General features: G+C 37.4%; 2 long non-coding RNA genes across 2 annotated transcripts; both read left to right on the top strand.

Moving 5' to 3' along the window:
* The first annotated feature begins 7,628 nt into the window (after positions 1 to 7,628).
* Positions 7,629 to 11,942, top strand: LOC145529424 (uncharacterized). Its single transcript, XR_014071209.1, has 2 exons — positions 7,629 to 8,617; positions 9,108 to 11,942. It is a non-coding gene; the product is annotated as an uncharacterized LOC145529424 (long non-coding RNA).
* A 16,652-nt stretch (positions 11,943 to 28,594) lies between these two features.
* On the top strand, positions 28,595 to 42,560 carry LOC145528548 (uncharacterized). Its single transcript, XR_014070493.1, has 3 exons — positions 28,595 to 28,689; positions 38,110 to 38,182; positions 40,255 to 42,560. It is a non-coding gene; the product is annotated as an uncharacterized LOC145528548 (long non-coding RNA).
* The last annotated feature ends 29,529 nt before the right edge of the window (positions 42,561 to 72,089 follow it).

Genomic DNA, 72,089 nt, shown 5'->3' on the forward strand with positions numbered 1-72,089 from the left:
TTGGCTACCTGATGCAAAGAGTCGACCCACTGGAAAAAAAACCCTGATGCTGGGAAAGACTAAAAGCAAACAGAGAAGGGGATGCCAGAGGATGGTATAGTTAGATAGCATCACAAACTCAATGGACATGAATTTGAGCAAACTCTGAGGGAGAAGTGAAGGACAGGAAAGTCTAGTGTGCTACTGTCCATTCGGTCACACAGAATCAGACTACACAACAACAAAATAATCTAATTTATAAATATCATCAAGATACAAGATAATATTTAGTGTTCACACAATCGCTAATACCTTTCTGAATAATTAATACAAAAAGTGACACAAAGACAAGAAAATAAAACTTATTTCTTCCATTCTAAAATTTTAGCCATGGGTCAAATATAAGCATTGAAATGCAAAATTCACCCATCAGTTAATTTTGTTAGGTAAATGCATCTAGATACTCACTTTTTGGTAGGCACAAAATTCTGAATAAGTTTGAGATTGAGAGGCAAGTAGTCAAGTAGAAAACTCTTAAAAAAAAAAAAAAAGAAGAAGATTATGCCATTTTTTACCCAACAGAAAATAGATCTCCATAAATCACCAATCAATTTACAGAGATCATCAAGTAACAGAACCTAGAGCCAAATTCTAAATGGGGATTTACTTATCAGATTTTAGAAACAAAAACAAAATTAGTGAAGTGGAAAATTATAATTTGAAAAACAGAGAATCAGTACAATTCTATTGCTGCTTTGGATTCACCTCTAGAAATAGAGAAAAGATAAGTGGTTTTATACCACCCAGATACACTTTCTGGTGACAAAGTTTTCCAGTCTCTGACAGGTGAATCCAGTAGGTGCCACAATGGGAAACCTCTAAAACTTAAGAGATAGTTTTCAGGAAATGGGAGAATCATGAAAATGAACAAGTGTTAAATTTTTGGTTTATTTATGTGCTGTGGATGAATCAGCAGATAACAAGCTGTTCAAAAGATAATTGAAAAAGCACAAGTTATATGGATTAAAGCAACTGTTGAAATGAATTATAAATTTATTTATTGCCCTAAGATTTTATATCCTTTGTACTTTTAATTCTTTTATACTTGGTTTTATTCCTTCTAATTGAGCTCTTAATACAAGATATTGTTACAAATGTCCCTAGTTTATCCTTTTGATAAGCTACTTTATTGGCTCAGTAGCTGTGATTAACTCTGGATTATGGATGAACAACAAGATTCTACTTGATAACACAGAGAACTGTGCTCAGTATCCTATGATAAACCATAAAGGAAAAGAATATTGAAAAAAAAAATATATATATATATGTTTGGCTGAATCACTTGCTATACAGCAGAAATTAGCACAACATTATGAATCAACTATACTTCAGTTTATTTTTTTAATGGTGTGCCTTAAAATAAAAACTTAATCATTCTGAAAAAATAAAAAACACCCCCCCCCCAAAAAGAGCTTGTTTTATAATTCCTATGGCTTAAACCTATGTTTTGGCTCAGAGAGCATCTGAGATTGGAGTGAAATATTTACTCTCCCCAATCCCTCTTACATTTTATTTTTTTAAATAAAAAACTGAAATGATTTTTTAAATAAAAAAGTAAAATGATTTCATTTTTAAATAAAAACTAAAATGATTTTATTTTTTAATATTCAAATCAAGCTTCATATCCAAATCAAGCTAATATCCAAATCAATCTTCATATCCAATTCAAGCTTCATATTCCTGAGTATTGAATATGGTAGATTTTAATTTACACAGTAAGATTTTCCTTAGTATATTCACAGTAGAATTAAGAGAGATTAACCAAGCAAGTTCCATTTTCAGTGCTCTTATGTATCTGTACAGGAACCATGGTGAGAAAGAAACAAGCAAGAAGGGTAAGCATAATTACAATAGACCTGTATTGATCTGTTATTAGATGGAAAAAGAGAGAAATTTTAGTGAAAATGTTACAGTACAACTGTCTGTTAGGAAAGGCAAAGAAAGTTTAACCAGAAGAAAAGTTGTAGAAACATATGGTCCAACAGTTCCTGACTCCAACACTTTCCCAATCTTTCAATTTTGCGTCATTTTTTCAATTATTCCCTACAGAATGGCCCTGTCTCTAGGCGTTTCTGATTCCCTTGCTCTTGTAATATCTGCATCTTCTTTCTATATTCCCTTTTCCAAAAGATTGACTTCCTACAATAGTGACGTCCCTGGTGGCTCAGTTGGTAAAGAATCTGCCCGCAATGCAGGGGACCCAGGTTCGACCCTGGGGGGATATCCCCTGGGGGAAGAAATGAATACCCACTCCAGTATTCTTGCCAGAAGAATTCCATGGACGGAGGAGCCTGGTGGGCTACAGTTCATGGGCTAACAAAGAGTTGGGTACAAATGAGTGGCTAACACACATTAGAGTGGCACATTAATTTTCCTCTTCCTTCTTTTTCTTTGTAGGTTGACCAGAGTAAGAGTATTAGCAGTAAGCTTTGTTCTTGCCAACCTTTTATCTTTTTCATTAACTTAAAGCAGAATAGTACATGAAAAGAGCTGCCAAAAAAATGGACAAGACCACAGGAGAAATTCTGACCTGCCCCTGCCTGGATCTATTTCTGTAAAGGATGAGGAAACATCAGAACAACTGGTGAACATCGGTAGGGTACTGAGTATAAAGGTGCACTCCTCTGAGCTCACATTTTGCAGAAAGGCTTGAAGTGTAGTTGTTTGCAATGTTCTTGATGGGTCTTGTGCTTCGTTTCCATTGTTGAAAGATAGTTAAACTTTTGTGGTCATGGAATCTCCTGAGATGGTGGATTATTTTTTGGCCCCCAAAGGGTTTGCATCAAAGAAGGAGCAAATCTTCTGTCAGAAGGATTCAACACACTACATGTGGAACCTTGCAGCGTGTATGTAGGTGTATGTGTGTATGAGGAATGTTTCTACAGCTTCATCTGACACTTCTGAAGCATGGAAAGGAGACCTTAAATTGGTGATATCAGCTGGGGATAAGGCATATATACTCTTAAGATTTCAGGTCCTCCCGGTGACCTCTGGTAGCTTCATAATTGCATCAGATTCACTAGTGATCCAAACGTAAAAAGCTTCCCTTCCTTTCATTTTGGCAAGAAAAAATGTAGAGCTTTAAGGCATTGTCTCCCACCACCCACCCCATGAAGTGTATATAGTCTAACTTCACTTCTGTCTGTTTACATTTTTCCAAATGAGTAGCGCAACTACTCTCCATTCTGACATATTTTTACAGGATCATTTTCTTTGTGTAGGTTCTCATTTATTGTCTACTTGAATAGTTTTATTATTTCTGCTCCTTAGCTACTTGGTGGGTGAAAGGAATCATTTTTGGGTAGAATCTGAGCTCGGATGCTTAGTCTAATGTCCTCGGACTGAGATGGTAATTCATCACCTGTTTAAGCAGTTAAGCCCTCATCCTTCCCTGTTGGGAACTCTCCAGAAAAAGGGATTGTCCATTTAAAAGATCCCTGCTTTTGCATTTCCAGAGTTCAGCCTCAGGCAGAAAGAGATGGAGACATAGGAGAAAAGCAGAAATATCATAGAAGGCAATAGGGTTCCAGCCTTCAGAGAGAGAAGATACGTTTAATCCTTGCACTTCCTTGCCAACATCATATATTTCCTGGTGGTTCAGGTGGTAAAGAATCTGCCTGCAATGCAGGAGACCCGAGTTCAATCCCTGGGTTAGGAAGACCCCCTGGAGAAGGAAATTGTTACCCATTCCAGTATTCTTGCCTGGAGAATCCCATGGATAGAGGAGCCTGGTAGGCTACAGTTCATGGGGTTGCAAAGAGTCGGACATGACTGAGTGACTAACACTTTCACTTTTGCTTTATGTATACCTAAGGTCCATATAGTCAAGGCTACAGTTTTTCCAGGAGTCCTGTAAGGATGTGAACACTGGGCCATAAAGAAGGCTGAGTGTCAAAGAATTGATGCTTTTGAATTGTGGTGCTGGAGAATCCCTTGAGAAACTCATGAAAATCCCTTAGGCTTCAAGGAGATCAAGTCAGTCAGTCCTAAAAGGAATTCACCCTGAACATTCATTGGAAGGACTGATGCTGAAGCTAAAGCTCCAATACTTTGGCCACCTAATGTGAAGAGCCAATGACCCTGGTGTTGAGAAAGATTGAGGGAAGGAGAAGAAGGGAGTGACAGAGGATTGGATGGCTTCATAGGATCACTTATTCATTGCACATGAGTTTGAGCAAACTCTGGGAGATAGTGAAGAGCAGAGAAGAATGGTGCTGAAGTCCATGGGGTCACAAAGAGTCGGACACAGATTAGCAACTGATTAACAACAACAAATATACTTAATGCTACTATAGAAACTACTTGAAGCACTCTCATTATGCATTATGTTAGCTCTTATTCAGTCTTTATTCTTTCTACCCATTAAATCAGTCTCCTATAGAATTTTTCCCCCTTTTGCTTAATAACACTATGAAAATTATTGCCCTCTAGCTAAGTTGCAGTATGCACCCGATGTTTACTTCTCCAAGACAACACTCCCTAACACTCCTTTCCTCTGTGAGCATCCTTCATTCCAGAAAGAAAGTCACAGCACAGTAACCTTAAAGGCCACCAGAACATATTCCAGAACCACCTGATGCCAGCCCTAATAATCTCAACTCTCCAAAAGGAAAGAAGACTATAAGACTATATCAATTACCATCCTTAGCTACAGCCCTGTTTACCACTCTGAAACTCGAATGTCCCTTTCTATTTCCCAAGTGGGGGATCACAATCTGGAGGGCATTACCCTGCTGTGGCCCATTTTGCATGGTGGAGTAATAAAGCTACTCCTTTCTACTCCTCCAAAGTTCTGTCTCCATATTTCTATTTGGCACCCATGATCAGAGGCTGAGTTTTTTGACAATATTAACATGGCAAAGACTTATCAGCCTTTAACACTAAAACTGATAATGATCCTTATGAAGAAAGACTAACATACATATTTAATAAAAAAAAAATAGAGTTTGGAGAGGACAATCCATGATATAGATAGCATTCTCTAAAGAACAGAAAGCTAGAAGAGCGATTTTGCAGATCATTCTCTCTCATTGATTGTTAAGTAACCACAAAAACCTTCATTTGTTCCAGTCAATTCAGGAACTGTTTGACAACCATTCAAATCAAAATATTGTTGGACAAATAAAACAATACTGCCACTAGAAATACTACATTTCAGTATGGAAGAGAGAGAAGATACAATTTATTATTGAGTAATATCAACTGGGAAAAAAAGCACATGAGACTTGTGAGTTAAGTATTATTTGGGGCAAAATGAAGATTATAGCATGAGAGACAGCCTCTAATAGTTCTGAGAAATTCCTACAAAGAAGTAAGGACTGAAGGTCAGTATTACATATGAATTTAGTGAAAGGGGATAAGTGCAGTCAAGCACACATTTTGGCAGAAGGTTTCTGCTAATCCCGTGAAGGTTACTGCTAGTCAACAGGAGCAGATGTCTTCTCTAATGATATAAGAAGAGGTAAAAATCTGGGCTCATAAAAACTTCTCCTGAAAATATCTAATTATCTGAAGGCTAGGAAACAATGATCAAAACCATCCCCAAGTAAAAGAAAGGCAAAAAGGCAAAATGATTGTCTGACTAGGCTGTACAAATAGCTGAGAAAAGAAAAGTGAAAGGCAAAGAAGAAAAGGAAAGATATACCCTTGTGAATGCAGAGTTCCAAAGAACAGCAAGGAGAGGTAAGAAAGCCTTCTTAAGTGAATAATGCAAAGAAATAGAGGAGAACAATAGAATGGAAAAGACTAGAGATCTCTTCAAGAAAATTAGAGATACGAAGGGAACATTTCATGCAAAGATGGGCACTAAAAAGGACAGAAAATTGTGGATTTAACAGAAGCAGAATAGATTAAGAAGAGGCAGCAAGAATGCAAAGAACTACAGAAAAAATGTTTAATGACCCAGATAACCATGAAGGTGTGATCACTCACCTAGAGCCAGACATCCTGGAGTGTGAAGTCCAGTGGGCCTTAGAATTGTTACTTCAAACAAAGCTAGTGGAGGTGATAAAATTCCAGCTGAGCTATTTCAAATCCCAAAATATGATACTGTTAAAGTGCTGCACTCAATATGCCAGCAAATTTGGAAAACTCAGCAGTGGCCACAGGAGGAGAAAATCTGTTTTCATTCCAGTCCCAAAGAAGGGCAATGCCAAAGAATATACAAACTACCACACAATTGCAATCATTTCACATGCTAGCAAAGTAATGCTCAATATTCTTCAACTAGGCTTCAACAGTACATGAGCCAAGAACTTCCAGATGTACAAGCTGGATTTAGAAAAGGGAGAGGAACCAGAGATGAAATTGCCAACATCCACTGAATCATAGAAAAAAGAAGAGAATTCCAGAAAGAAAAAAAAAAAAAAAGCTTCATTGACTAAGCTAAAGCTTTTGACTGTGTGGATCAAAACAAATTGTGGAAAATTCTGAAAGAGATGGAAATACCAGATCATCCTATCTGAATCCTGAGAAACATGTATAAACCAGACATGGAACAACGAAATGCTTCAAAACTGAACAAGGAATATGTCAATGCTATATATGGTCACCTTGCTTATTTAACTCATTTGTAGAGTGCATAATGCAAAATGCCAGGCTTTATGAAGCACAAGCTAGAATTAAGATTGCTGGGAGAAATATCAATAACCTCAGATATGCAGATGACACCACCTTAATGTCAGAAATTGAGGAGAAACTAAAGATCCTCTTGATGAAGATGAAAGAGGAGAGTGGAAAAGCTGGCTTAAAACTCAACATTCAAAAAAGGAAGATCATGGCATCCGGTCCCATCACTTCATGGCAAATAGATGGGGAAACAATGGAAACAGAGATTTTATTTTCTTGGTCTTCAAAATCACTGCAGATGATGACTACAGTCATGAAATTAAAAGATATTTGCTTCTTGGAAGAAAAGCTATGACCAACCTAGATAGTGTATTAAAAAGCAGAGATATCACTTTACCTACAAATATCTGTATAGTCAAAGCTATGTGTTTTGGTTTTTTTTTCATTTTTTTTGTTCTTTGTTTTTTTGTTTGTTTGTTTTGTCTTTTTTTCCCCAGTAGTTATTTATGGAGTGATAGTCGGACAATAAAGAAGGCTGAGTGCCAAAGAACTGACTTTTTGAAACTGTGGTGTGGACCAACCCGGGTCCATAAGCCCTTTTCCCTCTTAGAACTAAGATCAAAAAAGACCTGGGAAGCTATACAGATGACCCAGGCAAATATATAGATACATTCCAACACATTACCTTGGCCTTTGACCTGACGTGGAAGGGCATCATGATCATATTTAGTCAAACTTTATCTGACCCTGAGCACACTAGGGTCTTATAGGAAGCCCGAAGGTATGCTCCGGGGCTTCATATGCCAAGCGATAAATACGCAGTAGGGGAAACTGCTGTCCCCTCCTCAGATCCTAATTGGGATTATAATGACCCTGAGCAAATCTGGGAAAAGGATCACTTTCTAATCTGTGTGAAGGCAGGACTGAAAGTAGCCCAGCAAAAAGTAATCAGCTATGCCCAGGTCTCAGCAATAACTCAGGAACACAACGAGAACCCCACTGCCTTTCTGGAAAGGCTAAAAGAGGCCCTCCAAAAGTTTACCAATCTGGACTAAGACTCTTACGAGGGACAGGTGATTTTAAAGGACAAGTTCCTGTCCCAGTGTGCATCAGATATCAGAATAAAGTTACAGCAGCTACAGAAGCAACACCCTGCTGCCTCTTTGGATGAGATGGTCCAGGCAGCCACCAATACCTTTTATAACAGAGAACAGGAAAGGGAGAAAAGGAAAGAGACAAGCCATGCCCAGATGCTGGCCGCCCTCCAGGAAGCTGTATGGCAAAACCTGAGGCCTTGAAGGACAAAGAAAGAAAGTGAAAGTGAAAGTTGCTCAGTCATGTCTGACTCTTTGTGACACCATAGACTCTACAGTCCTTGGAATTCTCCAGGCCAAAATACTGGGGTGGGTAGCCAGTTGTGTTCTCCAGGGGATCTTCTCAACCCAGGGATCAAACCCAGGTTTCCTGCATTGCAGGCAAATGTTTTATCAGCTGAGCCACAAGTGAGTGAGTGAAGTCATTCAGTCGTATCTGACTCTTTGTGACCCCATGGACTGTAGCCTACCAGGCTTCTCCATCCTTAGGGTTTTCCAGGCAAGAATACTGGAGTGGGTTGCCATTTCCTTCTCCAGGGGGTCTTCCCAACCCAGGGATTGAACCCAGCTCTCCTGCATTGTAGGCAGACACTTTACCCTCTGAGCCACCAGCGAAGCTCACAAGGGAAGCCCCTTGAAGGACAAGGCACCAGGCAAATGCCTAATCTGTAGACAGGTGGGGCATTGGGCCAAAGAGTGTCCAAACCATGACAAGTCTCCTAAAATGACTTGCTACAAATGCCATCAGTTGGGACACTGGGCAGCAGTCTGCCCTCTGAATCGAAGAGCCTCAAGGTCAAGAGCCAACCCTTCCCTCACGATGGTTCAACAGGACTGAAGAGGCCCACTCCAGCCAGCCCACGTGTCACAGATAACCATCACGGGACTGGAGCCAAGGTTGCAACTGGATGAAGCAGGTAGGCCTGAGAATTTCTTGGTTGACACAGGGGCTACCTACTCTGTCCTGACCTCCTACTCTGGAGCCTTCTCCTCCCAAACTTGTACGATTTTGGGTGTTACAGGAAAAAATAATTACAAAAGATTCCCCTGAGCACTTCTTTGTTGCTGAGATGGACACATACTTTCCCACCAGTTTCTGGTGGTCCCTGAGTTTCCTACTCTTATTGGGAAGAGATCTTTCCCTGCTTTTGAAGTATTGCAGCTATTGAAGTTCTAATAGAAGGTGCTTTAAAACTCTTTCTTGGGGGCAAACTATTTTTACCAGCCACCAAGTGAAACAACCCCTAAATGGGGGAGGCCATTTATGGATGTCTCATCAAAGAATCCTCATATATCAAGTAGTGCTGATGGAAAATCCAGGCCTCACTATATCCCCTTGTGAGATTCTCAATCCAGCCACCCTCCTGCCTACCCCTGAGGGCCCTCTCTCATTTCACTCTTGCCTAGAAGCCATGGAACACTGGACAAAACCCCAAGAGGGATTGTTGGAAGATCCTCTGACCAATCCTGAGGAAATCTGGTACACTGATGGAAGCAGCTTTGTCTTGGATGCAAAAAGAAGAGCTAGATATGCAGTAGTCTCCAATTTTGAGACCATAGAGGCAAATCTTTGCCCCCAGGTACTTCAGCCTAATCAGCTGATCTCATAGCCCTGACTCAAGCTTTAGAGCTGGGAAAATGAAAGAGTAGCCATTTACACGGACTCCAAGTATGCCTTTCTGGTGCTACATGCACATGCTGCTATTTGGAAGAAAGGGGCCACTTGACTGCCCGAGGATCCCCAATCAAATATGGTTATCAAATCCTTAGAATCTTGGAGGCAGTCCTTCTGCCCTCTGAGGTTTCAGTCTCCCACTGTAAAGGACACCAACAAGGAGCTCGGAAGTGGCATAAAGGGATCAAGCAGCTGATCAGGCAGCTAAGAGACCAGCAGTACAGAACAGTGGCCTAATAGGGGTTGCCACCTTATGTCCGCAGACTAATTTGTCAGAAACTCCTTCATAGAATGAAGGTGAGACTCTTAAATCTAAGAGCGAGGGCTTTCAAGAAAATCATATGGGGTGGTTCCAAAAGGAGGGGCTCCTTTTTCTGCCTGGGAAGCTCCAATAGAAGTTGGTTAACCCCTTGCATGCCACCATTCATTTATGAGAAAAGGCCCTCTGAAGATTTCTAGAAGGGTCCTTCAGGGGAACAGGTCTCCAAACGACTATAACACAAGTGATCTCCCCTTGTCCCACTTGCCAATTAAACAACCCCCAAGGAGCTCGAAGACCCCAGCTGACCCAGCCTGCCCAATGACGTGGGATCTACCCGGGAGAGGACTGGAAGATGGACTTCACCCAGATGCCAGTTTCTCAAGTGTGTAAATACCTATTAGTCATCATAGATACATTCACAGGATGGATTGAAGGCTTTCCCACCCGGACTGAGAAGGTTAAGGAGGTGGTAAAAAAACTTCTCCATGAAATCATTCTGAGATTTTGTCTGCCCAGGTCATTACAAAGTGACAATGGGACATCATTTACTTCTAAGTTCACCCAAGGTATCTCTAAAGCATTGGGCATTACTTATTATCTCCATTGTTCCAGGAGCCCTCAGTTTTCAGGAAAAGTAGAAAGGGCTAACAAATTCTTAAAATCAGTAATAAAAAGATAACCCAGGAGACCTCCCTGGGATGGAATTAGGGTTTACCAATAACTCTCCTCCACACCCATATTGCCTTTAAGGAACAAGTTGGTCTTAGTCCTTATGAGATGCTATAAGGGAGACTTTTGTTTATGTCAATGACTTCTTCCTAGATCCAGAGGCTCAGACCCTCCAGTCTTATACCATGGCCATTGGGCAATTCCAACAGGATATACGCTTATGGGGTGTCAACCAGGACCCAAAAAATTCTAAAGAGACTCCACTATATGCTCCAGGCACTCGAGTCCTAATTAAAGTCTGGAAAGATGGGTCCCCAAAGGCTCAACTCCAGCCCACATGGAAGGGCCTCTACCCTGTAATGCTTTCTATCTCCACAGCAGTCAAGGTACCAGGACATGACTCCTGGATTCACTACTCACGAGTCAAGCCATGAAAGAAAACAGAAGAGGACACTCGATACACCTGTGAGCCCCTGGGAGATCTCAGACACCTATTCAGGACTACAAATGAGTGCCATCCTAATGAACACCCCCAAAATTAAGTTTCTGTGATAAGATTTCTCAGGACAGCTCCTAAGAGCTAACACAGCTTGGCAGGGGTTGTGCTCCAAAACAGACAGGAGATAGATCTCCTGATCCCTGAACAAGGAGGGACTTGAGCCATCCTAGCGATGGGAAATTTGGAGTTGGCTAATGCCCCCACTAGTCCTTGTTATGCCATATTGATGCTGCTTATGATTGCTCCATGTATTATCAATTGTCTAACCCATTTTGTCTCTGCCCAGGTCAACAAGTACAACATTCAGTGCCAGTTCAATAAGGATACATAAAACTACAGCCGACCACAGAAAATATCACTCACTCTTAGATGGACACCGCTATAAGGGCTCTGAGGCCTGAGACTAGCAAGAGGGGAGGCCCAATGACCCTCGCCATCCCAGTTCAGCAGGAAGTAGCCAGAGAGACCTTGATGCCCCTATTCCCAAAGAATTGGGCCTCCCATCTGTTGAGGGGTGTGTGTGAGGTAGTTAGAATAGGAAAAAGGAGTCCAGAATGGTGGTGGCTAAAAGACAAGGAAGGGAAAAGCCTGCAGAAATAGAACAAAAGAAGGCCCAAGGATCGGAGTGAGGACCTCAGGTGAAACAAACAGCACTCCTGGCTAGCCCAATTTACATAGGGCAGGCCTAGGGGGAGGAGAAAGCATATGCAAAGAGGAGCCAAAGGGCCGGGGCTCTCTCTCTCTGCTCTTTGCGTCTTTTGGGTTTGCATGCCCTCACACCTCGAGGATGCATTTTCCTTTATTTTATAAATAAAACTGATCTGTAACATGGAGCTGTAAAGCTGGTCCATCCAAGAGCTGAAACAGTGGTCTGTCTGAGACCTGTAACATTGGTCCATCTGAGGGCTGTAACGCTGATCCATCGCTTCAAATTTTGGTTGTGATAAGACAGAACCAAGGAAATTACACACTCCCCTGACAAAGTCATGAGTCAAGCAAGAATATACAGATCAATACTTGCAAATGTATAAAACTGCTGCAATCCCAACCTGTTTGGTGTTCTTCACTCAATCTCAGTGTCTACGCTGAGAGCTTTGTATCTCTATCCTCTACAATAAACTTTGTCTGTGTGCACGTTCCCAAGTGTGTGGAATTCATTCTGTGACTCTGCAACTAGAACTCAGTTTCCCATATCAATATGTTGGTCACCTCATGCAAAGAGCCTACCCTGAGGCTGGGAAAGGCCCTGATGCTGGGAAAGATTGAAAGCAGGAAGAGAAGGGGACGACAGATGTTTGGATGGCATCACCGACTCACTGGACATGAGTTTGAGCAAGCTCCGAAGATGAATAGTGAAAGACACAGAAGGCTGGCGTGCTGCATTCCATGGGGTAGGAACGAGTGGGACGCAACTGAGGAACTGAACAACAACAACATCTGAAGGCTTGCCTGTTCTGCCAGCTTTTCCCAGAGCACAGAGTGCCTCCTTCCTGATCTCTACCCTGAACTCCTTTTGCAGTTGAAGGTACCTAGTGACCTAATCCTTGTAGTGACAGTTTTCATTTGGCAGTAAACAAAGATTATACACATGTAAGGTAGCATAGGAAAGAGGAATTACCCAAGGCCCAAGGTAAGAGAAACCCAAGTAAGACAGTAAGTGTTGGGAGAGGGCATCAGAGGGCAGACACACTAAAACTAAAACTACAGAAAACTAGCTAATCTGATCACACGGACCACAGCCTTGTCTATCTCAATGAAACTAAGCCATGCCGTGTGGGGCCACCCAAGACGGATGGGTCATGGTGGAGAGGTCTGACAGATTGTGGTCCACTGGAGAAGGGCATGGCAAACCACTTCAGTATTCTTGCCTTGAGAACCCCATGAACAGTATGAAAAGGCAAAAGGATAGGACACTGAAAGATGAACTCCCCAGGTCAGTAGGTGCCCAATATGCTAATGGAGATCAGTGGAGAAATAACTCCAGAAAGAATGATGGGATGGAGCCAAAGCAAAAACGATACCCAACTGTGGATGTGATTGGTGATAGACGCAAAGTCCGATGCTGTAAAGAGCAATATTGCATAGGAACCTGGAATGTTAGGTCCATGAATCAAGGCAAACTGGAAGTGGTCAAACAGGAGATGGCAAGATTGAACGTTGACTTTCTAGGAATCAGCGAACTAAGATGGACTGGAATGGGTGAATTTAACTCAGATGACCATTATATCTACTACTGTGGGCAAGAATCCCTTAGAAGAAATGGAGTAGCCATCATGGTCAACAGGAGAGTCCGAAATGCAGTACTTGGATGCAATCTCAAAAACGACAGAATGATCTCTGTTCGCTTCCAAGGCAAACCGTTCAATATCACGGTAATCCAAGTCTATGCCCCGACCAGTAACGCCGAAGAAGCTGAAGTTGAACGATTCTATGAAGACCTACAAGACCTTCTAGAACTAACACCCAAAAAAGATGTCCCTTTCATTATAGGGGACTGGAATGCAAAAGTAGGAAGTCAAGAAACACCTGACGTAACAGGCAGGTTTGGCCTTGGAGTACAGAATGAAGCAGGGCAAAGGCTAATAGAGTTTTGCCACGAGAACGCACTGGTAATAGCAAACACCCTCTTCCAACAACACAAGAGAACACTCTACACGTGGACATCACCAGATGGTCAACACCGAAATCAGATTGATTATATTCTTTGCAGCCAAAGATGGAGAAGCTCTATACAGTCAGCAAAAACAAGACCGGGAGCAGACTGTGGCTCAGATCATGAACTGCTTACTGCCAAATTCAGACTTTAATTGAAGAAAGTAGGGAAAACCACTAGACCATTCAGGTATGACCTAGATCAAATCCTTATGAGTATACAGTGGAAGTGAAAAATAGATTTAAGGGACTAGAACTGATAGACAGAATGCCTGATGAACTATGGACAGAGGTTCGTGACATTGTACAGAAGACAGGGATCAAGAAAATCCCCATGGAAAAGAAATGCAAAAAAGCAAAATGGCTGTCTGAGGAGGCCTTACAGATATCTGGGAAGAGAAGAGAAGCGAAAAGCAAAGGAGAAAAGGAAAGATATTCTCATCTGAATGCAGAGTTCCAAAGAATAGCAAGGAGAGATAAGAAAGCCTTCCTCAGTGATCAGTGCAAAGAAATAGAGGAAAACAACAGATTGGGAAAGACTAGAGACCTCTTCAAGAAAATTAGAGATACCAAGGGAACATTTCACACAAAGATAGGCTCGATAAAGGACAGAAATGGTATGGACCTAACAGAAGCAGAAGATATTAAGAAGAGGTGACAAGAATACACAGAAGAACTGTACAAAAATGATCTTCATGACCCAGATAATCACGATGGTGTGATCACTCACCTAGAGCCAGACATCTTGGAATGTGAAGTCAAGTGGGTCTTAGAAAGCATCACTACGAAAAAAGCTAGTGGAGGTGATGGAATTCCAGTTGAGCTATTTCAAATCCTCAAAGGTGATGCTGTGAAAGTGCTGCACTCGATATGCCAGCAAATTTGGAAAACTCAGCAGTGGCCACAGGACTGGAAGAGGTCAGTCTTCGTTCCAATCCCAAAGAAAGGCAATGCCAAAGAATGCTCAAACTACCGCACAATTGCACTCATCTCACATGCTAGTAAAGTAATGCTCAAAATTCTCCAAGCCAGGCTTCAGCAATATGTGAACCGTGAACTTCCAGATGTTCAAGCTGGTTTTAGAAAAGGCAGAGGAAGCAGAGATCAAATTGCCAATATCCGCTGGATCATCGAAAAAGCAAGAGAGTTCCAGAAAAACATCTATTTCTGCTTTATTGACTATGCCAAAGCCTTTGACTGTGTGGATCACAATAAACTGTGGAAAATTCTGAAAGAGATGGGAATACCAGACCATCTGACCTGTCTCTTGAGAAACCTGTATGCAGGTCAGGAAGCAACAGTCAGAACTGGACATGGAACAACAGACTGGTTCCAAATAGGAAAAGGAGTACGTCAAGGCTGTATATTGTCACCCTGCTTATTTAACTTCTATGCAGAGTACATCATGAGAAACGCTGAGCTGGAAGAAACACTAGCTGGAATCAAGATTGCCGGGAGAAATATCAATAACCTCAGATATGCGGATGACACCTCCCTTATGGCAGAAAGTGAAGAAGAACTAAAGAGCCTCTTGATGAAGGTGAAGGAGGAGAGTGAAAAAGTTGGCTTAAAGCTCAATGTTCAGAAAACTAAGATCATGGCATCTGGTCCCATCACTCCATGGGAAATAGATGGGGAAACAGTGGAAACAGTGTCAGACTTTACTTTTTTGGGCTCCAGAATCACTGCTGATGGTGACTGCACCCATGAAATTAAAAGACGCTTACTACTTGGAAGGAAGGTTATGGCCAACCTAGATAGCATGTTTAAAAGCCGAGACATTACTTTGCCAACAAAAGTCCGTCTAGTCAAGGCTATGGTTTTTCCAGTGGTCCTGTATGGATGTGAGAGTTGGACGGTGAAGAAAGCTGAGCGCCGCAGAATTGATGCTTTTGAACTGTGGTGTTGGAGAAGACTCTTGAGAGTTTCTTGGACTGCAAGGAGATCCAATCAATCCATCCTAAAAGAGATCAATCCTGGGTGTTCATTGGAAGGTCTGATGTTGAAGCTGAAGCTCCAATACTTTGGCCACCTCATGCGAAGGGTTGACTCATTGGAAAAGACCCTAATGCTGGGTAGGATTGAGGGCGGGAGGAGAAGGGGACCACAGAGGATGAGATGGTTGGATGGCATCACCGACTCGATGAACATGGGTTTGGGTAAACTCCGGGAGTTGGTGATGGACAGAGAGGCCTGGCGTGCTGCAATTCATGGGGTCGCAGAGAGTCGGACACGACTGAGCGACTGAACTGAACTGAACTGAAGGTAGCATAGCAGTGACCTCAAAATCAGGACAAAAGTCTCATACACTTTATGTACCAAAGTGGAAGATATGCTGCAATAAACAAGTCGCTAGTTATTAGCAGAGAATTGGGGGCAAAAGCCAGGTGGCAGGAAATCAGGCATCTTGTAAAGAGCAAGCGTCCATAGGAAGACAAAGAAAAGCAGGGATCTTCGGACTGACAGGAAATCACACATTTTGTGTGATAAGAGACTAAGTGGCAGACAAAGAAAGGTGTAGAAATTCAGGAATCTCTTGCATCCAAATGTAATATTTTGCTTACTTTGCTTTCATTACAATAAGCTTAACCTTACAGATAAGAAGTATACATCATGAACGTGATGCCGTGACACTTTAGATTCAAGCCAAATAAGGACAAAAATCCTTCCTCTCCTTCGGAAAATGCAGTTGAAATGGAAATCAGGGAATATGACCCCCAAACTCCCTTTACCCCAGTTAATACTCCATCCCTTGGTTTTGTACGCCCCTCATAACTGGCTTGCCAAAGAGACCCAGGGTGACTGCTCTTCACCTGTTTGCTCACTCTCCCTCTGAGAGCATATCCTTCCTTAAATAAAATTTCACTTTATTTTCTTAACCTCTCTGCTTGGTTTCTGAATTCTTCTGTGATGAAGAACCTAAAATTCACTGGGAGCAGGTATAAGATTAATTTATCTAATTTCCTCTGGAGACTAAGGCTACTCCATGTAAAAGTCTCCAGTACATCTCAGAAGAAAGAGCCTTGAGTTAACTCTGGAGGTGTGTGTTTACATATGTAAAGGTTATTTGGACTATGACTTTGAAGATTTTTCTACATTATAAAAATTTGACACAAGGCTTAATCCCTGGAGATTTATCTGTTTTCCAAAAGTTAGAGTAAGGATCCAGATTTACCATGTATCCAAGGGAACAGTGTAAGGAAAAAGAAAGATGTAAAATGGTCTCTTTGCTCTTTCTAAATGGAAATTAAAAAAAAGTTGTATTTATGCTTACAGGCTCTATGAAAAATAAATTATATGAATATAAAATAACATGATAGGATTTATTATTTCTGGCAAAAGAGAGTAGATAAAATTTTCCCTCATCCTTCTAATAAATCGAGTTGAGAAATCCAGACAATATACAGCAGCATAGAGGTCACTCAAACATGGAGGTAAGAATGAAGAAAGTTAGCTTTTTTCAGAGACTCCTAGATTCTTATATGGACCTTAAACTAAATGAAAGACTAAGTATCACCATTTTTTTTTTAAAGAACATACCCTGACATAAACCACATCACACTCTTTCTATAGGCAGATGATAGCTAACACAAAATTAAGTTGTTTTTTTTTTTTAACCCAAATTGTACTTATGATAGCAAGCAGGTCTCTGTGGGGCTCCTGGGCAAAAATATTTCTGTTTCCTTTTTTTTTTTTGGTTACAGGAAATGGCCTTCATTCAGGCTCCATGACCTTTGGGCAGATTCAAGCAGTCATTAATTAGCGAGGGAAAGGGACCTGAGGCAAGCAAGAAATAGTCAAGAGAAATGATAGTGCAACCTTGGGGCAAAGTCCTCTTTCTCCATCAAGAGATACACACAACAATACCTTTGAGCTATTTTGCAGATACTGAAATAGCCTCCAGGGAGGAGAAGTTAAGGATTAAAAATGGCATGCTGCACACAAGCACATAGATGGCAGACCAGTTAGAAACTGAAAGCTGATGTTGTTGACTCCTACTCCTGTTGCCACCAACCAATGAGAATGTTCACTAGCTGATCCTGCTCTGACCTCTTTGAACCATTACTATAAAACTTCTCACTAACCTCTCCAGGTTGGACCACATGTTATTGAGGACTTTAACCCACTTAGGCCCCTTGCCTGGCAAAGCAATACAGCTATTCATCTCTACTTCACCCCCAAAATCTGTCTGATACTTAATTCTGTGTCAGGGTACAGGGACCTAATTTGCCTTTTTTGACAAGTTTAACTAAAGCATTAAAGCATTCATCTATTTCTCTCTTAATCAGCTAACTCTTGTTTTTATTTTCCATTTTCATGAAAAAGTTAAAAATACCCCTTCCTTGTAATTTTCACTTTCAATTTCTAAACCTTATGGAAAATTTTTCTTGCTTTAAAAACATGTACACTTTGTGAGATGCTTTAGAGGTTTTGTTATTACTACAAGCTCAAACAAAGAAAGTTATTCTGTAGAGTGCCTGGCTGACCAAAGGTAACTTAATATTTTTAAGAAGGTGATACTTATCCTGGGGCAAGTACTTGAATCTTTTGTTTCAAATTGGTTGCCAACATTTGTGATCCTAGAAAACATCACATTTTGTTTTTTTTAAACTGGAGTGTGGTTGCTTTACAATATTGTGTTAGTTTCTGCTGTACAACAAAGTGATTCAGTCATTGTATAAATAGAGATCCTCCCTCTTGGACCTCCATCCCACCCACCCCCATTCCGCTCATTTAGGTCATCACAGAGCACCAAGCTGAGGTCCCTCATTGAGGTCCCCCACCAAGCTCAGGGACCTCACTGCTACCTATTTTACAACAGCAGTGTGTATATGTGTCAATTTTAATGTGTTCCTGCTTCTCTTCTTTTGGTAAACTTTACAGAATTTAGAGTAAATATACCAAAACTCTCTAAGAATCTGGATTTTCATGGGTACTGGTAGCCTGCAAGGACTTCCCTGGTGGCTCAGTGGTAAAGAATCTGCCCACAGTTCAAGAGACTCAGGTTTGATCCCTGAGTTGGGAAAATCACAAAAATATAAAAGCATTCTCTATTGTTTTGAGCAATTAAGTTGTCATCAAATAAAGCATCATCCAACATATACTATTTAAACACAGTTAAGTCTCCTACATATAAGTGTTCAAGTTGCAGACTTTCAAACATATGAATGAATGTGTCTTCGTATGCCCGATCATTTAAGTTCTTTCTATTTGAGGAGGCACTGTTAGTTTTTGAGGCACAAGGGTCGGGCATAGAATGGTACACAAAGATCACAACAGAGATTATAAGCCAGGGCTACGATGTCATCTGTGATGAGAAAAAAAAAAAATACTACCCAGATGTCACTGACTTGTTTTTTCAAGAGGATGGATAGAATTGAATCGAATCCAACAAGGAATCAAAATCTGTGTCATCAGCGTCAGGCACGAGCGAAATCAGAACTTGCCCTCTATCTCTTATTGCTGAGGATCTTTCAGGTCTACCGTCTCTCACCTCCTCTCCCTCCTCCAGTCAGTAAACTCTTCTTTCCTGTTCACTTGATGCTAGCTCTTGCATGCCAGGTATTATAGTGTACACATAAACTTAATCATCACAGTTTGCTCTTTAGCTCACCACACACACATAACTCCTCACAACATATTCACCTCTATATAAACATAATAACATGGTCATATCTCTATGTAAATGATACAGCAGTCCTGCTTACACTGCAAATACAGTAACCCTTTTCCCATAGGGGGAATACAAAGTCTCTTCACTCTTCTCCTGATGTCCTGTAACTGTGATGCAAGTTAACACATCTTTTGTTATACGATAAAATGATGAGAGAAAATTTGCTTGCAATATAGCAACAGACGTTTGCTATATGTACATACACACACACACAAATATATAGTCATAAGATAGGGGTAGCAGATATAAAGATATAAATATTATTGCAATATTGATGAAATGCAAAGTGGAAGATATTACCAGGTATGTAGGCATCTTGAATACTCGGACACAATAACAGACATGGTAAGACAACTGCAAGTTTCACTCCACAAGGGAAATATTCACTCTTAAAACATCAACAGCATAACAGATTCATGCAGAATTGCAGTAAGAAAGAGGAAGTATGGGTAATGTGGACTAAGAAGGTCAAGGTTGCTAATTTTAGTTGAATTCTTCTGAAAACAGAAAGAAGTAGGTAGTAAGTGTTCACTCAACATTCTAACACCATCTTTTTTACTGCACCTTGCTTATGTCCTCTTTCTAGAATTCTAGAATACAACTCTAATAAAGCAAAAACACTATAAACAAGATAAAACAAATTAACAATGTTAGTTTGACTGAACTCTTACTCACTAAAATACTGTCTCCCAACTGAACAGCACTGAAATACTATACACTGTTGGATAAGTCCTTTACATATTCTCCCTTCACCTACTGTTGCCAAATAAGTTATGAATAGATTAAAAAAGAAAAAGAAAAATCTCTTCCAAATATTAGTGAAGTATTGTTAACAGAAAGGACCCTTATTTGTTACTCTGTAATATTTAATGCACGCTGTACTACAAATTGTTGGTGGGCTGCATACATCTAAGTGGAATATCAAAAAATATGTTAATCTTAAGTTTAATTATGAAATTGGTTTGCTGATATTACAAAGCTGTTTCAGTTCAGTTGCTCAGTCGTTTCTGACTCTTGGCCATCCTGCAGCACACCAGGCTTTTCTGTCCGTCACCAATTCCTGAGCTTGCTCAAACTCATGACCATAGAGTCGGTGATGCAATCCAAACATCTCAACTTCTGTTGTCCCCTTCTCCCACCTTCGATCTTTTCCATCACCACCACAAGATGTCTGGACCTGAGTGATCACACCATCATGGTTATCTGGGTCATGAAGACCTTTATTGTATCATTCTTCTGTGTATTCTTGCCATCTCTTCTTAATATGTTCTGCTTCTGTTAGGAGCATACTATTTGTCGTTTGTTGTGCCCATCTCTGCATGAAATGTTCCCTTAGTATCTCTTGAAGAGATCTCTAGTCTTTCCCATTTTATTGTTTTCCCCTATTTCTTTGCATGGATAACTGAGGAAGGCTTTCTTATCTCTCCTTGCTATTCTTTGGAACTCTCCCTTCAAATGGGTCTACCTTTCCTTTTCTCCTTTGCCTTTAGCTTCTCTTCTTTTCTCAGCTATTTGTAAGGCCTCCTCCAACAACTATTTTGCCTTTTTGCAATTCTTTTTCTTGGGAATGGTTTTGACCACTGCCTCCTCTACAATGTCATGAACCTCCACCCATAGTTCTTCAGGCACTTTGTCTATCAGATCTAATTCCTTGAATCTATTTGTCACTTCCACTCTATAATCCTAAGAGATTTGATTAAGTCATACCTGAAGGGTCTAGTGGTTTTCCCTACTTTCTTCAGTCTGAATTTGGTAATAAGGAGTTCATGATCTGAGCCACAGTCAGCTCCTGGTCTTGTTTTTGCTGACTGTATAGAGCATTTCTTTCTTTGGCTGCAAAGAATATAACCAGTCTGTTTTCAGTATTGGCCATTTGGCGATGTCTATGTGTAGAGTCTTCTCTTACGTTGTTGAAAGAGGGTGCTTGCTATGACCAGTGCGTTCTCTTGTCAAAACTTTCTTAGCCTTTGCCTTGCCTCATTTTGTACTTCAAGGCCACATTTGCTTGTTACTCCAGGTATCTCCTGACATCCTCCTTTGAATTCCAGTCCCCTGTGATGAGAAAGACATCTTTTTGGGGTGTTAGTTCTGGAAGACCTTATAGGTTTTCATAGAACCATTCAACTTCAGCTTCTTCAGCATTACTGGTCAGGGCATAGACTTGGATTGCCGTGATATTGAATCGTTTGTCTTGGAAATGAACAGAGATCATTCTGTCACTTTTGAGAGTGATTAAGATTGATTTAAACATTTCATATGCTTTTGAAATTACACTTTTATTTTGAAATATTTTAGAAATATTCATATATTTTGGCTAATGTGTGCAAATTGGTTTTCTAAAAATTTATTTTATTTCTTTTGGAATATAAACTAGAAACCTAGTCCAAACAAATTAAAACAAATTGTACCAGTATTGTTTTTTTTTTACTTTAAAATTGACATTTTTTAATGTTTTATCTCCCAATTAATTTAAATATGATCATTTATAATGAACTTATTGAGATTGAAATTGATTGGAATAATTCTGGCAAACCAGTATCTACACTGTATATATTTTATGTCTATCATTTGAAAATTGGGCTGCCTAGGAGGCAGTAGTGGTAAAGAGCCTGCCTGCCAATGGAGGGGAAGTGAGAGATGAGGGTGCCATCACTGCTTAGGAAGATACATTGGAGATGGTCATGGCAATTCACTCCACTACTCTTGCCTGGAATATCCCATGGAAAGAGAAGTCTGGTGGGCTACAGTCCATAGGGTCCCACAGAGTTGGACATGACTGAAGCAACTTAGCATGCTCTCATGCATTTGAAAATTAAAACCAGCTGTTCCTTGAGGCAAACAATGTAAGAGTCCCTTAAAAATAATTTTAGGTTTAAAATAGCCAATATAAAAGATCAAAATTATAAATATATACTAGATTTATATTATATTTTTTAAAAATATCATTAAATATTTCCAAAATTTAATTCTTAATTATTTAATTAATAGACAAGCATTATTACTTTCCATTATGCTTCAAGTCAAAAGTAATTATTTCTGTATTTTTTGAGTCACTGTCCACTTGTCCATTTCCTGTTTTATTTTAAACTAAATACCTTGATTAGACCTCCTGCTGAAATATATTAAAAATCTTGCACAAATAACAATTGATGTTATTCAGTCAATCAGTCAGTCCTGTCTGACATTTTGTGACCCCATGGACTGCAGAATGCCGTCTCCCCGTCCTTCACTATCTCCCAGAGCTTGCTCAAACTCATGTCCATTGACTCGATGATGCATCTCATCCTCTGTTGCCCCCGTCTCCTCCTGCCCTCAATCTTTCTCAGCATCAGGATCTCTTCCAGGGTCAGCTCTTCACATCAGGTGGCTTAAATATTGGAGCTTCAGCTTCAGCATCAGTCTTTCCAATGAATATTAGGGTTGATTTCCTTTAGAGTTGACTGGTTTGACTCCTTGAGATCCAAGGAACTCTCAACAGTCTTCTCTAGCATCATAATTTGAAAGCATCAATTCTTCAGTGCTCAGTCTTCTTTATTATCCAACTTTCACATCTCTACATGACTATTGGGAAAATCATAGATTTGATCACACTTTGTTGGTAAAGTGATATCTCTGCTTTTCAATACTCTGTCTAGCTTTGTCATAGCTTTTCTACCTAAGAGCAAGCATATTTTAATTTCATGGCTGCAGTCACCATCCACAGTGATTTTAGAGTCCAAAGAAATAAAGTCTGTCACTTTCCCCTTCTATTTGCCATGAAGTGATGGGACTGGATGCCATGATCTTAGTTTTCTGAATGTTGAGTTTTAAGCCAACTTTGTCACTCTCCTCTTTCACTTTCATCACAAGTCTCTTTAGTTCTTCACTTTCTGCCATAAGGGTGGTGGCACCTGTATATCTGAGGTTATTGATATTTCTCCCGGCAATCTTGATTCCAGCTTGTGCTTCTTCCAGCCAAGAATTTCTCATGATGTACTCTGCATATAAGTTAAATAAGCAGGGTGACAACATACAGCCTTAGCGTATTCCTTTTCCTATTTGGAACCAGTGTGTTGTTGCACGTCCAGTTCTAACTGTTGCTTCCTGAGTTTTAAGCAAGCCTTTTCACTCTCCTCTTTCACTTTCATCAAGAGGTTCTTTAGTTCCTCTTCATTTTCTGCCATCAGAGTGGCATCATCTGCATATCTAAGGTTATTGATAGTTGTCCCAACAAACTTGATAATGCACTCTGTATATAAGTTCAATAAGCAGAGTGACAATATATAGCCTTGACACTTTCCTGTCCCCATTTAGAGCCAATCTGTTGTTCTATATCTGATTCTGTTTCTTCCTGATTTGCATGCAGATTTCTCAGGAGGCTAGTAATGTATACTGATATTCCAATCTCTTTAGGAATTCTCCACATCTGTTGTGATCCACACTGTCAAAGGCTTTAGCGTAGTCAAAGAAGCAGAAGTAGACGTTTTTCCTGGATTCCATTGCTTTTTCTGTGATCCAATGGATACTGGCAATTTGATCTCTGATTCCTCTGCTTTTTCTAAATCTAGCTTGTACACCTGGAAGTTCTTGGGAATGTACTATTGAAGCCTAGCTTGGAGTACTTTTAGCATTACCTTCCTAGCATGTGAGATGAGCACAGTTGTACAGTAGTTTGAACATTCTCTGGCATTGACTTTCTTTGATATTGGAATGAAAACTGACTTTTCCTCTCCTGTGGCCAGTGCTAAGTTTTCCAAATTTGTTGGCATATTGAGTGCAGCATTTTAAAAGCATCATTCTTTAGGATTTTAAGTAGCTCAGCTAGAATTCCATCACCTCCACTAGCTTTCCTCATAGTGATACTTCATAAGGCCCAACTGACTTCACACTCCAGGATGTTTGGTGCTAGATGAGTGATTACACCATCGTTGTTATCCAGGTCATTAAGACCTTTCTTTGTTACAATTATTGTGTATATTCTTGCCACCTCCCATTAATCTTTTGTGTTTCTGTTAGGTCCATATGGTTTCTGTCCTTTATTGTGCCATCTTTGCATGGCATATTCCCTTGGTATCTCAAGTTTTCTTGGAGAGATCTCTAGTCTTTCTCATTTTATTGCTTTCCTCTATTTCTTTGCATTTTCACTAAGAAAGCATCTTTATCTCTCTTTGCTATTCTTTGGAACTCTGCATTCAAATGGGTGTATCTTTCTTTTTCTCCTTTGCCTTTCTCTTCTCTTCTTTCCTCAGGTATTTGTAAGGCCTCCTCAGACAGCCGTTTTGCCTTGTTGCATTTCTTCTTCCTGAGGATTGCTTTGTTTACCACCTCCTGTACAATGTTATGAGCCTCTGTCCATAGTTCTTCAAGCACTCTGTCTATCAGATCTAATCCCTTGAATCTATTTGTCACATCTACTGTATAATCATAAGGGATTTGATTTAGGTCACAGCTGAATAGCTTAGTGGTTTCTCCTACTTTTTTCCTATTTAAAGCTGAATTCTGCAATAAGTAGCTCATGACCTGAGCCACAATCAGCTTCCAGTCTTGTTTTGCTGACTGTACAGAGCTTCTCCATGATTGACTGCAAAGAATATAATTAATCTGATTTCAGTATTGACCTTTCTGGTGATGTCCATGAGTAGCAGTAATCTGTTGTGTTGTTGGAAGAAGAGTCTTGAATAAATAACAACAGAAAGGCCTTAACTAAAGTGCTGTATCAAAAAGTAGTTAAAGAATGTTTGGCTACCAAAGAAGTTAGCGCTGAGTCTGTCTCCCAAGAATCAAGGGCTAGGAACCAAAACCAGATTTCACCCATTAAAGTGGGTAGGTTGCTAAGTATTCTCCTTAAGCTGTTCTTACATAAAACTAACACTCCCCCAAGAGTGAATCAAATTGAAATGTTCTGCTAACTGAGAACTGTATGGCTGAAGTAAAATTATTCTCAAAGGTGGAAAAGGGATATATCAAAGCAAATAATTGTCTCCGAAAATTTTTTGTCTATAAACTAGTTTGAATATGGGTCTGTAGCACTAACAAACACTGCTACTATACTCCATTATTATTAAGATCAGAATTTATGTTTGAGGGTTCCTGGAATGGTCAACTAGGTAGCTGATAAAAATAAACATGAAGTGTGTATGAGGAAACTGCCTTTATGCTAAGACTCAGAAGTCTAATGGCCAAAATTGAAGATAAATAAGAATTTCATCATTGAATATCACAAAACATGTAAAGAAAGACAAACAAATTGTTAAAGAAAAATAGAATTAAGGGGGCAAAACTTCAGATATTGTAATTATCAGTCCCAGGATATAAATTAAATATGTTTAAAACACTGAATATTGTTAAGAATACTTAAAAATAAGAGAAATATTAAGCTTTAGTGAAAAACAAAATACCTAGATTTATTAATAAAGTCATTAAAATTACAATCTCATGGGATGTATTAAATAGCATATTTGTACTGAGCTAATGAAATCATTAATAATCTGGAGGAAATGTCTAACAATATTATTAAGAAGGAAGTACAAATATATAAACAGACGGAAAATACACAAAAGAGAGATGATCCATAGAACCCTAAATGTGAAGGTTCATCGCCAAACATACAGTAAGAAGAATAAATCATAGCTTCACTCAGCAACTAGATATAACCAATGCAAAGCTAACAGAAAATTGAGCTAAAAGAGCAACATTAGAAGACATAAACTAGAATTCTCTTTTCATAAAATAAACACTACAAAAATAATAATTATCATGCTTATGATAAAGAACTATGTAGCAGTAAAATTCAGCTGCTTCCATGTTGCGATCCTGAAATGATGGACATGAAGACAAAAGATATATATATATATATATATATATATATATATATATATATATATATATATATATATAGTGGAGAAAAAGGAGATGAAAAACTGTTTCCTAGTGGGTAGCATCTTCAAGCTGTTATTCTAGTCCTGACCTGAATAGCTAGACCTCAGTGTTTTTGTTTTATGAGACATAAATTCTTATTTGCTAGTCTCTGCTTAGTTTAGTTTTCCATTACTCTCAGTTTCATAGAAGTATTTCTTTCACTACCACATCACCACTCATAATTACCCTTTTTAAAATATTCAGCTTTTCAATACTAGTCTCTTTTTAATTTAACTGGGTTTCTTTGATTACTATTAAAATTAAAAATTATTTATATACTTTTTATCTTTTTTCTTTTTGAATTTATAAAGTGCAACCATTACCTACTATATTTAATAGAATATTCATAGTATGATTAATTTTAATATATTAATATAACAAACATTTGTCTCTTTATGGCTTATTTCAAATATGATCAATTGATTAAATTTACTTCGTTAAACACCCCAGATAACAGCTCTAAGATGCTTAAAAGCTATATTGTTGATTATCTTTTCTGTGTTAGTCGCTCAGTCGTGTCCGACTCTTTGCGACCCCATGGATGGCAGCCCGCCAGGTTTCTCTCTCCATGGAATTTTCCAGGCAAGAATACTGGAGTGGGTTGCCATTTCCTTACACATCTAAAATAAAAGACTTAGATTTCTCCTAAAACCATCCCACAGTCTTTTGATTTTGTTTTTTACATATATATGTACCCATATGATTGATTTTTTTCTCTTACTTAGCCTTTTGTTATTTAATGGGTAAATTTAGTCTTATTCCTCATAAAGATGGTGCTATTCTCCTTTCTTTTGAAGTGATCAATAAAATATTAATGCACTTTTGTAAGAATAGAACAAGATATATTAACATAGATTCTGCTGCAAAAGAAGAGAGAACTAAATTTAGGAGAAACTATCATCTTTAGTGAATATTTTATCAAAGAATACTCACTAGAAAATGCACTGCTATATAAATGTGTCTTCTACAGCTTCCTATCTCCTGGGATGCCCATCTTCATACTGTTTCTCCAAATAAAATAATTTTTTGACGATTTCTTTCCATCTTTTTCAATAGAAACTAATTTAAAACTTGCTTTCCTATGAAAGTTCTCTAGCCAATTTATTTATCTCATTTTTTCTTATCCTCTCACAGGTGATTAATCTTTATAATCCCAGCTTAATCATAAAGATTAGAAAGTGAGTGCCAGTGTTTCTCTACATCCTTACAATATTTAATCCAGTAGGCTGCATATAGCAGATTCTTGTGAATTACTTGTTAAATATTATTCTGTAAAAAGAAGAATCTATTCTGTCACAAAAACTTGGCAGTCTCTATTTACTTCACTCTTACCACCTATGAACCAGCACTACCAATACAGTCAGTGCTGCCTTGGAGTCAGTTAAGAAGAATCATGTGTATGGCTGTATTATTTCTTCACAGTATAAAGTGTATTTTGTTGTTAATTTATGATCTGGCGTGGCTATTGAAATAAATTTAGTTAATTGTAATATTTGAAATAAATAAACAGCAAATAGGTTAAAAGTCTTATCAAATTAAACACATTCTGCAATTAATGATAATGTGAAAATTCTAAGATCATTTTGTTTTTGGGGGGCACTCTTAGTGAAAGCAGGATATCATGTGAAGGATAACTAAATGTGGCTCTTTTCTGTAATTGATATTGGAGGGCAAAACAGTTAAATTTGTCTCAGCATAAATATTTATTTAGCTATCTCTTAAGGATATGCCTCTGGTTTAGGACTCTGGCAGGTCCAAGAACTTGGCAGCTCTAAGCCTTTATGCCTGCAGGTGACAGGTTACTATTAATGACAAATGGGTTGTCTATAACAAGCAGGACTGACAGGCAGAAAGCAAGGCATGGGGACAGATTTAAAGTGGAAGGGTTTATTATACTTATTCAGAAAGTATTTACTCAGTGTCATCACTATCTATCACAGTGAATGAAGAGAGCATTTGGTTTATTTGGTGGAGCCTGTAGATAAGCAGCAGTTTTAGGATCTCTTCTAGTTATGATAATCTGAGCAATGAAGATGCAGAAATCAATGAGATGTTTGTACGTGTGATCAGTCGCATCCGACTTTTTGAGACTTTATGGACTGTACCCCTCTGGGCTTCTCTGTCCATGGGATTTTCCCAGCAAGAATACTGGAGTGAGTTGCCATTTGCTCTTCCAAGGGATCTTCCCAACCCAAGGATTCAACCCATCCTTAGCATTGCAGGTGCGTTCTTTATTGCTGAGCCACCGGAAAAGCCCAGTAAGAGATGTTTACTATTCAGCAGACAGAAAATTATGAAAAGGAAAAGAAATGAATAAATACTTGAGTAAAGTGAAAGACTGTTAGTGATGAAGCAACTGCTGCTCAAGGATCTAATAACTTAGGCAAGTATTATACAAAAATGAAGCAGAATGGGACAAAGAGCTTTTCTAAATGGATGGAATGAATTCATTAATTGATAGAATGAATTCCCTCCAATCTCTATTAGTTTTTCTGGTTTAGTGGCTCCTTAACCACCATTCTCTGTGTTTCCAACAATAGAACACAGGAGCAACAGTCCTATGTACAGTTCTAAATGCTTGATTCCATTATCACATAAGCAGCAGAATTTTAAGTTTAAAGATACACCGAGTTTGCTGCTACACAGGAAGAGAATAAGAAGGTATAATTCCCACTACTTGCACTAGAGCTGTTATATCTTTGATCTAGACATTTGAAGAGTTCCAAGATCTGTATCAACAAGTGAATTTGTGTCAGTGTTAAGTATTTAATTTGCAATCATGAAAAATGGAATCCTCTCCCACCCAGGAGAAAAGAGATGAAAAGTATGTTACAACAAATGGTGATTTATTACAGATACAAATTGCTATGCAGAATTTGATTAATTGTGCATACTCCCCACACCCCCAATCCCTAGTTCTAGATTCTGAATGAATGATTTTGAGAGAGAGGAGTTGTTCCAGAGAATATTTGAGATATTCTCTATAAGACCTTTCCAGGGGTGGATCAGTTCTCTTCCTGTTAAAAAATCATTTGACAAAAATGGCTAATGCACAACTATAGTTTCAGACCTTAATGTTATGGTGACTTGGCTTTGCTGATGTGATTTCTTAGATTTAAAAATAAGCATTGGAATCTTTGAGATGGATCTTGTTGCTAGAGTGTCATAAATCCATGATGCTCCTTAACAACTGTTGCTAGTAAATATTAATTTAAATACTTATCATTGCTTACAGTAAACTAATATTTAATTATACATACTTTCACTGAAGGCTCAGGCATGCCATTAGAATTCCTTCAAATACATAATTTTTTATACACTAGAAACTATTTTTACTGAAATATTTGCTAGTCTGCATGTACTGAGGCTAACCATATAGGAATTTATTAAAATTTATTATATTTTGCTGCTTGTGTTGCATGCATGTTGACTCATATTTACCCTGTCTGCTTGTGCTAGGTAGAAATTCATTCAAATTTATTGCATATTATGCCTTGCTTTCTAGTTACCACCATTAGTCAAATATATTATAGTATTAGCTTATACAGGGTTTTGTTGCCTAGTATTTACTAGTATACAAATACACGATTATTTCTAACTACATAACCTCAAATTATTTTTCAGTGCTAGTATAATATTAATGCTTATATAAAACTTATGAATTACTATAGAATTATGTTTCATATTATATTATATTTACATGCATAAAATAAGTTTTTTCAACAAAATAATTTTAAAATTTCTCTCAAAACCTGTTTAAAAGTGCTGATATTTTATTTTTCATCAGAATTTTTGCTATATATATTTTGGCAACTCTTTACGCCTATATGTCTTAAATGCTGAGAAATATAGCAGATTCTGAAACCATGAGGAAAAAGCTATCTTAAGACAATGATAAGAAACCAAATTTTTAGGGTGCATCATCATGTTCTGCCCCTAAATATGGTGGTTTCTCGGGGAATTTGAACTGTTTTGCAAAGATGAGACTCTTTAAAGTGGAGAGTTTACACTTGTTCAAAGCCATCCTTGTAGAATAGCTGCCTTCACAGTCCAATAAGTAAGGTGAGAGTGACCAAAATCTAATTCAGCACAGAGGCTCAAAAAGAAACACAGAGAAGTTGGTTTACAATTTTTGTGGACTAAGAGAGCAGCCCAAAGCAGTTTTAAGAGAGAAACTGGGGGATATTTTATGATACCTACTTTTTGTGTGCCCAAAATCAAAATTAGCTCATATTTACATGATAAACCAAAACATTGTGAGTATTTCACATATGGTAGCATTTGTGATTACTAGTCATTACTTACATTGCCATTAATGTACTAATAATTCCTAAACTCAAAGTCAACAGTCATTCTCCCTTCTTTCTTATTCCTATATTAAATTAGCCAACAAAACCTGCTGTTTATAATCAGATCTGCTTGATCTTTTATTTTTCCATGGTCTGTCTGATATATATATATTTAATATTGTTTGGACTACTGTGGGTGCCTCATAATTTATTTCCTGTATCTATATAAACTATTTTATTTCTTAAATACCCTCTTCAAATTAGCCTTAACTTATTTGGATTTTTGCATTTGTCAGGGATTTAAAAATAGACAATGGTAGATATCTTTGGGTGATGATTGAATATTTTTTCCTTGTTTGAACCATTAGCACCCACCTAAACAGAATTATTTGGGGAACTTGGGAGCTAGATAGCTTGATGCTGTCTTCATTCCATTTCTCTCTCCCCCAAACACAGACCCCACATACACCTACACATTCATCAAAACAAAGCATAAGAGAACAACAGCACATATTTAATGCTTCAAAGGGCAACATTTATTCATTATTTGAAGAGTTATCATAATATTGTTCCTGTTTATATTCCCAAGTTTCTCTTCCATTGATACTATGATGTTCCCATAGAAAGAAAAGGATTGTTATAAGACTAGATAGAGAAACATAGACTATTCTTTGAATTTCCAAGTTATTGTTCTTTGATCCAACTGACTGACTAACGATTGAAAATGTCTAATGTGAGAGCACATATTTTGTGGAAGTAATATATTCATGTCCAGCTTAAACACAGTCACTTAGTATGCAGACAGCAAGGCTTACAAATCTCCTAGAGCTTCAAACTGAAAAACAGTATCTAAATAAGGCATCGTTTTTCCATGATAATATTTATGCTACTATCATAAGAATGGGTGAAAAGATTGATTAAAATTTTAACTTTCTCTAGATAGACCCAAGACACTTCATAAAATTATGGAAAATAAGAATAAAACAAGGCCCAGCATACTCTGTTTCATCTTCTTTCTTCTCTCAGATGCTCTAAGAAATATTCCATCAAAAGTTCTAACTTGCAAAAATGTTTATAAGGAGCAAATATTGTGGAGATACTGGTCTCTGTGCCATACTTATGTTAGCATTCAGTGCAACGTGCCCAGATTTTTGTTTTAAACATGAAAGCACGTATGTTGTTGATGTCTTCCTATCACTAAGTTGTGTCTGACTCTTTGTAACCCCGTGGACTGCAGCACATCAGGCTTCCTTGACCTTCACTGTCTGGTGTATGACTAAGGAACCTATCACACTAAATGAGATTCCAGTCCTCACAAAAGACTTATGTGCCCCACAGAAAGCATGAAAGAAATATAAGGAGAGAAATGAAGTTACTCTATAGACTAGAATAATAGTTATTTTTGCAATAACCAGTGTAGACATACAAAAACATAAATAGCATACCTAAGGTCTTGGTTAAATGCAGATTTCAGGCTTTTGGGTGAGGAATGACTCAAAATTTCTCCCTAAACTAACCAGATAAAATTTCAGCATCAAAATACACTTAATTTGTGAAAAATAGGGATAGTTGATATTTTCTATATATCTAAGGAAAAGATCAAGATTCAATGACTATGTGAATATTAGTCTAATTTTTGTTTCCTTTGTGGCATTCAAAGCAATATTTAGGGCCTAATGAACATTTTCCCTATGGATAAGTGATAGTGAGCTTTATTATCTTGAAACTTATTTAAATTATATCCAGTAAAAGTATGAAATTAAGTAACAACTGCATTATTTTGAGCAGGTCATATACTGTTTAAAACCTGTCAAAATGTGATCATAGTTTGAGGATTGAGTTTCAAAACAATTATATTACCAGAAACTTTTTGTCAGCATGATATCAAAATTTAACTCCTATAAAAAATGTGAAAACTAACTTTTATATTTTAAAAAATAATTCCTTTTATAATTTGTTCCATGTTTGCATAATGTTTTCTAATACTCATGAGAAATAATGATCTGGAATTTTTCGCAAGCTTAGCTAAAGCTCTTTAAGATGTTTGATTCCTAAGAAACTGTTTCCCAGTGTATATTATTTATATAATACAAATAAAGCAAATACATACATTTCTAAAACATATACAACTTTATAATGATCCCATTAATAAGTCTATTATAAATGCACAGAGAATGATAGGCCTTTAATTCTGGAGGCTATAATGTCTAATTGGATCTTAAGTTTTGTTGCTATTGTTTAGTTGCTCAGTCATGTCCGACACTTTCTGACCCCATGAACTGCAGCACACCAGAGGTGTGGCTGGATACAATGTCCCAGGCTCCCTGTACCTCATCATCTCCCAGAGTTTGTCCAAATTCACGTCCATTGCATCAGTGATTCCATCCAGCCATCTCATCCTCTGATTCCTTCTTCTCCTTCTGCCACTCTTTCCCAGCAGCAGGGACTTTTCCAATGAGTTGGCTGTTCTCACCAGGTGATCAAAATACTGGAGCTTCAGTTTTAGCATCAGTTCTTCCAATGAGTATTCAGGGTTGATTTCCTTTGACTGCTTTTATCTCTTTGCTGTCCAAGGGAATCTCAAGAGTCTTCTCTAGCACCACCGTACAAAGGTATCAATTTTTGGAAGCTCTGCCTTCTTTATGGTCCAGCTCTCACAACCATACATGACCAATGGGAAAACCATAGCGTTGACTATGGATTTTTGTAGTCCAAGTTTGGCTTTGTAGTACAAAATGAAGCAGAGCAAAGGCTAAAAGAGTTTTACCATGAGAACACACTTGTTGTAGCAAACACCCTCTTCCAACAACACAAGAGAAGACTACACATAGACATCACAAGATGGCCAATGTTGAAAACAGATTGATTATATTCTTGTAGTCAAAGAAGGAGAAGCTTTGTACAGTCAGCAAAAACAAGACCAGAAGCTGACTGTCACTAAGATCATACACTCCTTATTGCCAAGTTAGACTTAAATTGAAGAAAGTAGGGAAAACCACTAGACCATTCAGGCATGACCTAAATCAAATCCCTTACAATTATACAGTGGAAGTGACAAATAGATTCAAGGGATTAGATCTGATAGACAGAGTGCCTGAAGAACTATGGACAGAGGTTCATGACATTGTACAGGAGGCAGTAGTCAAAACCATGCCCAAGAAATAGTTGTCTGAGGAGGACTTACAAATAGCTGAAAAAAGAAAAGAAGTTAAAGGCTAGGAGAAAAGGAAAGATACACCGATTCGAATGCAGAGTTCCAAAGAATAGCAAGGAGAGATAAGAAAGCCTTCCTAAGTGAACAATGCAAAGAAATACAGGAAAACAATAGAATAGGAAAGACTAGAGAACTCTTCAGGAGAATTAGATATTTTGTGCATTTTGTGCAAATATGGGCACAATAAACTACAGAAATGGTATTGACCTAAAAGAAGCAGGAGATATTAACAAGAGGTAGCAAGACTACACAGAACTACACAAAGATCTTAATGACCTAGATAGCCGTGATGGTGTGATCACTATCCTAGAGCAAGATATCCTAGAGTGTGAAGTCAAGAGGGCCTTAGGAAACATTGCTATGAACAAAGCTAGTGGAGGGAATGGAATTCTAGCTGAACTATTTCAAATCCTAAAAGACAATGCTGTTAAAGTGCTGTACTCAATATGCCAACAAATTTAGAAAACTCAGCAGTGGCCACAGGACTGGAAAAGGTCAGTTTTCATTCCAATCCCAAAGAAGGGCAATGCCAAAGAATGTTCAAACTACTGTACAATTGCACTCATTTCACATACTGGCAAAGTAATGCTCAAAATCCTTCAAGCTAAGCTAACGGTACATGAACTGAGAACTTCCAGATGTACAAACTAAATTTAGAAAAGACAGAGGAACCGGAGGTCAAATTGCAAACATCCACTGGATAATAGAGAAAGCAAGGGAGTTCCAGAAAAACATCTACTTCTGCTTCATTGGCTATAGTAAAGTCTTTGACCGGGTGGATCACAACAAATGAAAATTTTTAAAGAGACGGGAATAACCTTGCATTCCTATACTCCAATAATGAGAAAACAGAAAGAGAAATTAAGGAAACAATACCATTCACCATTGCAACAAAAAGAATAAAATACTTAGGCATATATCTACCTAAAGAAACAAAAGACTTATATATAGAAAACTATAAAACACTGATGAAAGAAATAAAAGAGGACACAAAAAGATGGAGAAATATACCGTGTTCACGGATTGGAAGAATTAATATAGTGAAAATGAGTATACTACCCAAAGCAATCTATAGATTCAATGCAATCCCTATCAAGCTACCAATGGTATTTTTCACAGAACTAGAACAAATCATCTCACAATTTGTATGGAAATATAAGAAACCTCGAATAGCCAAAGCAATCTTGAGAAAGAAGAATGGAACTGGAGGAATCAACCTGCCTGACTTCAGGCTCTACTACAAAGCCACAGTCATCAAGACAGTATGGTACTGGCACAAAGATAGAAATATAGATCAATGGAACAAAATAGAAAGCCCAGAGATAAACCCACGCACATATGGACACCTTATCTTTGACAAAGGAGGCAAGAATATACAATGGAGAAAAGACAATCTCTTTAACAAGTGGTGCTGGGAAAACTGGTCAACCACTTGTAAAAGAATGAAACTAGAACACTTCCTAACACTGTACACAAAAATAAACTCAAAATGGATTAAAGATCTAAACGTAAGACCAGAAACTATAAAACTCCTAGAGGAAAACATAGGCAAAACACTCTCCGACAAATCACAGCAGGATCCTCCATGACCCACCTCCCAGAATATTGGAAATAAAAGCAAAAATAAACAAATGGGACCTAATTAAAATTAAAAGCTTTTGCACAACAAAAGAAACTATAAGCAAGGTGAAAAGACAGCCTTCAGAATGGGAGAAAATAATAGCAAACGAAGCAACAGACAAACAATTAATCTCAAAAATATACAAGAAACTTCTGCAGCTGAATTCCAGAAAAATAAACGACCCAATCAAAAAATGGGCCAAAGAACTAAACAGACATTTCTCCAAAGAAGACATACAGATGGCTAACAAACACATGAAAAGATGCTCAACATCACTCATTATTAGAGAAATGCAAATCAAAACCACAATGAGGTATCATTTCACACCAGTCAGAATGGCTGCTATCCAAAAGTCTACGAGCAATAAATGCTGGAGAGGGTGTGGAGAAAAGGGAACCCTCTTACACTGTTGGTGGGAATGCAAACTAGTACAGCCACTATGAAGAACAGTGTGGAGATTCCTTAAAAAACTGGGAACAGAACTGCCATATGACCCAGCAATCCCACTGCTGGGTATATACACCGAGGAAACCAGAATTGAAAGAGACGTGTGTACCCCAATGTTCATCGCAGCACTGTTTACAATAGCCAGGACATGGAAGCAACCTGGATGTCCATCAGCAGACGAATGGATAAGGAAGTTGTGGTACATATACACAATGGAATATTACTCAGCCATTAAAAAAAATACATTTGAATCGGTTCTATGAGATGGATGAAACTGGAGCCCATTATACAGAGTGAGGTAAGCCAGAAAGAAAAACAACAATACAGTATACTAATGCATATATATGGAATTTGAAAGATGGTAATGATAACCCTATATGCGAGACAGAATAAGAGACACAGATGCATGGAACAATTTTATGGACTCTGAGGGAGAAGGTGAGGGTGGGACGTTCTGGGAGAATAGCACTGAAACATGTATATTATCATATGTGAAACAGAACACCATTCCATGTTCGATGCATGAGACAAGGGCTCAGGGCCGGGGCAATGGGATGACCCAGAGGGATGGGAGGGGGAGGGAGGTGGATGAGGGGTCCAGGAAGGGGAACACATGTAAACCCATGGCTGATTCATGTCAATGTATGGCAAAAACTATTACAATATTGTAAAGTAATTAGCCCCCAACTAAAATAAATAAATTTATAAAAAAAAAAAAAGAGATGGGAATAGCAAACCACCTTACCTGCCTTCTGAAACACCTGCATGCAGGTGAAGAAGCAACAGTTAGAACTGGACATGGGACAACAGACTGGTTCCAAATGGGGAAAGTAGTATGTTAAGGCTGTACATTGTCACTCTGTTTATTTAACTTCTCAGCAGGGTACATCATGTAAAATGCAGAACTGGACAAAGCGCAAGCCAGAATCAAGATTGCTGGGAGAAATATCAATAAACTCAGATATGCATATGACACCACCCTTATGGCAGAAAGCTAAGAGGGACTAAAGAGTCTCTTGATGAAAGTGAAAGAGGAGAGTGAAAAAATTGGCTTAAAACTCAACATTCAAAAAACGAAGATCTTGGCCTCCAGTCCCATCACTTCATGGTAAATAGATGGGGAAACAGTGGAAACAATGACAGACTTTATTTTCTTGGGCTCCAAAATCACTGCAGACTGTGACACAGCCATGAGATTAAAAGAGACTTGCTCTTTGGACGAAAATTTATGAGAAACCTAGACAGCATATTTAAAAGCAATACATTATTTTGCCAATAAAGGTCCATATAGTCAAAGCTATGTTTTTTTCCAATAGTCATGTACAGATGTGAGAGTTGGACCATAGAGAAGGCTGAGCCCTGAAGAATTGGTTCTTTGGAGCTGTGATGTTGGAGAAATCTCAAGAGTCTCTTGGGCAGCAAGGAGATCCAACCAGTCAATCCTAAAGAAAATCAACCCTGGATAATGAAGCTGAACCTTCGATACTTTGGCCACCTGAACCAAAGAGCTGACTCCTTGGAAAAGAGATTGATGCTGGGAAAGACTGAAGGCAGAGGATGAGATCGTTGGATGGTGTCACCAACTGAATGAACATGAGTTTGAGCAATCTCCGGGAGATGGTGATAGACAGGGAAGCCTGGCCTGCTGCAGTCCATGGGGCAGCAAAGAATCAGACACGACTGAGTGACTGAACAACAACAACAATATGGATCTTAAGTAAACATTTCTAAATTATTTTTTTCCTTCTCATACCAGTAATAAACATTTAGTTCATGATTTTATTTCACAAGGTATGATGGTTTACATTATATGTTTTAATTTAATCTTCCAAATATCAGGCAATTTTTTAAAATATCTTTTCTGAATATATAATCAAATAATTAATGAATAGCTTGTTTCTGTGTCTCAAACTCATTTTAGCTTTCCATGTCCTTGTACTTTCCTACATATTATTATTCATACACTTCCACTGCAAAGATCTGCAACCAAAAACCTACAGAAAGCTGTTTGGTGTTCTCTTTAATAGTTTCCTCTATATTTCTTCTATTTTTTTTTTTTCCATCACAGTGGCATGGGGCAATGATATTTTAACATGTTCAAGCAATTAATTAAAATAATAAAAAGAATCATAATTCTAGATATCCATAGAAATTCCTAATTATAATAGACAAGGATGTAGATTTACATAATCTCAATCTAAATTTACTTGGTTTCTATACAGTAAATAATGTGTTCTGCAGTAATAGTTTTAACACGGGTAATTGTATCTCTTATTATTCTTATGGAACAATATTATTTTTAATAACAAAAGCAATCTACTGTATTTGTCATTTATGAGTGCTAAGTTAAAATATCATTTACTTTATCTGAGTCCAAGAAATCTTACCAGCTCATGTTCCTTTTGTTCAAAATAGTGAGTAATAGTGGTCAAGCTGATAGGATGGTATAAATTAATAAATATGAGGCAATCAAATTCTTATAGTTCATTTTATCTCTTCCTTGTTGATAGTATTAAGCAATGGACAAGGCTAACCAGCAAGAAGATAAGTGAACAGCGTCATTAAAGCAATGTAAGAACAAAGGTAAGACAGCAATGAAAACATTAAAGATAAAGAACATTAGAAGTTACTTTTAGAAAGGAACATAGGGAAGAAAAAAATAATAATTTGCAGAATCAAAAAAGACGACAAGGAGGCAGCAAAACAGAAGGGAAGTTGTAGAAGAAAAATAAACAAAGATGGGTTAGAAGGGGAGGAAAGAGAAGCAAAATGAATAAAGACTTGAGTTCAAGATAAATTTTAAAAATGTATTATATTTTTAAATATATGGAGGAAACAATAGACATGAAGGGCAAACCAAGATGAATGTATTAAAAAAAAAATAGAGAGGAGACAAAAATGTACCATAAAGTGAATGTTACAGTAAAATGAAAAGAGAAACTGGACAAAGAAATGCATGAAGCTAACAAGAGACTAGGCAGCTTGAAGAAAGAAAAGGTGCAATCACGCCCAGGGGATGCTTGTTCAGGCATTAGTTTCAGTTAGCCCATTAGAGTAGGTTTAACAGGAAAAGAGAACAAGTCATATAACAAATATCTCTACTTTATGTCTTTCATAATAAACCCAAGCCTTGTCAGAATACCCTGAGAGGAAATTAAATTAGATGACTTCACTGGAAACTGAAGCAGAGGCAGAAAAGCATAGTTTAGAGCCTTTAAGAGCCAGGACCTACTACAAATTGGAAAAAAAAATGTAGTTACAGAAAAAAAGAATGCTTCAACAGTAGAGTGTTTTCTGACTTCTTTATTTGCCCTTGTAGTTTCTTTTCCATGTGACAATATATATGAGTCTAGTCAACCAGCTCAGATGTGACTTAGGAGCAAACCTGGTAATGACCTGAAGGCTCTCATCTCTATTGAATTTATGACAGTAGGCCATGCTGTAAAATGCCCCCTGAGATTTTACTTTCTTCTGACTGCATTATTTTCTGTCTGAATATGCATTTGTTCAACATTTTCTTTTTTGCCCCCACCAATTTTAATTATTTCATAGAAAATCATAAGCAGAAATGAGTTCACTTTTTGTGGTCTTGGATTTTTGATCTGGGATTTCCAGGTGGCACCAATGGCAAAGAACCCACCTGCCAATGCATGCTACCTGAGAGATACAGGTTCTGTCAATCCCTGATACAGAAGATCCCCTGGAGCAGGGCTTGGCAACCCACTCCAGCTTTCTTGCCTGGAGAATCCCATGGAGAGCTACAGTCCATAGGGTTGCCAAGAGTTGGACGCAACTGAAGTGACTTAGCATGCACACACACACATTCTTGATGTAGTGTTTGTTTTTTTTTAATATTAGAAGAGTTTATATATGTGATGAAATGTTAGCTTTTTTGAATGGCAACTATGCTGCTAATAACATGTAGGATTTTAACAAACCAAAACATGTTTCTGTGGAAATCAAATTTATATTTTAGAAAACAATTACACTGGTATTTTCTAGCAAACCAATTACTAAAATTAAACTAATTAACTAACATTTATAGGCTTCATCCCTCAGTATTCAAGCCTCTGTAAGCATTTCCCTAACCTCATATGCAGAAATCAATTACTTCTTAGAACTTTGATAGAATTTGTACATCATTTACCACATCTCATGTTGACTATTGTTGTCTCTGTGTTAGACTTATGAGCTAAATTTGCTGTATCTCTGAGTGTACATACTAGATTGTGCATTCTTTGCACAAATCTAACAAACAGTTTCTCACTAAGTGAACTATACTGTATACTGGCAGAAGACTGCTGATAATAAGAGACAACCAGCCTGAGGAGTTAGGTAGGGGAGAGCTTTGATACACCATCTATAAGGAACAAAGAATCATATGTACTGACCAAGTACATGTTATGTGTCAGTCTAATGAATATAATAGTGTATTATATAGAGTTTGTTCTGTAGTGGACTTTTACAGCATTTTAAGTTGTGTAATTCTATTCAGACTAAATAACCAGAAAACAGGAGAAATAAGGGGATAAGAATACAGTCTTTAAAAAAAAATATTAAAGTGTAGTTTATTTAAAATGCTAGCTTATTCTGTACAACAAAGTGAGTCAGTTGTACATATACCCATTATTTTTGTGGATTCTCTTCCCATATAGGTCATTATGGAGAATTGAGTTCTCTGCGCTACCCTGTGCATGGTTGCATGCTAAATCACTTCAGTTGTGTCCGACTCTGTGACCCTACGTACTGTAGCCTGCAGGCTCCTCTGCCCATGGGATTCTCCAGGCAAAAATACTGCAATGGGTTACCATGCCCTCCTTCAGGGGATCTTCTCAACCCAGGTATTGAACCTGTGTCTCTTACATCTAGTCTCCTACATTGACTGGCAGGCTCTTTACCACTAGCATCACCTAGGAAGCTCCATACTGTAAGTCCTTAGTAATTATCAATTTTATATATAATAGTGTATATATGTCAATTCCAATCTCCCAATTTACTCCTCCCCCAATCATTTCTCCTTTGGTAACCATGATATTGTTTTCTACTTCTGTGACTCTATTTCTGTTTTGTAAATAAGTTCATTTGTATTATATATTTAAGATTTTGCATGTAAGCAATATCATGTGATATTTATCTTACTGATAGTATCAATTTACATTCCCATGCAGAATGTAAGAGAGATCCTTTTCCTCCACATTTAAATCAGCATTTATTGCTTGTAAACTTTTTGTGATGACCATTCCGAAAGGTGTGAGGTGATATCTAATTGTAATTTATTTGCAATTCCTTGATAATTAGTGATGTTTAGCATATTTTCCTTTGTTTTTTGGCCCTTTGTATGTCTTCTTTGGGATTCCATGGTGGCTCAGTGATAATGAATCCGCCTGCAATGTAGAATCTCTGAGTTGGAAAGATCTCCTAAAGAAGGAAATGACAACACACTCCAGTATTCTTGCTTGGGAAATCCCATGGACGGAGGAACCAGGGGTCATAAAACAGTTGCATACAACATAGTGACTAAACAATAGCAACAATGTTTTCTTTGGAGAATTGTTTGTTTAGGTAATCTGCTCATTATTTGATTGAGTTATTCTTTTTTTGTGTGTGTGACATGAAACTATATGAGCTGTTTGTATATTTTGGAGATTAATCCCTTATAATGTTACTTCTTTTTCAAATTTGTTTTCCCCATGTCTTTCTGTTTTGTTGGTTCCTTTGCTGTGCAAAAGCTTTTAAGTTTACTTTGGTCCTATTTGTTTATTTGTGTCTTTATATTCATTATTCTAGGAGGCAAATCAAGAAAAAAAAATATTGCTGTGATTTTTGTCAAAAAAGTGTTGTACTTATGTTTTTCTCTAAGAGTTTTATAAGATCAGGCCTTACATTTAGATATTTAATTCATTTTTAGTTTATTTTTATGTATGCTTTAGAGAGTATTCAAATTTCATTTTGGCTACACACAAAAAAACAAACACACAAAAAAGCAAATATGGTCTTTTTAATCAAACAGTCAAGGATTTGATCCTTGGTATTCTCTTCCACACACCGTAATGTTATGAAAGCTGATTTGAGTCTTAGTTTCCTTATCTTTAATATCAAGATATTATCAAGTTCATTAGATTGATATGATATATAAGGCTTAAATGCACTTAGGGTTTCTGGGAAATTATTTGTTCAATAATGGAAAACAATCTAATGTACAACTGCATTAAAATTATAAAATATGTAGGAACAAATCTAAGGTGGCAAAAGACCTGTAGTCCATAAACTGAGAGGTGATTGTGAAAGAAATTGCAGATGATGCAGATGAAAAGATAAACAGTATTCTCGGATTGGAAGAATCAATATTGTTAAAATAACCATATTACTCAAGGCAATCTACAGATGAAATGAAAACCCAATCAAAATACCAATGTCATATTTCAAAGAACTAAAACAAATAATTTTAAAATTCGTATGGAAACATAAAAGAATTGGAATAGACAAAGCAATCTTGAGAAAGAACAATAGAGCTAGAGAAATCACACTCTCTTACTTCACACTATACTATAAAGCTACAGTAATCAAAAGAGTATGGCACTGGCACAAAAACAGATACATAGATCAATGGAAGACATTATAGTATCCAGAAATATACACACCCACTTACAGTCAATTGATCTATGAGAAAGAAGGCGAGAATAGAGAATGGAGAGAAGACATTCTCTTTAATAAGTGGTGCTGGGATGCTGGAAAACTGAACAACTACATGTAACAAAACAAAATTAGAACATCCTTTAACACCATATTGAAAAAATAAACTCAGAATGAATTAAAGACCTAAATGCAAGGCTAGATAATACTCTTAGAGGGAAACACTCTTTGACATAAATAACGTTTTTTTTTTTGTTTGTTTGTTTGTTTTTTAACTCTGTCCTCAGAAAAAATAAAAGTGAAAATAACCAAATGGGACCTAAAGAAATGTAAAAGCTTTTGCACAGGAAAAGAGTCATCAACATAAAATGAAAAAAAAAAAAACAACAATCTACTGAATGGGAGGAAATATTTACAAATGATATGACCCATAAGAAATAAATATCCAACAAATATAAACAGTTCATAACAACTTGACATCAACAACAAGTAACTTGATTAAAAGTGGGCAGAGAAAATGAATTTAAATTTTGCTAAAGAGGAAGTGCAGATGAGCAACAATTTCATGAAAAAATGCTTAACATCTTTTAATCATCAGGGAAATATAATTCAAAACCACAGTGAACTGTTAACTCATGCCTGTCAAAATGGCTATCATTGGAGTCTACAAATAACAAATTTTGTAGAAGATGTGGAGAAAGGAGAAACCACATACACTGATTCTGAGAATGTAAATTGGTGCAACAATTATAGAAAGCAGTATGAAATTTAAATAACTACTATATAATCTAGCAATTCTACTTCCAGGTATAGATCTGAAAAAGCAAAAACAATAACTGGGACATATACTTCAACCCTATGTTCATAGCAGCATTGTTTACAATTGCTAAGATTTGGAAGCAATCTATGTGTCCTTCAACAGATGAATGGATAAAGAAGATGTGCTATATACATACAGATACACACACACACACACACACACACACACATGCATATTATTGTTCTGTTGTGAAGTAATGTCCGACTCTTTGCAACCCAAAAGACATCAGAACACCAGGGTACCCTATCTTCCACTGTGTCCCAGAGTTTGCTGAAATTCATGTCCACTGAGGTGGTAATATTATCTAACCATCTCATCCTATGCCATCTCCTTCTTCTTTTGCCTTCAATCTTTCCCAGAATCAGGGTCTTTTCCAATTCCAATGAGTTGGCTCTTCTCATCAGGTGGCCAAAGTATTGGAGATTCAGCATCAGTCCTTCCAATGAATAATCAGGATTTATTTCCTTTAAGATTGACTAGTTTGATCTCCTTGCAGTCCAAGGGATGCTCAAGAGTCTTCTCCAACACCACAGATCAAAAGAATCAATCTTTTGACACTCAGCTTTCTTTATGGTCGAACTCTCACATCTGTACATGACTACTGGAAAAACCATAGCTTTGACTAGATGGACTTTTTCTGGGAAAGTGACATCTTTGCTTTTTAATATGGTGCCTAGATTTTTCATAACTTTCCCTCCAAGAAGCAAGCGTCTTTTAATTTCATGGCTGTAGTCACCATCTACAGTGATTTTGGAGTCCAAGAAAAGAAAATCTGTCACTGCTTTCATTTCTATTTGCCATGAAGTTATGGGACCAGAAGCCATGATCTTAGTTTTTTCAGTGTTGAATTTTAAGCCAGATTCTTCACTCACTTCTTTCCCCACATCAAGAGCCTCTTTAGTTCCTCTTCAATTTCTGCTGTTAGAGTGATATCATGAGCATATCTGAGACTGTTGATATTTCTCCCAGCAATCTTGATTCCAGCTTATGATTCATCCAGTCCAGCTTTTCTCATGATGTACTCTGCATAAAGGTTATAGAACCAAGGTGACAATATACAACTTTGTCATATTCCTTTCCCAAGTTTGAAACATATCTGGCTCTAACTGTTGCCTCTTGACATACATACAGTTTTCTGGGGAGGCAAGTAAAGTGGTATGGTATTCCCATCTCTTTTAGAGTTTTCAACAATTTGTTGTGATCCACACATCCAAAGGCTTCAACTTAATCAATGAAGAAGAAGTAGATTTTTTTTTTCCTGGAACTCTCTTTCTTTTCCCATGATCCAACAAATGTTGGCAATTTGGTCTCTGGTCCCTCAGCCTTTTCTAAACCCAGCTTGTACATCTGGCATTTCTCAGTTCATGTACTGATGAAGCTGAGCTTGAAGGATTTTGAGTGTAACCTTGCTAACATGTGTGATATGTGCAATTGTATGATAGTTTGAACATCCTTTGGCATTGTTCTTCTTTGAGATTTAAATGAAAATTGAGCTTTTCCAGTCTTGTGACCAATGCTGAATTTTTCAAATTTGCTAGCATATTGTGTGCAGCATTTTAACAACATTGTCTTTTAGGATTTGAAATAGCTCAGCTGGGATTCCATCACCTCAACTAGCTTTGTTCATGTAATGCTTCCTAAGGCCCACCTGACTTCACAATACAGGATGTCCTGCTCTAGGTGAATGACCATACCATCGTGGCTAACCAGGTCAGTAAAACCTTTTATGTATAGTTTTCTCTGTATTCTTGCCAAATATCTTCTGCTTCTGTTATGTTCTTGAAATGGCTGTTCTTTACTGTGTCCATCTTTGCATGAAATGTTCTCTTGGTATCTCCAATTTTCTTGAAGAGATCTCTAGTCTTTCCCATTTTATTGTTTTCCTTTATTTCTTTGCACTGTTCCATTAAGAAGGCTTTCTTGTTTCTTGTTGCTCTTCTCCAGAACTCTGTATTCAGTTGGGTGTACATTTCCTTATCTCCCTTGCCTTTCATTTCTCTTCTTTCCTCAGCTATTTGTAAAGTTTCCTCAGACAACTACCTTACAGTTTTGCATTTCTTTTTTTGTTTTTCAGATTATTTTGTTTACTACCTTCTGTTCAATGTTAAGAGCTTCCATCCATAGTTCTTCATGGAGTCTGTCTACAAGATCTAATCCTTTGACTTTATTTGTTACCTCCACTGTATAACCATAAGCTATTAGATTTAGTCATACCTAACTGGTAGTGGTTTTCTCTACTTTTATCAATTTAATCCTGAAATTGCCAATAAGGAGCTGATGATCTGAGCCACAGTCAGCTCCAAATCTTGTTTTTGCTGACTGTATAGAACGTCTCCATCTTCCACTGCAAAGAATATAATCAATCCGTTTCCAGTGTTGACCATTTGGTGATGTCCATGTGTAGAGTTGTCTCTCGGGTTGTTTGAAGTGTATTTGCTATAACCATATTTTCTCTGACAAAACTTTGCTAGCCTTTGCCCTTGTTTATTTTGTACTCTGAGACCAAACTTGTCTGTCATTCCAGATATCTTAACTTCCTACTCTTTCACTCCAATTCCCTGTGATGAAAAGGTCATTTTTCTTTCTTTCTTTTTTTTTTTTGATGTTAGTTCCTATCAGCTTCAGATTCTTTTGTATAAGTGATTGAGACATAGACTTAGATTACTGTGATGTTAAATGTTATGCCTTGGAAATGAAACGAGATCATTCTGTGGTTTTCGGAGTTGTACCCAAATGCAGTACTTTAAATTCCTTTGTTAACTATGAGGGTTACTCCATTTCTTCTAAGAGATTCTTTCCAACAGTGCTAGATATAAAGGCCATCTAAATTAAAATTGTCCATCCCCATCCATTTTATTTAACTAATTCTTAAAATGTCAATGCTCAATCTTGTCATTTCATGTTTAATCACGTCCAATTTGCCTTGATTCATGGACCTAACATTCCAAGTTCCTATGTAATATTCTTCTTTTTCTCCCCAAAACTTTAAACTTTTTATTTTTGTTGTGGTAATTGTAGGTGAACAGCAAAGGGACTCAACCATACATATACATGTATCATTTCTCCCTCAAAGTCCCCTCCCATTCAGCATGGGGGATAGATTGTTATGGAGTTTGGGAAGGTCATGTACACACTGCTGCATTCAAAATGGATGACCAACAAAGACATATAGTATAGCATATGGAACACTACACAAAGTTTCACAATGTTGTTTTTCACATCATTGGACTTGACTTTTGCCACCAGACCCATCCATAACTAAACGTCATTCCTGGTTGCTTCATTTTTTTTTTTTTTTTTTTTTGTGGAACTATCAGTAATTTCTCTCTGTTCTTCCCCAGTAGCATACTGGATACCTTCCAACCTGGAGGGTCTCATCTTCCAGTGTCATATTTTTTTTTTTTTTTACCTTTCATACTCTTCATGGGGTTCTCAAGGCAAAAAATACTGAAGTAGATTTCCATTTCCTCCTCCAGTCAAAATCTTCACTGTAACCTGTCTGTTTTTGGCGGCTCTGCATGCCATGGCTTATAGGTTTACTGAGTTATGCTGTCTACTTTGCCATGATGAGGCTGTGATCCATGAAGGGGATACACACACACACACACATATGTGCAGACATATATATGTATATGAGCTTCCCAATGGCACTAGAAGTAAAGAACCCACCTGGCAATGCAGGAAATGAAAGAGATGTGAGTTTGATCCCTGGGTCAGAAAGATTTCCTGAAGTAGGAAATGGTAACCTACTCCAGTGCTCTTGCCTGGAAAATTTCAAAGAGGGGGCTGGCAGGCTACAGTCCATGGGGTCCCAAAGAGTTGGACACAACTGAGCACACACACACATTCACACATATATGTATACATACACACAGTGGAATTCTACTCAGCTATAAAAAAAGAATGGAATGTTACCATTTTCAGCCACTAGGATGGACTTGAATGGCATTATGTTAAGTAAAATAAGTCAGGCAGAGAAAGACAAATACCGTATGATTTCATTTATATGAAGAATAGAAAAAAGAACAAACTAACGATTTTTTTTTAAGCAGACACACATATAGAGAACAATTTAGAGACTGCAGGTGGTTTGGGGGTGGCACTATAGGAATGAGGGAGGCAGAGGTCAAAGCATTGAGTTAAAGATAGGTTCAAGGGCGTATTGTACAAAAGGGGGAATATAGCTAGTATTTTATAATAATTTTAAATGAAAATTAATCTTTCAAAATTGCATAAAAGTTAAAGAAAATTAAAAGCCTTTGTTAACATGAGTGTGGATGATGAACAAACTGCTTCTGAAGATTTAGTACAGAGGAAACAACTCAATATTCTGGTTGCAGTGACTAATAATTCTAATATGTATATATATATTTTAAATTTCATTATTCAAAGCATAAATAATGAATTGAATTATATATATGAGGGCTTAGGTGAGAATTCCTCATCTTACTTTTCTCAGTAATCTATTTTTTAAAGACTATGTAAAATCAATAGTTATAGCACTATGGACATATATATCCCTACTATATACCTACCCCTGTTACAAAACCTTAGAATTGGTTGTAAATTATAATAAAAAACTACTAAAATGAAATTCAATAATGTCCTCCAGTTCAGTTCAGTTCAGTCTCTCAGTCGTGTCTGACTCTTTGTGACCCCATGAATCTCAGCATACCAGGCCTCCCTGTCCATCACCAACTCCTGGAGTTTACCCAAACTCATATCCATCGAGTTGGTGATGTCATCCAGCCATCTCATCCTCTGTCATCCCCTTCTCCTCCTGCCCCCAATCCTTCTCAGCATCAGGGTCTTTTCCAATGAGTCAACCCTTCCCATGAGGTGGCCAAAGTACTTGAGTTTCAGCTTCAACATCAATCCTTCAAATGAACACTCAGGACTGATCTCCTTTAGGATGGACTGCTTAGATCTCCTTGCAGTCCAAGGGACTCTCAAGAGTCTTCTTCAACACCACAGTTCAAAAGCATCAATTCTTCAGCACTCAGATTTCTTCACAGTCCAACTCTCGCATCCATACACGACTACTGGAAAAACCATAGCCTTGACTAGACGGAACTTTGTTGGCAAAGTAATGTCTCTGCTTTTTAATATTCTATCTAGGTTGGTCATAACTTTCCTTCCAAGGAATAAGCGTCCTAATTTTATGGCTGGAATCACCATATGCAGTGATTTTGGAGCCCAGAGAAATAAAGTCTGCCACTGTTTCCACTGTTTCCCCATCTATTTCCCATGAAGTGATGGGACCAGATGCCATGAGCTTAGTTTTCTGAATCTTGAGCTTTAAGCCAGCTTTTTCACTCTCCTATTTCACCTTCATCAAGAGGCTTTTTAGTTCCTCTTCACTTTCTGCCCTAAGAGTGGTGTCATCTGCATATCTGAGGTTATTGATATTTCTCCCAGCAATCTTGATTCCAGTTTGTGCTTCCTCCAGCCCAGCATTTCTTATGATGTACTCTGCATATAAGTTAAGCAGGGTGACAATATACAGCCTTGACATGCTCCTTTTCCTATTTGGAACCAGTCTGTTGTTCCATGTCCAGTTCAAACTGTTGCTTCCTGACCTGCATGCAGGTTTCTCAAGAGACAGGTCAGGTGGTCTGGTATTTCCATCTCTTTCAGAATTTTCCACACTTTATTGTGATCCACACAGTCAAAGTGGAGAAGGCAATGGCAACCCACTCCAGTAATTTTGCCTGGAAAATCCCATGGACGGAGGAGCCTGGTAGGTTGCAGTCCATGGGGTCGCCAAGAGTTGGACACGCCTAAGCGACTTCACTTTCACTTTTCACTTTCATGCGTTGGAGAAGGAAATGGCAACCCACTCCAGTGTTCTTGCCTGGAGAATCCCAGGGACGGCAGAGCCTGGTGGGCTGCTGTCTATGGGGTCGCACAGAGTTGGACACGACTGAAGCGAGTTAGCAGCAGCAGCAGCAGCACACAGTCAAAGGCTTTGGCATAGTCAATAAAGCAGAAATAGATGTTTTTCTGGAACTCTCTTGCTTTTTTTGATGATCCATCGGATATTGACAATTTGATCTCTGGTTCCTCTGCCTTTTCTAAAACCAGCTTGAACATCTGGAAGTTCACGGTTCATGTATTGTTGAAGCCTGGCTTGGAGAATTTTGAGCATTACTTTACTAGCGTGTGAGATGAGTGCAATTGTTTGGTAGTTTGAGCATGCTTTGGCATTGCCTTTCTTTGGGATTGGGATGAAAACTCATCTTTTCCAGTCCTGTGACCACTGCTGAGTTTTCCAAATTTACTGGCAAATTGAGTGCAGCACTTTCACAGCATCATCTTTGAGGATTTGAAATAGCTCAATTGGAATTCCATCACCTCCACTAGCTTTGTTCGTAGTGATGCTTTCTAAGGTCCACTTGACTTCACATTCCAGGATGTCTGGCTCTAGGTGAGTGATCACACCATCGTGATTATCTGGGTTGGGAAGATCTTTTTTTTGTATAGGTCTTATATGTATTCTTGCCACCTCTTCTTAATATCTTCTGCTTCTGTTAAGTCCATACCATTTCTTTCCTTTATAGAGACCATCTTTGCATGAAATATTCCCTTGGTATCTCTAATTTTCTTGAAGAGATCTCTAGTCTTTCTCATTCTGTTGTTTTCCTCTATTTCTTTGCATTGATCACTGAGGAAGGCTTTCTTGTCTCTCCTTACTATTCTTTGGACCTCTGCATTCAAATGGGTAAATCTTTCCTTTTCTCCTTTGCTTTTCACTTCTCTTCTTTTCACAGCTATTTGTAAGGCCTCTTCAGAAAGCCATTTTGCTTTTTTGCATTTCTTTTCCATGGGGATGGTCTTGATCCCTGTCTCCTCTACAGTGTCACGAACCTCCATCCGTAGTTCCTCAGGCACTCTGTGTATCAGATCTAGTCCCTTAAATCTATTTCTCACTTCCTCTGTATAATCATAAGGGATTTGATTTAGGTCATACCTGAATGGTCTAGTGGTTTTCCCTACTTTCTTCAATTTAAGTCTGAATTTGACAATAAGGAGTTCATGATCTGAGCCACAGTCAGCTCTCGGTCTTGTTCTTGCTGACTGTATAGAGCTTCTCCATCTCTGGCTGCAAAGAATATAATTAATCCGATTTTAGTGTTGACCATCTGGTGATGTCCATGTGTAGAGTCTTCTCTTATGTTGTTGAAAAAGAGTTGTTGCTATGACCAGTGCGTTCTCTTGACAAAACTCTGTTAGCCTTTGCCCTGCTTCATTCTGTACTCCAAGGCCAAATTTGCCTGTTACTCCAGGTGTTTCTTGACTGTCTACTTTTGCATTCCAGTCCCCTATAATGAAAAGGACATTTTTGGGTGGTGTTACTTCTAAACGGTTTTGTAGGTCTACATAGAACTGTTCAACTTCAGCTTCTTCAGTGTTACTGGTTGGGGCATAGGCTTGGATTACCGTGATGTTGTATGGTTTGCCTTGGAAATGAACAGAGATCATTCTGTCATTTTTGAAATCTCATCCAAGTACTGCATTTTGGACTCTTTTGTTGACCATGATGGCTACTCCTTTTCTTCTAAGGGATTCCTGCCCACAGTAGTAGATATAATGGTCATCTCAGTTAAATTCACCCTTTCCAGTCCATCTGAGTTTGCTGATTCCTAGAATGTCAATGTTCACTCTTGCCATCTCCTGTTTGACCACTTCCCATTTGCCTTGATTCATGGACCTAACATTCTAGGTTCCTATGCAATATTGCTCTTTACAGCATCGGACCTTGCTTCTCTCACCAGTCACATCCACAAATGGGTATTGTTTTTGCTTTGGCTCCATCCCTTCATTCTTTCTGGAGTTATTTCTCCACTGATCTCCAGTAGCATATTGGGCACCTACCAACTTGAGCAGTTCCTTTTTCACTATCCTAACTTTTTGCCTTTTCATACTGTTCATGGGGTTCTCAAGGCAAGAATACTCAAGTGGTTTGCCATGCCCTTCTCCAGTGGACCACATTCTGTCAGACCTCTCCATCATGACCCGTCCATCTTGGGTGGCCCCACACGGCATGGCTTAGTTTCAATGAATTAGACCAGACTGTGGTCCATGTGATCAGACTGGCTAGTGATTATGGTTTCAGTGTGTCTGCCCTCTGATGCCTTCTCACAACACCTTCCGTCTTACTTGCATTTCTCTTACCTTGGACGTGAGGTATCTCTTCACGGCTGCTCCAGCAAAGTGCAGCCGCTGCTCCTTACCTTGGACGAGGCGTATGTCTTCATGGCTGCCCCTCCTGACCTGGAACGTGCAGTAGCTCCTCTCAGCCCTCCTGCTCCCAGGCAGCCGCCACTCCTTGGATGTGGGGTGGCTCCTTTCGTCTACCTCCTCTGACCTCGGATGTGGGGTAGCTCCTCTCGGCCACCACCCCTGACCTCTCATGTAATGCTATATGAGTAGAAGAATTTTTTCTAATAGAGTAAACCTGATTACTTCTAAAATTTACATCAGTAAAATTACATGTTATTCTTTTATCCATAATTTTTCTTTTTCATTTTGGTACTGATTTTAAAAACTATGTTATTCCTGTAGAAAGCCAAGTTGCTAATCAGTTCATAGGGCCACAACTGCCAATCAAAAAGTTTTGTATCAACCAATTCTCAAACTTACTATCACTTTATAAATCTGAATTATTTAAAGAATAAAGGAACAATGTACAAAGTATTATCTAACATAGAGTCATAAATAATTATGCTAACTAATCAGAAGAAGGAAATAAATATCAGGGATATGTATGTATGCTTGTGTGTGTATATATGTACATTTGTATAAATGTATGTATGTATCTATGTATTTACCTTCCAGTTATTCGGCTAACTTGATTCTCCCTTACATCTCTCTCTTTCTTTTAAATGAGTAGATATGGATTGTGTCGTATGCTCAGTTGCTCAGTTTTATACAATTCTTTGAGACCCCTTAGACTGTAGCCTGCTAGGCTTCTATGTCCCTGGAATTTTTAAGGCAAAAATACTGAGGTAAGTTGCAATTGCCTGCTCTAGAGGATCTTCCCCACCCAGGGATTGAACCTGAATCTTTTGAAAATCCTACTTTGGCAGGAGCATTCTTTACCACTGCACCACCTGGAAAGCCCTAATGGGTTACTGAGCATTAATCTATGGCTTCTCAATAGTTTTTATTTAGCCATAGATTTTGGAGCTCTTTCTTCTCTGAACTATGTAAAACAAATGCTCAAAGTAAGCAAGAATATGTGATATGGAAATGACTTCGGAGCAGACGTCAACCTCAAATACAGCCTTTGGTCAAATAAGTCTATTACTCAAACTGCTTAAATAAAACCAACTTGAGGAGGAGGCCTGTAACAGTGAGGATAAGCTATATGGTTTGAAAATGGGGAGCAATTTTCATGGCTTCAAACACTAGTAATCACCTATGTTAGAATGTCTTGTCAGTGTAAATAAACCTGAAAGTGAAGGTGTTCAATTTGATCTATTATATTAGACTGAGTGACCTGAATAATGTATTTTCTCCTACTGTGTAGGGCAGGGATATTCTCAAAGCTTCAAGTGCTCTCAGCAGCCAAGGTTTGGGTATCCCTGTGATCTTCCGATTGACTCCTCTTGTATTTCAGTAATTATCCTTCGTTGAACAATTGTACTTTCTGTCCCACTTCTGTAGAACCCATATTGCTTATTGTCACACAGGGTGTGGTTACATTTCAAATACTTATTTAAACTGAGTGATGATTAATATTGCCACTTTCTCCTCATGTATGTGAAAAAACAGACGTATGACATAACAGCATCCAAGGGTGCAGATGGTTTTAGAGATATATCAGAAAAATTCAGACAGGCTAAATGACATGAATCACCAAATCACATCAGAATCTGAAAATATTCAAGTATGTTGGAGAATTTAAGTTCACTTTCTTTCGGTATAAATTGTATTAAGGACTGTCTTTAAGAATACAGATCTGTCAACTGAATAAAACCATAGTGCAAATAAAATGTTAAGTTAATATAACATTCAAGGACAGAGTCTAACTGAAATATTTACTTAGAAGGGCTTTATCCATTCAAGCCCTGTTTAGGAGAGAGAATGGCCTTCCAGACTGATGCTATCATCTGGTTTGCCTGCCAAGTATAATCCCACGGCAGAGATATGTACAGAAATCTTCCAGTGTCTGGCATTATAACTTTGAATTTCATTACTAACAAAGTATATATATTTTCTTTTTTCCGAATTTTCCCTCTCTTTTTTTTTTCCAAATTCTCTCTTCACTAAATCAAATCATGGGTGTTTGATTTATCATGTAGTTTATTCACTAAAATAGAGAGGGTTGGTCATACTGAAGACCCTCTTTGGAATGCCATATCTAGCATTGGAAAAATTAACAGTTTGTGGTATTCGTTACTTTACTTGCATTTATTCTTTTAGTTGAATCAACGATCCTGACTCTGAATAACTCCTGGGCTTTCCTGGTGGCTCCAATGATAAAGAATCTGCCTGTCAATGCAGGAAACCTGAGTTTAATCCCTGGATTGGGAAGATCCCTTCAAGAAGGAAATGACAACTCACTCCAGTTTTCTTGTCTGGGAAATCCCATGGACAGAGGAGCCTGGAGGGCTATAGTCCAGGAAGTCGTAAAGAGTGGGACAACTTAGCAACTAAATAACAATAAGCTTCTGTCCTAAGGAAAATCTGAAAATCTTTCATTGTTATTATATATGTATATATGTTATAACATATTATATAGCATACATTGGAGAAGGCAATGGCACCCCACTCCAATACTCTTGCCTGGAAAATCCCATGGATGGAGGAGCCTGGTAGGCTACAGTCCATGGGGTCGCTGAGAGTCGGACACGACTGAGCGACTTCACTTTCACTTTTCCCTTTAATGCACTGGAGAAGGAAATGGCAACCCACTGCAGTATTCTTGCCTGGAGAATCCCAGGGACGGCGGAGCCTGGTGGGCTGCCTTCTATAGGGTCGCACAGAGTTGACACGACTGAAGCCACTTAGTAGCAGCAGCATAGCATACATATAACATATATATGTGTGTGTGTATGTGTATATGTATCTAGCTAGATGTATGGCTTTGTGTAGAATTCTTTTCTTCAAAATTCTACTTTAGCCATCAGCAATATTCAGTTTTAGAACCATAACCCAAACCACAGCAGTGAAAGACCAGAATTCTAACTACAAGAGACCAGGGAACTCCCTTTAGTCAGCTTATTAATTTAGAGATTTTAGGAAGTGAAGGCAATTCCTGAGAACATGTAGCCCAAACATGATGCTGTTTCAGCATCAGAACTTCCTTGTATATCCTCAGGAAACTGAGGAAGTGACTTACAGTTTATGGAAACTGTAAGTCCTAAAGAAAATACTGTATCTGAAAATCTATCATTGCTATTATATACATATGTGTGTGTGTGTGTGTATACATATATATGTGGTAGCAAATATTAGCTATGGTAAGCAGAAATTTGTGTTTCACTTAGGAGAATATACTTCAGGTTCATCCATGTTGTCAAAATTGCAAAATATATGTGCATATATACATATGCATTTTCTTTATCCATTTATCTATCAATGGACATTTAGATTGTTTTCATATCTTGGCTATTGTGAATGGTGCTGAAATGAACATGGAAGTGAGGATATCTTTTCAAGATATGGATTTTATTTCCTTTGGGTATATACTCAGAAGGTAAGGTGGCTCACAAGGATCATAATAATGTAGTTCTGTCTTTAATCTTTTGAGGAACTTCCATAACATTTTCCATAATATCCATACCAACTTGCATCCCTCCCCACCATTAGAACATGGAGTGAAATAAGCCAGACACAGAAAGACAAATGATTCCTGAACACGTATATGGAATTTGAATTGAAAATTGTTAATTATGTGAGGTGTTGGATATGACAAGTACCTTTAGTGTTATGAATATTTTATAGTATATTCATGCATCAAATCATTAAGTTGTATATAGTAAGCATATACAATTTTAAATTATCAACTATACTTCAGGAACTTTGAGAACATAAATAATAAATACGTAAATAAATAATGCATATAAGTTTATTTTATAGATAAAAATATAACTGGACAAAATGGATAAAAAATTATCCAACCACTCTCTACAAAAGACTCACTGTAGATCTAAAGACATGATAAGTTAAGAATGAAAGAACAGAAAACATTTTGGATATGATACCAAAGTTACAGTCAACACAAGAAAAAAAACAGACTTGAATATTAAAAAAAGAAAAAGAAATACTTTTGTTCATCAATTCACAGCCCACATAATGGATAATATATTTTCAAATCATATACCTTATAGAGAGTAAATACTTAGGATATATTGAAAACTCTTAAAACTCAATAAAAAGAAAACAACCTTATCAAAAATGAGCAGATTTAAATAGACATTTCTCCAGTAAACACATACAAATGGCCATGCAAATACAAAAAGATGTTCAACATCACTAATCACTGGGAAATGCGTAAATAACCACAGTGAGATACTATTTCACATCTATTATGGCTACCATCAAAGACTAGGGAATAACAGGTGTTGACAAGGATATGGAGAAGCTGGAAGACTTGTGCACTGCTAGTGGAAATGTAAAAAGGGTGCAGCCACTGTAGGAAACAGGGTGCTGTTACCTCGACAATATAAACAAGAGTTGCCATGTGATACAATCATTTCACTTCCAGGTATCTACCCAAAAGAATTAAAAGAAGAACTCAGGGACTTCCAAGGCAGTCCAGCCATTAAGACTGCACTAGCAATGCAGGAGGTGCAGATTCGATCCCTGGTAGGGGAATTAAGATCCCACATTGCCTTGCAGCATGGCTGCTGCTGCTGCTGCTGCTAAGTCGCTTCAGCCGTGTCCGACTCTGTGCGACCCCATAGACAGCAGCCCACCAGGCTCCGCCGTCCCTGGGATTCTCCAGGCAAGAATACTGGAGTTGGGTTGCCATTTCTTTCTCCAGTGCATGAAAGGGAAAAGTCAAAGTGAAGTCGCTCAGTCGTGTCCGACTCTTAGCGACCCCATGGACTGTAGCCTACCAGGCTCCTCCGTCCATGGGATTTTCCAGGCAAGAGTACTGGAGTGGGGTGCCATTGCCTTCTCCGCAGCATGGCTAAACTAAGACAAAACAAGACTCAAAGAGATGTGTAAGCATCTGTATCTACAATGACATCATTCCCCATAGCCAAAAGATGGAAGTGACCCAACTGTTCACCTAAAGATGAGGATAAATACAATGTGTTATATGCAAATAATGGAAGGCTCTTCAAACTTAAAAGGAGAAAAAAAAACAAAACAACACAACAACTTCTGAAACATGCTGCTGTTACATATCCCAGGCTCACAGTGCTTGCTCCATCTCAGGCCAATAAATTGAGAGACAGAGTGTTTAGGAAAAGAACAGAGACTTTATTCAGAAAGTCAGCAGACTGAGAAGAATAGACTAGTGCCCTAAAGAGAAATCATCACCTGAGTTAGAATTCAGGTTTCTCTTATACTGAAAGAGAGAAGGGTGTGGCTGATTGTGGAGCATGTCTTGGTGCCTGAATCCTTTTTTGTTACTGTTGTCCACTTAGGTCTGGTCACAGTGTTTCTGTAAACCTCCAACATGATAAGTGTTATTCTCTGTTTTGCAAATTTTTATCTCTATATGAATGAAAATTGTTATAGCTTTAAAGGTCAAGTCTGGGAGGCAGAGCCTTGAGAATAGGCTATCATATGTTTCAGGCTATAGGCAAAATCCTTTGAGAAATGTGCAGAGTCAGCAACTACAATAAGCGACAGAACAGTAAGGAAGAGGTTTAATGTGGAAGCAGGTTTGTTCTCCATTAAACACTACAGCAAGGATAAACCTTGAGGACATTATACCAAGTGAAATAAATCCATCACATAAAAGCAAATAAAGTATGGTTTAACTTATATAAAGTAGCTGGAATAGTCAAATTCATAGAATTAAAGTAGAATAGTGTTTGTCAAGTGCTGGATGGAGTAGGTAATATGAAGTTACTGTTTGATGATTGTAGTTCGCATTGTATTATGAAAAGAGTTCTGGAGATGGATTGTGTTGATGGCTTTGAAACAAGATGAATTGTTCTTAATAGCTCTCAACTTTACATAAAAAAAATGATTGCAATGGCAAAGCCTCATACCTCTTTTTATATATATTTGGAGAAGAAATGATCATTTTGAGAAACAGAAATTCATGCGTGACCCAGGGCACTTGAAGTTTCTATTACCTTAAAAAGATTATCTGAAAACAAGAACTGACTAGAATTTCATTAGATAATGATACAAATTAACAGTGTGTGTGTGTGTGTGTGTGTGTGTGTATGTATATATATATATACACACTATGGACACCATATTCAAGTGTATTAGAATAACATTTTATCCCCAGGACTGCTAAATAATATAGTATGATATAATGGGAAAAATATCTAATTGGATGTCAAAAAAACTTGGCTAAGCTCTTCCTTTGGTCTCTACTTTCATAACAGCAAAAATAATGACAAAATATGTCTGGTAACAAGTAAAAAAACTGTTTCTTTGAATATACTTTAGCTCTTTTATGACAGATAACTTATTCAACTCACCTGTCTCGATTTCCCCATATATAAATCACTATAATAATAGTATCCATATCATAGAGTACTTGAGAAGTTTAAACAAAAACATACATGGAGTTGCTTAAAAAGCGATACACAGAATATTCAGTAGAATAAATGGTCAATGAATTTAGCTATTTTAAAAATCAATTTTTAATGGAGTATAGTTGATTTACAATGTTGCATTAGTTTTTACTGTACAGCAACATGAATCAGACGTACATATACACGTACCCTCTCCCTTCTGGACTTCCTTCCCATTCAGGTTGCCGCAGTGCATTAAGTTGAGTTCTCTGTGCTATACAATCTTCTCATTGATTGCCTATTTTATGCACAGTATTAAATAGCATATATTTGTCAACCACAATCTCCCAATTGCTGCCTTTCTGCCCCCCTTAGTACTCATATATTTGCCCTTTTTGTCTGTGTCTCTATTTCTGTTTTGCAAATAAGATCATCTATACCATTTTTCTAGATTTCACAAATATATGTTAACATATGATATATTTTTTTTTTCTCTTTCTGACTTTCTTCACTCTATGACATGCTCTAGGTCCATCTACATCTCTACAGATGACTCAATTTTGTTCCTTTTTTATGACTGACTAATAGTCCATTCTATATATGTACCACATCTTCTTTATCCATTCCTCTGTTGATGAACATTTAGGTTGCTTCTATGTCCTGCCTATTATAAATAGTTCTTCTATGAACATTGGAATGAATGTATCTTTATGAATTATTGGATCATATGCTAGTTCTATTTTTAGTTTTTTAAGGAAAATCTATACTATTTTCCATAGTGGCTGTATCAATTTACATTCCCATAAACAGTGCAAGAGGGTTCCCTTTTCTCCACACTCTTTGATGATGGGTGAGGTGATGCTTCATTGTAGTTTTGATTTATAGGATGCTGCACAACTTTGCATGTGTTTGTTGGTCAGGAGAAATTTCTACTAGATGTTCCACCCATTTTTTTTTGCTTTTCTGATATTGAGCTACATAAGCTGCTTGTATATTTTGGAGATTAATCTTTTGATAGTTGCTCCACTTGCAAATATTTCCCCCTGTTCTAAGAGCTGTTTTTTCATCTTGTTTATGATTTCCTTTTCTGTGTAGGGACTTTTACATTTAGTGAAAGTGAAGTTGCTCAGTCATGTCCAACTCTTTGCGACCCCATGGACTGTAGCCTACCAAGCTACTCCGTCCATGGGATTTTCCAGGCAAGAATACTGGAGTGAGTTGCCATTTCCTTCTCCAGGGGATCTTCCCAACCCAGGGATCAAACACGAGTCTCCTGCATTGTAAGCAAACACTTTACCATTTGAGCCACTTAATTACATTTAATTAGGTCTCATTTATTTATTTTTGTTTTTATTTTGGTTACGCTAGGAGATGGGTCAAAAAAGACTTTGCTACAATTATGTCAAGGTGTGTTCTGCCTATGTTTTCTTCTAAGAGTTTTATATTGGGTGTTCTTATATTTAGGTTCTCAACCCATTTTGAGTTTATTTTTGTGTATGGTGTTAGGGAGTGTTCTAATTTCATTATTTTACACTAAGCTGTCCAGTTTTCCCAGCACCACTTACTAAAGAGAATATCTTTTCTCCATTGTATATTTTTGTCTTAGAAATAAAGTGGAACCAGAGATAGAGAAGGTATAAGAAATGTTTAACAAGGACCTAAAATAGCTAAAGAACAAGCAATCAATGTTGAACAACCCAATAACTGAAATGAAGAATATGCTAGAAGTAATCAATAACAGAATAGCTGAGGCAGAAAAACAGATAAGTGAGCTGGAAGATAGAATGATGGAAATAAATGCTAAAGAGCAGGATAAAAGAGAACAGAATGAAACGAAATGTATATAGTCTCAGAGACCTCTGGGGAGCATTAAAAGCATCAGCATTTGAAGTATAGGAGTCTTAGAAAAAGGAGAGAAAGGGAAAGGGTCTGAAAAAGTATTTGAAAAGATTATAGTAAAAAATGTCCCTATTATGGGAAAGGAAAGAGTCAATCAAGTCCAGCAAGCACAGAGTCCTATACAGGATAAACTCAAAGAGTTTATAAACATGTATCTAAACACATTTGATTAATACAAGTTGATCAAACTAACAAAACTTAAATACAAAGAAAAAATATTAAAACAGCAAGGGCAAATCAACAAATAACCTACAATAAAACTCCTATAAGGTTAACAGCTGAGTTTTCAGCAGAAACTCTGAAGGCTAGAAGGGAACACCAAGACATATTTAAAATGATGAATGGGAAAAATGCTACCCAGCAAGAATCCCATTCAGATTCGATGGAAAAATCAAAACCTTTATAGACAAACAAAAGCTATTAGAATTCAGCACCACCAAACTAGCTTTACAACAAATGCTAAAGGAGATTTTCTAGGTAAGAAACACATATACAAAAAAAAAAAAATGTCTACAAGAGTTTAGGTACTTTTGATGAAACTTACATTTAAAAAAAAATATTTTTTTGTGATGATACTGATTAAATGCCAGTTACCTTTCTAAGTACTCTGTTTGTATTAATTCTTTTAATATCAACAAGAATATGTTGCACATACATTTTTTTTTTTGTAGTTTTTGACTGCACTGCACAGCATGCTGGATCTTAGTTCCCAGATAAGAGATCAAACCAGTGCCCCCTGCAATAGAAGCTCAGAGTTTAACCACTGAGAAGTCCACCAGGGAAGTCCCAGAGCTATAAATGCTTTTATCATTCTTCATCCCTATTTTACACCTGAGCAAAATTAAGCGTAGATATTATATCATGGAATGATACGGAATCCTGAATTATGATTTATATTACTCATAATTATGCTATTCCATAATTTCCTTCAACAGCAGAACTTTCTATGCATGACATTTTAAAAACCAATGAGAAACTTTACATAACAGAAAAATTGTACACATGAACTGGGATGATAGAATATTGGACTATAAAGTAGATTATAAAAAATTGAAGATATACTTCTCTGACATAATAAATAATTTGGTATTTTACCTTTTAAATAATATGGAATTAGTATTGAGTCTTTAAGCAACCAGGGAAGGTGGGATAATCGTTTTCATGTGAAGAGTATTTAGACATTAGAGAGTCTGGAAAATAGGAAATATCATTAGTTCCACCAGGTTAACATAGTTAATATTTTATTTTGTATGCATCCTATTTCAGTGTTTTTTTTTAAAATGCACATGCATTCTTTATAAAATTACCATCTTAATGCACATTCATGCTATAATGCAATTTTTCACTTAACATATCACATTAATTTCAATAGTATTTCATATTTTTTCTAATTACCATTTCTAATAAGCATGTATTTTTTCATTAAGATGTGCCATAATTTATAATTTAATTAACCATTTTTCTACATGAACATTTCAATTGCTTCCAATAGTACTACATTATAAATAATACTTTATGTCATTTTGTGTATAACACCCACACATTTTTATTAGGAGTTCTGAATTAGTGACACCAGGTCAAGATATACCAGCTCTCTTTTGTTATGTAATACAACTTGCTACTGATCTTTTCTGTTTTGTGATTGCTAAAATTTGTAGCACTTTTCAGAGCTACATTTCCACACAATTTTGTCAACAAGTACACTTGTTTTCCTTTGTAAGTTATTCATAGGAATGTTGAGGAAAGACATATGAAAGTACACGAACGAATGGGACCACAGTTTAGAGTCAAGATTTAAAAATTCTATCAAAATGAAGGAAACTGGTAGTGGAGATTTTAGCATAACACTTGTTAATTATGTCCCATGTGCCAAATATGTGTCCTATTCTAAATTACAACTATTTTATATTAATTATCTAATTTAATCCATAAAACAACATTAGAAAGAAGAAAGAGCTATAAATCCTCTTTTGCAGATAGAGGCTCTGAAACATATGTTGTTGACTTGTAGATATTGTTAACAAATAGTAGCAGATTTTGGATATAGCTATTAAATGAGGAACCAAGGAAAGAGCAGGGTCAAACATTTTTACTTTAGTACAATTTTTTTCCCATGATAGTGTGTTATTTTTGAGTTCTGGCTAAGAATGTCATGCAATTTATATGGAAATGATCTTCATATTAAAACACAATTATTATCACTTAGTGCTTTATTCAATTTTCCTCTAATGAAACTATAATTCTCCCCAATAAACAGAGCCCATTTTAATTTTCTTGATTCTCTATTGGTGTAAAACTTTTATTATTGCTATGATTCTGGCCACCATTTTGCATATATTCAATCTTGATTTCTATTACTGTTTACCCACGCCTTCAAAGAATTTGATATTTTAGAAGCATATTGTGCCGGCTTCTATTTCCTTTTGTGTTTCAGTTAAACCTTCCAAAATTCAATGTTTGAAATTTATTTCCACAATAAACTGATTTATTCTTTAAAATATGGCTTAAGGGAATTTCCTGGAGGTCCAGTGATTAGGACTACAGGATTTAACAGCTGAAAGCAGAGAGTTAAGCTACCACATACAAGCCTCTAGGTGCAGCAAAAATAAATCAATAAATAATATTTTAAAATAAAATAAAAAATAAAAGGCTGTTCCCTCATAAAAACTAAAATATAACAGTCAGTATTATTCACCCTATTCCCTCCTATGTCCCTTGTCTTATATCTTCCTTATCATAATTTTTCATTCAAGTATTTAACAACATTTATTAATTAAAGACCTATTATATTGGCACTTTCTCAACTATTGAATACAAAATTTCTGTCTGAACTTACATTTTTGACCTTTGACCTGTATTTTAGCACATAAAGATATAATGCCTTTATTTAAACTTTTAAAGGTTTTTTTTTTTTTTTCTTCCTTTCAAATAGATGGAAAATTCCAGGGGAATAATTCAGACTTTATTTTTGCTACATCTTGCATTTATTAGTATAGAATTTTTTTAAGGATTAAAGGCACTCAGTATGTACTGATTAATTTGTTGCCTGGCCATATATTATACTTTAGCTTCTTATTTAGTAAGATGTAAATATTCTTTAAGGTACTAAGATAAAGTATATTTGGAGATAAATAAAAATGTCATATTACTTTATTTCATTGAGACAAAAAGTACATTTTACTAAACAATTGAACTGTATATATGTATAGATGACATACATTATCACCTTAAAAATCTGTTACTGTTTTTAGTCACAAAGTCGTGTCTGACACGTTTGCCACCGCATGGACTGTAGCCTGCCCGGCTCCTCTGTCCATGGGATTTCCCAGGCAAAAATACTAGAGTGAGTTGCCATTCCTTCTCCAGCAGATCTTCTCATCTCAGGGATTTAACGCACATCTTCTGCTTGGCAGGTGGATACTTTCCCATTGAGCCACCTGTGAAACTCACCTTATAAATATTTGTTTACATAATAATTGTTATGCAATAATTATATGTGTGTGCTTTTAAGACATACAGGGAAGTCTCTCATTGTTGTATTCATGTTAGAAGAAAATGTACAAACTTTTAAGTTTCTGGAATTTCTGCCTAGTCTATATGTAATATCTATTTAAGTTTGATAAACACACACACAAACACACACACACACACATATCAGTTCAGTTCAGTCGCTCAGTTGTGTCCGACTCTTTGCGACCCCATGAATCGCAGCACGCCAGGCCTCCCTGTCCATCACCAACTCCCGGAGTTTACCCAAACCCATGTCCATCGAGTTGGGGATGTCATCCAGCCATCTCATCCTCTGTCGTCCGCTTCTCCTTCTGCCCTCAATCCTTCCCAGCATTAGGGTCTTTTCCAATGAGTCAACTCGTCCCATGAGGTGGCCAAAGTATTGGAGTTTCAGCTTCAACATCAGTCCTTCCAATGAACACCCAGGACTGATCTCCTTTAGGATGGACTGGTTGGATCTTCTTGCAGTCCAAGGGACTCTCAAGAGTCTTCTCCAACACCACAGTTCAAAAGCATCAACTCTGTGGCGCTCAGCTTTCTTCACCATCCAACTCTCACATCCATACATGACTACTGGAAAAACCATAGCCTTAACTAGACGGAACTTTGTTGGCAGAGCAATGTCTCTGATTTTCAATATGCTGTCTAGGTTGGTCATAATCTTCCTTCCAAGGAGTAAGCATCTTTTAATTTCAAGGCTGCAATGAACATCAGCAGTGATATTGGAGCCCCCCAAAATAAAGTCTGACACTGTTTCCACTGTTTCCCGAGCTAGTTCCCATGAGATTATGGGACCAGATGCCATGATCTTAGTTTTCTGAATGTTGAGCTTTAAGCCAACTTTTTCACTCTCCTCTTTCACCTTCATCAAGAGGCTCTTTAGTTCTTCTTCACTTTCTGCCATAAGAGTGGTGTCATCTGCATATCTGAGATTATTGATATTTCTCCCAGCAATCTTGATTCCAGCTTGTCTTTCTTCCAGCCCAGCGTTTCTCATGATGCACTTTATATAAGTTAAATAAGCAGGGTGACAATATACAACCTTGACATACTCCTTTTCCTATTTGGAATCAGTCTGTTGTTCCATGTCCAGTTCTAACTGTTGCTTCCTGACCTGCATACAGGTTTCTCAAGAGACAGGTCAGATGGTCTGGTATTCCCATCTCTTTCAGAATTTTCCACGGTTTATTGTGATCCACACAAAGGTTTTGGCATAGTCAATAAAACACAAATAGATGTTCTTCTGGAACTCTCTTGCTTTTTTGATAATCCAGCGGATGTTGGCAATTTGATCTCTGGTACCTCTGCCTTTTCTAAAACCAGCTTGAAAATCTGGAAGTTCATGGTTCACATATTGTTGAAGCCTGGCTTGGAGAATTTTGAGCATTACTTTACTAGCATGTGAGATGAGTGCAATTGTGTGGTCGTTTGAGCATTCTTTGGCATTGCCTTTCTTTGGGATTGGAATGAAAACTGACCTTTTCCAGTCCTGTGGCCACTGTTGAGTTTTCCAGATTTGCTGGCATATTGAGTGCAGCACTTTCACAGCATCATCTTTGAGGATTTGAAATAGCTCAACTGGAATTCCATCACCCCCACTAGCTTTGTTTGTAGTGATGCTTCCTAAGGCCCACTTGACTTCACATTCCAGGATGTCTGGCTCTAGGTGAGTGATCACACCATCGTGATTATCTGGGTCATGAAGATCTTTTTTGTACAGGTCTTCTGTGTATTCCTGCCACCTCTTCTTAATATCTTCTGCTTCTGTTAGGTCCATACCATTTCCGTCCTTTATCGAGCCCATCTTTGCATGAAATATTCCCTTGGTATCTCTAATTTTCTTGAAGAGATCTCTAGTCTTTCCCATTCTGTTGTTTTCCTCTATTTCTTTGCATTGATCGTGGAGGAAGGCTTTTTTATCTCTCCTTGCTATTCTTTGGAACTCTGCATTCAGATGGGAATATCTTTCCTTTTCTCCTTTGCTTTTCACTTCTCTTCTTTTCCCAGCTATCTGTAAGGCCTCCTCAGACAGCCATTTTGGTTTTTTGCATTTCTTTTCCAAATAGGGAGCTATAGAAAAAGCAAGGGAATTCCAGAAAAACATCTACTTCTGCTTCATTGACTACACTAAAGTCTTTGTGTGGATCACAACAAACTGTGGAAGACTCTTACAGAGATGGGAATACCAGACCTACCTGCCTCCTGATAAACCTGTATGAAAGTCAGGGAGCAACAGTTAGAACTGGACGTGGAACAACAGACTGATTCAAAATTGCGAAAGAAGTACATCAAGGCTGTATGTTGTCATCCTGTTTATTTAACTTGTGCAGAGTACCTCATGCAAAATGCTGGGCTAGATGTAGGACAAGATGGGATGAAAATTGCTGAGAGAAATATCAGTAACCTCACATATGCATATGACATCACCCTTTTGGCAGAAAGTGAAGAAGAACTAAAAAACCTCTTGGTGAAGGTGAAAGAGGAAAGTGAAAAAGCTGTCTTAAAACTCAATTTTCAAAAAAACTAAGATCATGGCAACCAGTCCCATCACTTTATGGCGAATTGATGGGGAAACAGTAGAAACAGTGGCTGACTTCATTTTGGGGGGTTTCAAAATTACCGGGGATGGTGACTGCAGCCATGGAATTAAAAGATGCTTGCTCCTTGGAAGAAAAGCTATGACAAACATAGCATATTAAAAAGCAAAGATATCACTTTGCAGACAAAGATCTTTATAGTCAAAGCTATGGTTTTTCTAGTAGCCATGTACAAATGTGAGATTTGGACCATGAAGAATGCTGAGTGCCAAGGAACTGATGCTTTTGAACTGTGGTGTTGGAGAAGACTCTTGAAGAGTCCCTTGGACAGCAAAGAGATCAGACCAGTCAATTGTAAAGGAAACCAACCCTGAATGTTCATTGGGAAGAGTGATGCTAAAGCTGAGCTCCAATACTTTGGCCACCTGATGCAAAAAATAATTCCATTGGAAAAGACTCTGATGCTGGGAAAGATTGAGGGGGTGACAGATGAGGAGATGTTTGGATGGCATCATCAACTCGATGGACATGAGTCTGAGCAAACTCTGTGAGTGATGCACAGGGAATCCTGGTGTATACAGTCCATGGGGTTGAAAAAGTCAGACATGACTGAGGGACTGAATAAGGAACAATGAAAGGGAGCTATCCCTGGTAGTCCAGGTGGTAAAGAATCTGCCTTGAATGCAGGAGATCCAAGTTCAAACCCAGGGTGATGAAGATCCCCTTGAGAAGGGAATGACTAACCATTCCAGTGTTCTTGTTGGAGAATTCCATGGACAGAGGCATCTGGCAAGCTGCAGTCCATGGGTCCCAAAAATATCTGAGAAAGAAGAGAAGTGAAAGGCAAAGATAAAAGTGAAAGATATATTCAACTACATGCAGAGTTTCAGAGGATGACAAAGAGAGATACAATCTTGAGTGAACAGTTCAAAGAAATAGAAGAAAACAATAAAATGGGAAAGACTAGAGATTTTTTCCAGAAAATTGGAGATACCAAGGGAATATTTTGTGAAAAGATGGCACTATAAAGGAGAGAAACATAAAGGACCTAACAAAAGCAAAAGAGATTAAGAAGAGGTGGGAAGAATACAAAGAAAACTACACAAAAACAGGTCTTAATGACCAGAATAATCATGATGGTGTGGTCACTCACCTAGAGCCAGACATCCTGGAGTGTGAAGTCAAGTGGGCCTTAAGAAACATTACTAGGAACAAAGCTAGTGGTGGTGATGGGATTCCATCTGAGCTATTTAAAATCCTAAAAGATAATACTGATTAAGTGCTGCACTCAACACGACAGCAAATTTGGAAAACTCAGCAGTGTTCCAGCGGGACTCGAAAAGATCAGTTTTCATTTCAATCCCAGAGGAAGGTAGTGTCAGAAAATATTCCAACTACTGTACAATTGCTCTCATTTAACATGCTACCAAGGTTATGGTCAAAATACCGCCAGGCTTTGGCAGTACAAGGGCTGAGAATTCCAGATGTACACATTGGGTTTAGAAAAGGCAGAGGAATCCAAGATCAAATTGCCAACATTTACTGGATCATAGAAAATGATCCAGTAAATAATTTCCAATAAATTATCTACTTCTCCTTTATTGACTACACTAGAGCCTTTGACTGTGTGGATCACAAAAGACTGTGGAAGATTCCTAAAGAGATCAGAATACCAGAACACCTTACCAGGCTCTGGGGAAACCTGTATTAGGAACAAGAAGCAACAGTTAGAATCAGATATAAAACAAAGGACAGATCTAAAATTGGGAAAAGAGTAGGTCAAGGCTGTATATCGTCACCCTGCTTATTTAAGTTATATACAGAGTGCATCATATGAAATGCTGTGCTGGATGAAGCACTAGCTGGAAACATGATTGTGGGGAGAAATGTCAACAACTTCAGATGTGCAGATGATACCATTCTAATGACAGAAAGCAAATAGAAACTAAAGAACCTCTTGATGAGGGTGAAAGAGGAAAGTGAAAAAGCTGGCTTAAAGTACAACATCGAAGAAACTAAGATCATGGCATCTGGGTCTCACTTCAAGGAAGCTCTCATGGCAAATAGCTGGGAAACAATGGAAACGGTGACAGAATTTATTTTCCTGGGCTCCAGAATCAGTGAAGATGGTACCTGCAGCCATGAAATTAAAAGACACTTGCTTGGAAGGAAAGCTAAGACACACTTTGCGTATTAAAAAGCAGACATTACTTTGCTGACAAAAGTCTGTATAGACAAAGCTATGGTTTTTCCCACAGTCATGTGTGGATGTGAGAGTTGGACCATAAAGATGGCTGAATGCCGAAGAAAGGATGCTTTCGGAAGACCGTGCTGAAGAAGACTCTTGAGTGTCCCTTGGACAACAAGCAGATCGAACCAGTTAATTCTAAAGGGAATCAATCATGAATATTCACTGGAAGGACAAATGCTGAAGCTGCACCTCCAATACTTTGGCCAGTTGATGTAGAGAGTGGACTCACTGGAAAAGATCCTGATGCTGGGAAAGACTGAAGGTAGGAGGAGAAGGGGCAATAGAGGATGAGATGGTTGCAGGGCATCATGGACTCAATGGACATGAATTTGAGCAAACCCCCAGAGACAGTGAAAGTGAGAGTTGTTCAGTCGTGTCTGACTCTTTGAGACCCCCTGGACTATACACTCCATGGATTTCTCTAGACCAGAACCCCGGAGTGGGTAGCCTTTCCCTTCTCCAGGGGATCTTCCCAACCCATGGACTGAACCCAGGTCTCCCACATTGCAGGCGGATTCTTTACTAGCTGAGCCACAAGGGAAGGCCAGGAGATAGTGATGGACAGGGAGACTTGGCAGGCTGTAGTTCATGGGATCGCAAAGAGTGAGACATGACTCTGGGACTGAACAACTATATCAAACATATATAATAAATATATGAATATATATTTTTACATATATATGTATACATAATACAGTCTTTACTGTGTTGTTTATCTTTTCTTTTGAAATCCATCACTCTTTTAATGGATAAAATACAATGTGATTATTGGAATTTCCTTTAAAGAATTCATAGTTCCAGTCTTATGACATAAGCTGCCCTAGGGAATAATTTTATAATATTTGTAATTCTTTTCTATGCCCCTGCCTGAAGTCATTGCCAATTAAATGCTATTACTATAAAGTTGGCATCTCCTCCTATTTCAGACTTCAGTCTTCTTTGAAGGTACTAAGAACTATTAGGCCAGTTTTTTTTTAATATAAATCTTTACAGATTTTGTTTGTAAAACAGTATCATGTTATGCTTTAAATTTTGATTGGAGACACTAAAATGATTTCAATAACTACTATAATGAAATAAAAATGCTATTTTTATTGAATTATTGCTGATTGTTGAAGACTTGTTTTAGTGTTTGAACTTTCAATGTTGGGCTCATTACTTTTTCTAAGTTGATTACACAGTATGAATTGAGAAATATTTTTTCTATCTACAATAGTAATTTAGGTAATCATGAAAAATATTATATGATCACATTTCTTTAGATACATAGTAACTTGAAAATTTCATCTCATTTTTTTTTTAATGTGTATGAAAGTCTTTAACTGATAGGAATATCTGTGGTTGTAAATAGCCATCTTTGCTGAGGTCCAGACAGTAGGTCACTTTCTATATTTAGTTGATTTACATAACTGGACATGCTCCATACGATAATTGTACTTACAAATGGCAAAAATTGGGAATTCTATCTGAATACCAATACTTTGGCCACCTGATGAGAAGAGCTGACTCATTTGAAAAGACACTGATGCTGGGAAAGATTGAAGAAAAGAGGAGAAAGGGACAACAGAGGATGAGAAGGTTGGATGGCATCATTGACTCAACGGACATCAGTCTGAGTAAACTCTGGAAGTTGGTGATGGACAGGGAGGCCTGGAGTGCTGTAATCCATGGGGTCACAAGGAGTCAGACACGACTGAGCAATTGAACTGAACTGATCTTATATTTAGTAGGATTATATTATATAGCGATATATTATGGTTTATGGTTTAAATTAAATATAAAGTGATATTTGTAGCATATGAATAAATAATGTTTTATTCTTAATATTTTAAGAAAATGTGTTTCTTTGCTATCTATCTATCTATATATGTAAATTTGTGTTTATATTTCTTGTGTGGCAAAATAGTTTTTCTTTGATTGCTTTCATTTACCTGAAGATTTTATTTGAAATGCTCCAAGAACAACTCCTATTCTAAGCTTGAATCTGTACATCTTAATTGCATTGTGTTCAGTATGGTATGTGTAATTTAACTACATTGTTACTTGCAAGTTACAGTGAAGTTGGGTTACTGCATCAATATGGAGGAACATGTGGAATGTTTTACGATTTGAAGTATTTAATATTACTAAAATGCTCTGTCTCACATTAAGATATTATAGATGTGTATACACAAATTCATGTACCTCTTATTACATTCATACTTGTATGCACAGATGTATATATGAGTCTGTGTTTTTATGCAATATATAAACAGTCACAAACACACATTATTTTGCAATTTGTTTTTTGTATTTGTATGCATAAATGGTGCAGCATCATTTCTCAAAAACTTTTTAGGGGGAAAATGTTACTTGAATTTAAAAAAAATTAATCATGGGTATCTAATTCCAGATAGAAGTATGAGTTCCCAGGAGAAACACACACAGTTCTAATTAAGCTATGAGGTAGCCAAATTCTATTTCTAACAGTAATATAACATCCAATATCCACTTTAGCATTAAAAATTGATTTAAAGGAACACAAACTGACTTTTGATTAAATACAAGATTACATGGAGCAGACCTTGGCAATTAGATAATTGCAAATAGAAAAGCTGACAACCAAGTTTACCAAGGGCTCCAGCTGTGACTGGGTAGGAGGGCTCAATCTCAAGGAAAGAATTTACAAGTCTTGTTCTTTACTGAAACCTCCTATTGAGTTTTTATTCTAAGGTAGGCAATTCATTTTCTACATATTTCCACATTAGCTATAATGGCAAGATTATAGACACCTGTATTAAATGCTTACTATAATTAAATCTTTCTCTAATATTTTCATTGTATCATTATTATAATAGTCACTTAGGAAGCAAATCAGATGATCAAGTTCTATTAATAATGAGCAGAAGATTTAACATCCACTGACTATCTCTATTTCTTGTGCTTGACTGTTCAGAGGATCTCAATAAAACAGTTTGCTTTCACAATTCCTGCAACCATGTATTATAATTTAGGGGAAATCCAGTACCTCTGTAAAGCCATTAAACACTTAACCCAACAATATATTTGAAAATTCAGCAATGTTCATTTTAGAAACAATGTGTTAAATTTATTTTCAACTCACTTATTTTTAATTTAAAATATTTAACCTGAAACTCAAGATCTCTAACTGCCTAGAAAAAATTACAGGAGATGGGGATTTTTTGTCAAATAGGAATCAAAGTATGGATTTGTGTGTGGGGTATGGTCATCTTAACAAACATCAATAGTGCATAGCAGGGGTTAGCTTCAAGTTTTTTATTAAATACCAATTAAAATTTAAGTTAACCATGGTCATTTAAGTTAATATGATGAACAGAGTTGGACACAACTGAATGACTGAACTGAGGATCTTTCAACAAAAATTACCCAATTCAAGCAGAATTGCTTATTAGGTTAAGAAATTGTTGCAATTAAAAAAAAAAATACCACACTAACCAGCCTACTTCCTTTCTTTCTTGGAAATAAAAGTAAGAGAATTGTAATTTACATATATTCAAATCCATATTTCTGCTTATAAAAATAAACATTTAAAAAGTTATCCCAATGTGATGTCATGGTTTCAGTATCAGCATACTTTTAAGACTTGACTCTGAATCTTAAAATTCACGCAATTATTACTCTTTGTAGGGAGAGTAGGGATGAGGTGACAAACATGGCCTTTTTCCAAAGAAAAAGCAGAAATAATTAAGAAAAAATCCATAATAAATGAACAAATGTACTTAACACTTTGCATGAAAATCATTTTAAGCAGACAAATAAAATCTGACCGGGGTAAAGTAAAGATAAGAAACAAAGCATTTAGGAAAAGCACAAATAATTGTTATTATGGTGATTATTATTATTTGTATTATATACTTCAGCTCAAATCAATGATTTCTACTTTTTTTGCGTATATTGGTTCTCCTACATGGAATGATCTTTTCCTCATATCTATTAACTCTTGGTGATTCATTTAAAGTTTAAATCTACCACTGAACACAAATACCCCTTAATTCAAGGTGGAAAAAACATTTCTCCAGTTTTATTAAAGGTGTCTAATGTCTTATTCATGTTTCTTTATGAATATGGCTTGGTATTGTTTACTTTAATCACAGTGTCATGGGCTAAATTCTCAGAACTTACTCATCTTCTAACTGGAAGTTTGTACCCTTTGACCCAT

This window comes from Giraffa tippelskirchi, chromosome 12 (assembly GCF_054371585.1).
Source record: "Giraffa tippelskirchi isolate mGirTip1 chromosome 12, T2T-mGirTip1v1.2.pri, whole genome shotgun sequence".
Lineage (NCBI taxonomy): Eukaryota > Metazoa > Chordata > Mammalia > Artiodactyla > Giraffidae > Giraffa > Giraffa tippelskirchi.